At 37.9% G+C, this 72089-nt stretch overlaps 2 protein-coding genes across 3 annotated transcripts; both read left to right on the forward strand.

Annotated features, from left to right (window-relative positions):
• The first annotated feature begins 7636 nt into the window (after positions 1-7636).
• On the forward strand, positions 7637-8208 carry LOC121258658. Its single transcript, XM_041160204.1, has 2 exons — positions 7637-7831; positions 7873-8208. Exons 1-2 carry the CDS (start codon positions 7637-7639, stop codon positions 8206-8208), a joined length of 531 nt encoding a protein of 176 aa, XP_041016138.1.
• A 6692-nt stretch (positions 8209-14900) lies between these two features.
• Positions 14901-51569, forward strand: LOC121257554 (phosphoglucomutase, cytoplasmic-like). 2 transcript variants are annotated; one of them, XM_041158593.1, is made up of 19 exons: positions 14901-14986; positions 15099-15185; positions 16199-16280; positions 20364-20419; positions 25528-25641; positions 25752-25814; positions 32576-32695; positions 32803-32903; positions 33256-33315; positions 33588-33687; positions 33798-33955; positions 34047-34142; positions 38777-38840; positions 38917-38998; positions 48530-48705; positions 48779-48855; positions 50554-50686; positions 51090-51206; positions 51286-51569. In XM_041158593.1, exons 2-19 carry the CDS (start codon positions 15105-15107, stop codon positions 51355-51357), a joined length of 1752 nt encoding a protein of 583 aa, XP_041014527.1. In that variant the 5' UTR covers positions 14901-14986; positions 15099-15104; the 3' UTR covers positions 51358-51569. The 2 variants fall into 2 exon arrangements, with proteins under 2 accessions (XP_041014527.1, XP_041014526.1); XM_041158592.1 differs by having other exon boundaries at positions 14914-14986; positions 15079-15185.
• The last annotated feature ends 20520 nt before the right edge of the window (positions 51570-72089 follow it).

The following is a 72089-nucleotide window of genomic DNA, read 5'->3' on the forward strand; positions in this document are numbered from 1 at the left end:
ATCCAAACTTGTCTTGTATGTTTGTTTTTCAGACATCTTAAATAAAAGGGTAGTTAAAAGTTGAGATGAGGATGGGTAAAAATTTAAAATTAAATTAAATATTATTTTTATTTTATAATTTGAAAATTTTAAATTATTTATTATATTTTATATTAAAATTTATGAAATTTATAATAATAAAATGAGATAATTTAAGAATATTTTTCAATTCAAATAGGGAGAGAATTGGATATAAAACTTTTTAATTCATTTCATTTAAGTATTATAATTTTTTAAAATTTTTATATAAAATATAATAAATAAATTTTTTTTTAATTTTAAAATAATAATAATATTTAAAAATAATATTAATAATATTTTATTTAATTTTTACCTTAAGAAAGAAAATTTTTTATTAGTTATTAGTTATTATTTACTATTTTATATTGTATAAAAAGTATTTATATTTTCAATGAAGTAAGTTATTACTGTAAATATAGAGTGTGAGACTAATCAGTAACTAATATATATTAAATTTCTTATTTTAATTCACTATCCAACCGTATCTTAGCAATTACAGTCCGAATCTGACAAGAGGAAAAATGAAAACAATATTGAAGACTTTTGTAATGGATAAGCTTCTCTCGCGCCCACGGCGATATGTAAAAAAAGTCACTTTAGTTTGTGTTTTCCTAATAAATTATTATATTTTGTATTAAATTGGTACTATTTGGGGATGACAATTAAATTGAATTTTTAATTCGAGGCCAAATGAGGGATAGTGGTAGTCTACTTTTTTGAATTAAGAATGTTTTATCTTTTAACATGTAATTGTTATATAATTTTTAAATTTTCGAAATGTAAACAAATTCATGTTAGAAATAATTTGTACATATCTTAAATAGACAAATCATGCTTAGTTTCTTTGTAAAAAAATAGATTCAATCATGAAAAAGTATAAATTTTTTTTTACTAAGATCTAAATCTTTACAAAAAAATCTATGCGAGACTTATCTATTTAAGATTTATATTTAACATTAATCATGAATCAATATGTTATGTTAATAGATTTACAAATTCTAAGATGTTACATGAATATGCAATTCAAAGAGATGGGAGTTAAATTATTATCCATCAAATATTGTAAAAACAAAAGAGAATAGTTAGAGAGAAGAAGATTGTCATATCTAGAACTAACTTTTTTGAAACTCAATATTACTTATCTCAAACTTTTTATATGTTATTAATGCTCCTCAAGGCTTAATTTATAAAAACTTCAGAGATAAGGAATATAGAAGGGTAATACATGAATCAATTGGCTACATTATTGAATTTATGAATACTAAGATATTTACTACATGAATGAGTGAAAATTTTAAGAAAAAACTAAATGGTCATTTACTAAACAGTTCTACTTTGGAGCGGTCATGACTGGTTTTGCCTTTAGATCAGCAGCCAATAAAGTATTGACACGCCAGCAATATACATTGTAACACAATGAAGATGACTACATCAGAACACCTAAAATACCCTACGTCTTTCCCTTTTCTTTTGCTATCCATTGCTATCTCCCAATGCTGCTCAACCATTCCCACGCCAACAGCCTGACGCCATAACCACAACCATTCTGAAGATTTTCCCTTCCTCAATTCTCATATTATAACTTAGAAGTTGCAGGTAGAGAGAGAGAGAATGGGATGAGAGAGAGAAACAGGGAGAAACTAGAAAATCCATTTGGGCCATTTCCTTTCATTTTCACACATTACACACACTCTCTCTCTCTCTCTCTCTCTCTCTCTCTGATTCACATGGGGAGACCTCTCCATTGTCTATTTTCTAAGCTCCATTACTAAGAAATGTCCTCTCTCTCTCTCTCTCCGAATACGTTTCATTTCTTGTTTGTGATTTTCATAGCTGAAATTTGATGGTTCTAATTGCAGAAGAGTTCCCTGAATTTCTAACTTGTGTTCATTTTTTGTTTCTTTTTTGCAATTCTACCATTTCTTCTCCAAGAGAATGCTTGTTGAGAAAACTAGAGGAAATGCAAGAAAGAAACACAAAAACCATCCAGATTTTATATTATATTTTTTTTGTAAATGAATGATGAAATTCTCCCATGGCAACTTTGCTGAGAAGTTTTGGTGAAGGAAACCGTTTTCGAAATGTTTTTGTTGCCTGTTGTTTGGTTGCGAGAGAGACGACTTAGAACTGAAGGTGATGAAATAATTTCGATGAGGGTAAGAGAGAGACCCTAGTGAGAAACTAAAGGAAGTTTGCTTTAAGAGAAAAAGACGAGAGTTTGCTTTGCTTCGGTGCGTTGCGTCCCATTATTAGTGAAATGAGTGGGCTACGTGGTCGGCGCCTATTGGAGGCTATTTTCATCCCAAAGTTAGACGTACCGGTCAAAAGATTTTCCCTTTACTAAATGCATAATACATTTACAACAAGAATAATGATAGAGTTATTACCCTCCTACCACCTATTTATTACTCTTTCTATATTTGATTTTTTTTTAATTAATGGTTAAGGAATTGACTATTAGTAAAATTATATATATTTTTAATTTTTTCTTAATGATTAAAGATGTTAAAAAAATGACTGGAGTGCCTTCTCTTTCTCTCTAGAGACTGAGTAAGGTTCTAGTATCCTTGCTTGTGCAAGGGTGCAAGTCTCTCCCCATGAGAGTTTTAGAGTGATTTTCTTACGTGAGAATGGTGATGGAGAAGGAGGATTTAACAAAGAGATGGGAGAACCTCAAACTATCTATTAGGGGTGAAAACTGACGGCGTCGGCGCAATTTTTGGGCAAAACCGATGCCGACCGACGTCAGAAAAAATGGGAGAGCCACCGACTGTGACCAGTCGATGGGGAGGAGGAAACCGATCGAGGCGATTCTCTGGCGGTTTGCGGTCAGCATCGGTTCCCTTGGCGGTGATTATCCACTGAGAGAATAATGAGATAGACTTAGAGAGAAAGAGTTATAGAGGAGAGAGAGAGATTGTAGAGTAAATTGGGAGGGAAGAAGAGGCTGGGAAAGAAGAAGAAGGTTGTTTCAGACTTTTTTTTTTCCCTATGTTCATAATAAAACGACGCAATTTCCATTATCTCTTGTAATACTTATAGTTATAAAACGATACCGTTCCACTTAAACTTAAGTGGAATGGCTTTGTTTTGATAAGGGTATATTAAAAAAAAAGTTTTATTATATCGGTCGTTTCAGCGGTCTGGTCCTGCTTTAAATCAGGATTGAATCGCTGAATGTCGGTTTCTTCAAATTGCCACCGCATGCTGATCGATTCTCCACCGGTTCCTGACGTGGCCGTTCGGTTCGCGTCGGTGGCTCAAATATGGAGGTTGGATGGATGGGTGAAGTTTTAGGCTCTTGGGGACCATAGATATCTTATCCAGTTCCAGTTTCTTACTGATAAAGATAGAGTCCTTGGAGGGAGACCGTGGTTTTTTGATAGAAACCTAGTCTCTCTTCAAGAGGTTGATGAAACCATGCCGCTGAGTGGAGTGAAATTTCAGTTTGTGCCTTTTTGGGTCCGGTTACATGGCCTGCCTCTGGCAGCAATGACAGAAGACATTGGTAGGAGTCTTGCTTCTTCGATTGGTCATGTGATACAAGTTGAATCTGATTCGGATGGAATGGCTTGGGGAAAGTGCATGAGGTCAGAGTAGTAATGGACTTGAACAAACCATTGTTACGTGGTAAATGGGTGCAGATGGAGGACCAGAAATATTAGGTCTCTATGAAGTATGAACGATTACAGTCTTTCTATTTTCAATGTGGAATCCTATCTCACAATGCAAAAGGATGTCAAGTGCAGAGGAGTGGTTTTCAGGGTAGTAATGCAACTCCATCGCAATTTAGTCCATGGTTAAGGGCACAACCGATGAACTCAAAGATCTTTGAAACTCGTAGGTATGGTGGTGCTAATGGTGCAAACAACTAGAAGGGGCGGCATTTGCTTCTTGTCGTAGCAACAATGAGACCAAAGATGGAAAGAATGCTAATCAGGAGCAAATCAAGGAATTTCCAATAACTGTTGACAATGACACGATTCAGTTAAAAAGGGACACAGATTGCAATAATTGCAATAATTTCCTTGAGCAAGAGATCTTGACTGCACCAGTTGAGGGAGAAATTTCAGCTAGTGGTATGCAGACAGATATTCCCTTATGTGATCTTAAGGGACATGTAGAAGAAGGGACCAGTTTTCATTTTGGTCTCGGGTCCTTGAACCCATCTATGATTAAGGTTTCTAAACATGACATCCTCTCAGATGTGAATCTCCAAGACAATTTAGACTTTTCTGGTTCTGAGCTACCTAATATAAAAGTAGAAGAGAGAAAGAAAATGAGTGCCACATGAAAGAGAGGGGCAAGGGAGGTAAATCAAGATGACTCTTTGGTTATGGGAACTAAAGCTGTGGTAAGAAGGATAATGTGGGGGGGGGGGGGGGGGGTGATAAGCTTATGGGGTTAAGTTTGAACTTGCTAAGAAAAAGAGGGCTGGAAAAGGACTTGATGTGGATAACATTGACACTGAGTTGGTGGAGGCTGCCTTCAACAATAATGATTGGCCTTAGTTGGAACTGTAAGGGGCTTGGGAACCCCCGTACAGCTTGTGAACTTCACTTCCTAGTGAAGACAAAGTGCCTTAATTTTGTTTTCTTAATGGAAACAAAGTGTGGTAGGAAAATGGTGGAAGAGGTGAGAAATAAAATGGGTTTTGACTCTAGCTTTGTGGTGGACAGTATTGGTTTGAGTGGGGGGATTGCCTTTTTGTGGAATAATAGCATTGACTTGAAGTTCGAGTCATATCCTTAAAATCATATTTCTATTCTCTTTCAGCATGTAGAGTCTAAATAAGAGGTTTTGCTCTCGCGTTTTTATGGTTCTCCTATAACTGCCAAGAGAGTTGATAGCTGGAATCTTCTGAGATTGATGAAACCTAAGGTAGGAAAGGCTTGGTTATGTTTTGGAGACTTCAATGAAATATTGCATCATCATGAGAAGTATGGAGCTGTCATCAGGCTTTACCAGCAAATGGAAGTATTCAGATCTGGTGGAGTTGTGTGGCTTGAGTGATTTAGGGTATAAAAGACCTAAGTTTACTTGGAGCAATAATAGAGAAGGCAGCCACAAAGGAGAGACTTGATCGAGCTTTTGGCAATATGCTATGCACTGATTTGTTTGATAACTACAGTATATGCACTCTTGCAGACCAATCCTCATATCACAGTCCACTTGTGATGTTCTTGAGTGGTGGGTACAGGAGATTGCCTCATGAGGGTAGAAGTAAAGAGAAGCTATTAATGTTTGAAGCAAGTTTGAATTTACATGAGGAATGCAGTAGTCTCATCCAATCTAGTTGGAATGATCACTCCTCTCAGCAAGGTCTGTCCTTGAACCCTGTCCAGAAAAGGCTTAAGAATTGTAGGGCCTCTCTAGTTCAGTGGAACAAGAACTCTCTACGACAACACAAGAAGGAAACTCAGTCCAAGCTTAATCAGTTATCAACAATGCAAAACTTAAGTTATGGTTCCAATATAGCTGCAATCAAGGCTTTTCAAAAGGATATTGACAGGTTACTTGAAGAGGAAAATGTCAAATGGCAACAAAGAGCAAAACAGTCATGTTGAAGGATGCAGATAGGAAGTCTAGTAGGTTTGGGAGGTGAGATAAAAGTTTTGTGTTTTGTTTGAAAATTTAAAATATTATGTTTTAATATTATTATAGTTTTGAGATTTGAAAAAGTTGAATTGTTTATTATATTTTGTAAAGGGATTTGAAAAATGTGTAATGATGAGAATTTTATGTTTTGTCTTGTGTTAATTCCCAAGTTAAAAGATCCCAAAACAATGATGGATTTCATACCCATTTTTTTGTGTAATGTTCTATACAAAATTGTCTCGAAAGTGCTGTCCAATAGACTCAAAATGTTCTTCCTCAAATCATTTCCTCTACACAGAGTACTTTTGTTCTTGGAAGACTGATTCTAGACAATGTGATTGTTGCTTTCGAAACCTTATATCTACTAAAAGTAGAGGACAACAAAACTATATAACTATTAAATTGGATATGAGTAAGGTATATGACAGAGTGAAGTAGGCTATTTTGAGGAAGGCTATGGTGAAAATTGGATTAAATCAGAGGTGGATTAATCTGATCATGAACTGTATGTCGTCTGTTTATTATTCAGTCTTAGTGAATGGGACACTACAAGCAAGCTTTGTTCCAACAAGAGGCATTAGACAGGGGATCCATTTCCCCCTGTCTATTTATTCTTGTTGCTGAGGTGTTGAGTAGTCTACTGAACCATGCTGAAGCAGTCAAAGATATTCATGGTTTTTATATCTGTAGAGGCAAACTTAGCATTAATCATCTTTTCTTTGCAGATGACAATTTACTATTTTGTAGAGCAAATGCAAGATAGTGGGTTACCATCAACAGAATACTGCTGCTATATGAGGATGCTTCAGGTAAGAAACTTAACAAGTCTAAGACTTCTATCTTTTTCAGTGCAAGTACAAAGAAGGCAACTAGGGACTATATACTGAGCATTGCAGGGACTCAAAGTACTTATAGCTATGAAAACTACCTGGGTTTACTTGCTCTAATAGGTAGATCCAGGTTTTCTGCTTTCAAAGGAATCCTGGACATAATTAAAAGCAAAATCAGTAATTGGAAAACAAAGTTCTTATCCCAGGCAGGTAAAGAAATTCTATTGAAAGTTGTGATTCAAGCACTTCCTACCTATTGCATGGGGGTTTTTATATTGCCTAAGTCTTTACTCAGTGAAATGAATAGAATCATGCAGCAGTTTTGGTGGAGCCATATGCAAAATGAAAATAAGGTGCACTGGGTTTCTTGGGGATAGATGGGAAAAGCCAAGGGGGTAGGAGGTTTGGATTTTAGAGACTTTGAGAGTTTTAACTTAGCTTTGTTGGCTAAGCAAGGATGGAGGCTTTTTCATTTCCCTGATTCTTTGGCAACCCATGTTCTTAAATTGAAATATTTTCCTCTTACAGACTTTTTCCAAGCTAAAGTGGGACCTCTCCCATCTTTTATTTGGAGAAGTTTGTGTGATGCCAGGGGCTTGCTTGAGAAGGGATCTAAGTGGAGAGTAGGGAATCACAAGGACATTAAAATCTAGAATTGCAGGTGGTTGCCCAAGCCTTCCAACTATAAGGTTCCTTCTCCTGTACATGTTTTGCATGAAGAGGCTCGGGTTGCTGAGTTGATTACCATGGAGACTAAGCAGTGGAATCGAGATTTGGTTGTTTATGTTCTTGGGACTGAAGTTTCTGACATGGTTTTCAAGATCCCTATCAGTTCTTCGGGTGTAGGGGATAAACTCATATGGATTGGAACTAAGGATGGCATGTTCACTGTGAAAATGGCTTATCATAAACAGATGGAGTTGTTGGAATTGGAAAAGGGGCAATCTTCTCAGGGACCAAAGGAGGCTAAAGATTGGACCTACTACTAGAATTTTCAGATTCCAAATGTAACAAAAGTTTTCTTGTGGAGAGCATGCCTTGAATCGTTACTTACAAAATTGAACTTGTTTAAGAAGAAGACAGTAGATTCTCCACTGTGTCCTATCTATTGTAGGGAGGAGGAATCAATTTGGAGCTGTACCTCTGCCATGGATGTTTGGAGCCAAGGGCCTATTGTGTTTCAAAAAAGAACTAACAGAGCAGCTAGCTTCAAAGAATTGGTTGAAAAATTGCACTCCCTTTCTGATCATAATGTTATGGAGATTTTCTCTGTGATTGCTCGAGGAATATGGTTAAGGAGAAACAAACTGATCTTTGAGGACTCTTTCACTCATCCCACTAAGGTTGCTAAGCAGACTATAAAGTCCTTGAAGAATTCAAGGAGGTACAGTGCACATCTAGGAAAGGTGTCCAGGTGCATCAAGCTGATCTTCCTGATTGGAACCCCCCACCTATAGGTTTCATTAACATTAACTGGGATGCAACCCTAAACATAGCTAAAGATAGGATTGGGATTGGTTTGGTGGCCCAAGACTGTGAGGGTTCTATTGTGGCTTCTAAGAAGTTGGCTCAGTCTGGTTTTATGGATCCTCTGTTAGCTGAAGCACAAGGAGCTTTTCAAGCTACTAGGTGGGCAAGGGGCATGAGGTTTAGTCCTGTGATCTTGGAAGGTCATGCTCAACAAATTGTTAAAGGGCTGAATCAACAGCTTGATCGTTGAGACTGTGTGGGATTGATATTACATGATACTAAAGTTTTGTTATTAGAAATTAACCATTGGAAAGTGGTTTTTGTTAGGAGTGGCAACTGTTTTGCTCACTGCCTAGCTAAGAGTTCTCTTGAGCTAGTTAAGGAAGTGATTGAGTTGGTTGAATTTCCAACTATGTAGTATTCTTTTCCTTTTGGTCTTATTAATAAAATGTTTGAATGTTTCCTCTCAAAAAAAGGATGTTAAAAAAATACTTAAAAGAAAATGATAAAAAAATAAATACATTATAAGTAGTAAATGGGTAATAAAATGGTAGTAACCCTACCACTACGCTTTGGTAAGGAAAAAGAGTGTAATATTTTTGCGTACCTTTTAATGTTTTAGAATTGAGGAATGCTATGCATCATTCACTATTTACTCTCACACCCCACACCTATAGCTTTTTCATAGAGTGTGAGAGTATTTTTCATAGGATGTAGAGCATTTTTCATAAGGTGTGTGGTGGTAAATAGTGCCTGATGAGAATAATTTTTCTTTAGAATTATCTCATTAAAATCTTTAAAAGAAAAACACCTTATGGAAAGAACGTTTGCTAAGAAAAAAGAATACAATCCTGCATAATCATTTGCTCCACCTGAAAGTATGTAAAACTTTAATTATTTATGTTGAAAGATCATAAACTTGATGCATCCTAATATTTAGTATTAATTCTTGAATTTCGTAGTTAGTAATGCTTTAGTGAATAAATTTGTAAAAAATTATCATACTGTATTTGCTTGACACAATATCACCATTTTTCCAAAGTTAATGTGTAGAGAAAAAAAAACTTTAGTAAAATGTTCTTTGTTCCATACTTTCGATATAGTCTCTCTTCATTTGTAATAAAAGCACCTCGTACTTATATAGTATTGTCAGCTATCTTTTATAGTAGATAAATTCATTATTGACTTGATTTATAGATTGCAATCTTTTTTGAGTGACTAGAAGACATTTGTTTGAGAGGTAGGGGTGATACTTGCATGATGCGGGACGGGGTGGATCCCACCCCGCACCATGCGGGGTAAGAGTTTTCAACCCTACCCCGTACCGGAGAGTGGGATCGAAACCGCACGACCCAAATTATAATATAATTTAAATTATAAATTAAAATTTATAAATACAAAAAGAATTTAAATTCATTAGAGCTGTATTTTGTATTGTCTTGACCTCCTAGACCAACCTTTATATAGGAGACCAAAACAATACAATAGTTATACTTAAATAATGTGGGACTTTGGCGTTTTTTATTGCGACTAGGAATAACTGAGAGAGAGCTTTCGACAGGGGGATAAAACTCACCTCATGCTCTAACGAATGCCAGATACGCATTTTTTCTTCTTTTAAGATTATTGCGTTGTGACTTTTTCCTTGAATTGTTCTTGAAGATTTATTGACGATTGTGAAGTTCTTATGGGCATGAATTTGAGTTTGACCTTGTAGGTGATTTCTTTGCCGTAAGAGTTCTCATCTAATTTTGTTTGTAGCAAAGCTTCGCCAAGTTTTGTTGATGCTTTGGATATTTCAATGCATAGTCTTGTTAACTGGATGACAATGACAATCCTAAGTTCATGTTTTTGCATATAAAATGAATTGGGTCTAGCCCATTAGAAATCCATTACCAAGAATAGGGGGGGGGGAATAAGATAAGATAGAGATAAAGACAAAAGTGGTTGACTGACATACAAAAATGTGAAAGTAATATAAGACAAGTATGACTTAGCTATTCTAAAGAAAAAAGAAGCAATACAAACATGGAGATTAGATAACTCTACAAGTATGACTATAATATTTTTTTTTTCTTGGTGCCTAACTTACCTCTATATCACATAATCATTAATCATATATTGTATCATAACTTCTTCATAGGATACTCAAGTGTGTCCCTTAAATAATATTTGGGATGATATAGATGAGTTGAGGTGGTTTATGGATGTATGTGTCATTATGGCTCTAGAAAGATTGCTAGCAAGTCTAGGAATTTATATTGTGAATATATATTGTCATTTGAAGGGACCAAGGTATTGTTATCATGAAAATGTGTCTGTCCCTTGAAACAAAAAGGATATAATTATGGAAGTATTTATTTATTGTGTACACAACAAACTTAGGTGTTGTTGAGTACTCATGGAGATTCCTCACAACTTCTAGAAATTCATTAATAATCCATCATAATTGATATAATCAGGGCATTAATCTAGTTAGGGATGATTTTGGCACAACCTCATGCAATAATATTAAACATGTATCATGTGAAACAAGATATGTAATTGTGAGGGGGGACTAGAAGGGTCAGGAGGCATAAGGCTGTCAGACAGGTCAGGAGGTAATGTGAGTGTAAGGGGGCTGCTAGGCGAAAGGGACGACATGAGGCATGGGGCTGTCAGGGGCATGGTCAGACACACAAGACAGCTTGGCCTTATCACTACAAGGGCGCACGCGAGAAAAGCAATTAGATAAATGGGAGGGGGGTTCCAGATGACTTCAGAGGGATCTTCTTCTTCTTTAGTTCTTCTTCCTCTTCGACTTTTCCTTCAATCTCGAAACAGGGAGCTCCAGCGAAGGGTTTTTCTCCAGTAAATATATTCAAAGCTACTAATGTACAGTGAGAAATGAGAGAACATGAGAGATTGTAAACAAGAATATTATAGTGGATTTCTCCTCCTCAAACGCTCGTGGACATAGGCATTATGCCGAACCACGTAAACCCATGTGTCCATCTTCTCTTATTTTCTCTATGCATTTCACCGCCATGGACGTACGCATCGACACTGTGTAGCCACACTAGCACACTGCTGGGGGTTCCTAACAACCCCAATCGAGGCCCAAGTGGCCCAAATGGGCCGGGAATGACTCTTTATCCCATTTTCGGCCTGTTGTGTAATTTTTAGTGCATCAATAATGGCGTAGTCTATGAGATCTGATTTCCTCTCTGTGACGGAGGTAGGAGAAGGACGATTTTTGGACACACTATAAATTATCGGATGAATAGATAACAATCTCCCAGATGAGTATTCTCAATTTTTTTAACATTTACATTTATGAAAAATGGGTGATATTGGCGAGGAAAGATTAAATCTTTCTCGCCCAGGCGATGGACTTACTGAACTCCTTGCCCTTGCACTCGAATCACTCTATCACATAAAAAAGTACACTGCTTGGGCACTTACACTTCTGAGTCATTCGTGGACAAATACTGTGCACCTAAAAGTGCATAATAGCCACAAGGCAGGGTGTAGTACACGGGTTGGCACTGTGTGCCATGCGTGTTGGACGTGCATGCACGGTGCTCTGGAGTAAGCCGAGGTGCACCCGCGTCCTGCGGCATCGCGCTGCACGTCCAGTTGAGCCGCTGGCGGTCACCGCTTGGATCGCCGGTGGTTTCTGGCTCAGCGACCGCGACCCCTGTCCCCAGGGGTTGCGCACAATGCCTATCCATGGCAGCCTCCTATGTGGCGAATGTATAGAGCCCAGCCCTGCCTTCGCCTGGCTAGGCTGTCTGCATAGCATAGCGGCTCGTCGACACTGTTTTCCATCCCTAAGGTGGTTGTTGAGCACCCCAGTCAACTAGCGGTGGTGGCAGTAGTCGGCCATGTACACTATGCACTGCCATGGGACCAAACTTGGCCCCACGTAACCTAGAAGCTCACGAAAATTTCCCATGAGTCACTTGACCCTTCGGTGGCCACCACTTGGGGCCGCTGGAGGTTTCTGTCTTTGACCAACTCGCCCCCATCTCCAGTGGCCGAGCAAAGTGCTTCTAACGAATTCTCTACCATTCGATAGGCCCACGACAGCTAGCCGCGAGTCCGCCACGCCTACTGGTGGCCACTGAGTGGCTCACTAACAGTTTTTGTAGACGATCGACCTCCTCCGCCCGCCGGGGAGGTAGCTCCTGAAAGGTCCACTAGCTGTGGCCTTGCTCTGGATGAAGGCCTGCTCGGCATCTCCCTAGCTCGGGAGCAACTTCACTCGCAGCCACCGACTCGGTAGCCCACCATCACAGCCCCTCATTTAGGCAGCCCACTTGCCCAAAAGCAACTTCACTCGGGAGTCACCATCGCAACCACCCGCTCGGCAGCCCAATCTCACGAGAGCAACTCAGCTCAGGAACCACTCGCCCAACAGCCACCAACTTGGAAGCCAACCCCACCAGCTAAGGTGTAACGACCCGACCCACTAATTCTAAAATTTTTCTTTTATTAGGCCTAATTTTTTTTTATGGGCCAAAAAGCCCAAACCATGTGATCTTATCAGACTCCACGTGCTACACGATTCGCGTCCGTTGTTTTTCAATGCATGCACGGCTTCATCCGTTTCCTCCGCATGCACGTCACTGTGTCTATTTATACACTTCATGCACAGCCTTGCACACACTGCCTTTCATATATCCTAGGGTTTTTAGAACAGGAAAAAAGCAAGCCCACGCCGTTGCACCATGAGGCAAATTGTGTACTCCCCGACACCGCATGGAAAGTGCACTGCGAAAGCCGCACGTTCAACCAATAACCATATGTAGCCATGACCCCTGCACCTCGATAAGCTGCAAAGTACCGGTTGTGTGGCGCCCTCGACCCCCACGTGTTATTTTTGTAGAGTTCGTGACACCGGGATGATGACCACGCGGATCACGCACCCTAACGACCAGTGCTCAAAGTGTGTACAACATACAATAAATGTACAACATAATATTCGCAGCGAAGAAAATAAAATGTCTTTCTTTATTAAGTACCAGAATTGTACAAAAAGCAGTAAAATAACTTTACAAGAATTTTACAGTCTTTCGACAGATAATTTAAAGAAATCAAATAACATAAGGGAAACAAATCCCAAAATGCTGAACAACATATCAGCAACTTAAGCTTCTGGCAGAGTCAGTCCTTCAGGTTCACACTCGAGCTCTGCGTCAAATTCTACGGCACCATAAAACGGAATCGTAGGGTAAAACACCACCATGAGATTATGACATCTCAGCAATTAATTAACCAAAACAACATCCAAGAGATTTAAAACACATTTATATAAACACGCGTCCCCATACGGACAGATTAACAACCCGCATTCAACTTTCTAAAAATACCATTTTTTTACTTACACCAAAAATTCCATTTTGGTTCCAATCATATTTATTATGAAATTACGCATACACCATAGTCTCTCCTATGGACCGTCCGCACACCTTGGCTCTTTTCGTCACATCACGGGTAACGTCTGTGCATGAGACTTCGTAACGAGCGATGTCCAGTTCCGCACCCAGCGCGTACATGGCCAAGCATCTCCTAACCTCGCCAGCCAAAAGGTCACGGAATCGGTACGAGAGCGTTATTGTCTCGTCCGTTCCTGTCGTTGCCCTGCGACAACTCAGGAGATGTCACGTCAGTTTGTAACGCTCCTGAGTGACCAGAGGAGCTCCACCGAGATAATACCTGGGGTCGTGATACACACGCACCCACATATTCAGTAACCAATGCAACAGACCACGTAACATCACAACACATTTTAATAAAATCATAAATATACAGTTCAATCATTTAATAGGAATATATAATTCATTTATAAAATTAATCATTTCAATCAACAGTTACATAAGAAATAACAGTTTACAAAATACAATTACAACAACTTTATTAATAAAATTGGAAAATTACATACAAGGAAAAAGGAAATAAATCTGGAAGATCGTGCGAAAGTGGCGTTGCCAAAGGTGGCGGTACAGTGGTAGCACACAGCAGTTTCAAGAGTAAAACAGTGACGGTTTTATGGGGAATTTCACAAGGAAAAACTCGGTCTAGGGTTAGCTAAATGGAAAGAGGGTTCAGATGTGGTGGGTCGTTGTGGTGCACACGGCGGCGCAGGATGAAACTCACGGCGGAGCACGGCAAAATTAATCTAACCCACTCAGATTTACAACCAAAATCCACCGCACAAAATAATAAGTTAAGCATCAAGATTGGGAAAGTCTAACACAAGAAGGAGCATGAATCATGGAGACGTTAAAAATGAGGAACCCGTGGCCTATTTATAGGCCAAGAATGGCGGTTTGAGGCTCACGGGGACAACACAGTTACACGCAAATGGAAGCTCGAGGTGGAAGCGAAGATGATCGTGTGTCACAGGGGAAGCACAAAACGGCGTGCAATGCTGTGGAGAAGAGGAAGAAGGAGATGCAGACGAGTGGCGCGGCAGCAAGCACAACACGGAACTCACTACCGGACGACACGGAGCTGCTCACGTTGGAAGGAGGTGGCCGCGTGGAGTGATGGCTTGCCAGCAAGCCTTCGGTGCTCATGCCGAGTGACACAGAGAATAATGATGGAAGGAGGAGGTGGCTTGCAGCAGCCGGAAGAAGAAGGGAGAAGAAGGAAGAAGAAGAAGAAAGAAGAAGAAGGAGAACACATGCGGCGCCAAAGTGAAAAAGATGAAGCCCTAGTCTTCAACAAAAACGGCGCCGTTTGGTTCAATTAAAGAGGGACTGGATTGGGTTTACACATCGCACGGGCTGAGCCCTACAATGCACATGGATTGGATCTCTAACTCACACATGGCTAGATCATCACACGGGTTGGGCTTAAACAGGCGCACGGGCTGGGCTGGGTTTCTAATTAATTTAAGGAGGATAGAATAAAAAAATAAAAAAATAAAAAAAATGTGATAAGTCAAAATGATGAAAAAGTAAAATTCATAAAGTAATAATGACAGGGATGACCGTAAAAAGCGCTCGAATACACTCTGATACTCACACCCGTCCCTCCTTGTTTGGCCACCTTTCGTTTCCTCGTTATGAGCTCCATCTCCGTTCCCAATCTTAATCACTGAGCATCTCTCTCTCGGAACTTTCTAACACAGCGTACGTGCTTCTTCTCTAGGGAGAAATGGTAGTGTTCAAGGTTGCTCGCGTGGAGACCACGCCTTTCGATGGCCAAAAGCCTGGAACCTCTGGTCTACGCAAGAAGGTTCGATTTCCGTTCTTCCAATTCGGTTTCAATCTTGCGGGTTTTCATATGCGATTCAACTTGCATCTATTAGGGTTCATTGATCAGTCAGTATTTTTGAGTTGAAACTGTGCCACTCTGATCAGTGTTTGAGCAAGTTGCTCCATTTGGATGCAGCATCTTGGACACATATTCCAAAACTTTTATTTAGTTGAGATGCTGATCGAATCATATATTTTTTATGGTCATAGGAAAGAGTGGTAGAACTTGTTTGGATCAGTGCAGCTTGTTGTTTATGGTCGTAGGAAAGAGTGGTAGAACTTGTTTAAATCAGTGCAGCTTATCAGTAACATTTATAAAAACAAAGCAAGATTTTAATTCTGTCTAGATTTTAATTATCTATACATATACTGTATAGATAAAATGCATATTGATTTCTCTACTTTTTTTAACAGGATTTCTCTACTCCAATTCAGATTCAAGAGCTGTTTTTTCTTTTATCACTCACTAATTTACTATGTACTTTACTTATTGATCGATTTTTTTATTAATTATTATTTTCGGATGTGTTCTGTTATTGGCTTTGTACGTAGTAGTTGGATCTAATGCATACCAGTGTGACATGTTATGCCCTTATATCTGGTAGTTAAGTTTCATTTTTTTCCTCATCTTCAGCTGTCAAATGAAGATAGAAGTAGATGATCGCAGTTCTACATGATTGTTTTTATCTCATTTTTTTTTTAAAAGAACAAAAAACTATTTCTTTGGATTTTTTCTTAAATACTTTTGAAATGTCAAAAACAAATTCCACATTTAAATATGGGTATGCTTACAAAATCTTTGGATCAACCCAAAGCTAATGAGCTTTTAATCAAAGCACATGAATTGGTTTTTAAGCAATACCATTTTTGCTGAACACAATTTGATGAGAAATAGTGTAGCAGAAGATATTTATTTGTTTTGCAAGAGTTTTCTGTTATATCTGGTTTAGCTTTTCTATCAACTTAAGCATTACTATTGGTGACCTTTTTCAGGTGAAAGTTTTCATACAGCCTAATTACTTGCAAAATTTTGTTCAGTCAACATTCAATGCCCTCACTCCAGAAAAAGTTAGAGGTAAGGCTTTTGGCTTTCGGGTATGGGGTGGATTACGTCTATGCTTAATAAGATGGTTCTGTTGCATGTGGAATTATTTTAAGGGAAAAATGAACGTTATGTTAAAAGTGGAATTTTTACATCTCCATATGCAATAACAATATAAAATATACATGCAATAAGAATGGTTTTTAAGGCCTATTTTCTATGCTGGCCTTAAAGGTGAGGGTAAAAAACAAAGCATTTTGAAGCACAACCTTGGGTGTAGATGTGCATTGAATGATGCAACTCACTTTATTTACAAGTTTGAATTTACCTCATAAACAGGAAAGATATGGTGACTTCCTTATGAGCAGTAAAGAAAACTTGGTTTTTTTTTTTTTTTTTTTTTTTTTTTTTTTTTTTTTTTTTTTTTTTTGTGTTCTGGAAGAAACTTAAGTTTATTCCTTAAAAGATAAATAATCTTACTCATATTATTTTGAAGAATCTGTGGTTCAATGAACTTTGAATGAAAATAACCAGGAGAAAAAAATATGCAGACTGTTTGATAACATCTATGCAAAAGCATGTGATCTTTAATTAAGCATATGGCTGACATTGGTCTGAGAGCTCTTTTTGAAGGTTGTCTTACCATGAAGAGAGAAACTATAGTCTGATGGGTTTCTATTTTTTTGTTTTGTTTTTGGCATTCTTTGTTTATGGCCTTAACATGAACAACTACTACAAAGTAACAGTAATTATTTATTTATTGCTGTTTTTCTTCATCATTATTCTTTTTAAAAAACCCCTAGGAGTTGGCTCAAGTGGTAAAAACCTTAGTCTCGGTGGTATGCTCCCTCCAGGTCTAAGGTTCGAATCCTCTTGGGTACACACAATTTCTAGGGGCCATCGGACTGGGAGAATTTCCTCTTGAATTAACCGCGGTGCACTTGCGGGAAACTCCTTGCCGAAGGCCTGTGCATCTCTGGGATTAGTTGGGACTCTGTTCTTGGATACCCGGTGCTAATTAAAAAAAACTACTGATCAAACAATTATTCTTTTTGAAAGCATTCCATTCATGTTTATCATCTCTTGTTTTAATTTCCCTTTTCATGTAGCATTCAGTGATAATCCAAAAAGTCTAACGATTACAAACTAAAACCCATTAAATTCTCGTACATCAAGTTAAAGAAATTATCGTACATCAAGTAGAATAGCTTATGAACAATATAGATACCGATATTGGTTCTATGGCCACAGATGGATTGAGCTATCTTATCATGAATGTAATAAACTCTTTTACCATTTTGAAATGAAATGTTATGCTGACTCCTTGTTTTGACATGGTTGTCCATCACATGTATCTAACCAAGTTATGAAGAACCATGGCCGCAACTGTAATGACTTTTGACATCAGTCCTAAAATTCACCATCTATTCTTGTCTCCAAAAGTGAGCTTACCACACTTCTAAATGAGGAGTGAGTGTAATTTAAATTTCTTTGTATGCTAGTTGCTCGATTGTTGCATGAAAAAAACTGGAAAGTTGATGTAAAGTTTATGAATGACAACTAGAAAAGTGCATGTATTGTTTCTCAAAATAAAAAAAAACTATATACAAAGTATGAGGAACAAAGGTTTGACTTTCTATCTTACCACTCATTAGTGACATGGATCATTCTTTTTGCTACATCCCATCCTATCCTGGGTTCATTGCCCTTCAATTTATCAAGGCAATCTATCTCGCTTCACTTGATAAAGTGTGTATCAAGTGAAGTACAAAATTGGACTCTCTCAGAGCATAAAAAAGAGAGAGAGACTAAATACCTATTTGGACTCTCTCTCTCTCGTACTCTCTTAAACACACACGCAAACTATGTGGATATTGAACTCTATATGCTATATATGTGATGGCACTAGCTTATATAGATCACAAAACAAGCTTGATTAAATATTTAAAGAATCGCTGCATTATTGCCATATCAAGATACCTACGTTGCCTTTCACACTCCCACACATTGTGTCAACACATGCATACACTGACTCACACATTATATATTGAGCTTCTAGTTTACAGTCTAGATCAATTCCATGAACCAAATATAGATTCCAATTTCTCAATTACCATTTCAAATGAAAATTTTAAGTTTCATTGACTTCGAAAAAAAACTCATTAAATGGTAGCATCTCACTACAATCACAGATGCTAAGAACACAACATCGATGTATATCAAAATCAAGAACCTTTACAATTCACTAAACAATCAGGTGATATGGTAGAAATAAAAATCTCCAAATCCCTAAGATCACCATGAGAAAGAGAGAGAGTAAAAGACATTGATCAGATGGGAATTATGATCTATGAGTATGGTTTGTAAATCCCATCACTAGAAAGTAAAAACAAATATAAATTGAACATGTTCAAATATAGCTCGTTAGATGGACAAAACTCAATCTGTAAATTACAGTTACATCAATAAAAAACGATGAGGATGGAGAGAAAGGTATTTACCTGAGATTTGATGGCTAAACAGTGGTGGAAGATGGTCGTCTCTGGTAACGGAGAAGGCAAGTCATAGGGACTGGGGATTGTAGTCAAGTGCAGAGGAGAGAGGAGAAAATGGGGTGGGGGTTTAAAATAGTTTTTTGGTCATTAATGAATTTCTATTAGGTGTACTGTAAGTTAGGCATTCATTTATAAAAAAGGGTTTAGGAAATTCACACAAACCCGTTTAAACCATTGTCGGAAAACACACATTTTGTATTAAAAATGCTCCTTTTCATTTAGCCTCATGGAGGTAGACTGTAGCTATGTTGTAACTTAATTTTTATTACAGCCTTTTGCTAGAAGTGTCTTTTGGAACTCTATGCAAATGTATGTATGTTGAATTTTGTCAAAATGCATGTCCAGGCTGCAGAAACTCGTTACTAAATAGACACTAAGTTTCTGCTATTTAATCCTGCTAAAGTATGGTCAGATCTCTGGGCTTTGAAAAGTTGTCCAACTCTGCTGACAATATTTATCTGAGTGCTTCAGAACATAAGATTCCATGAGTTAAAAAGCTTCACCTATCCTCTAAAGTGCACTAGAGTTACAAAAACAGTTGGATTACAAATCAACTTGACTAAGGAGTCGTTTGGATTCAGACATGAGTTGAGATGATTTGTGAATAGTAAAATAAAATATTTTTAGAATATTATTTTTAATATTATTATTGTTTTGGGATTTGAAAAAGTTGAATTGCTTATTGTATTTTGTATAAGAATTTGGGAAAGTTATAATGATGAAGATGAGATGAGTTGAGGTGGTTTGTGAATTCAAACGAGGCCTAAGACTATGCCTCAACAGTATGGCTGATTTCAATGGGAAACAAATGTCGGTTATTCCATCTAATGTAATCATGTTATAATATCCTTTGGAGAAATGCTCTTCTTCATTGTAGATTTTATCATCCCCAATCACACTTGTTATGTGGCACATTTAAGTGGTTGCCATTTAAATGGTTGATAAAAGAAGCCACTTGAATTGTGCTACATTAACATGTACAACTGAGGATGACAAGAGAATGAAGAGTAGCGTTGCTCTATCCTTTATTCTTGAGTGGCATTGATAGCCATTTAAATTGTTGATAAAAGAAGCCATTTGAATTGTGCCACATCAACAAGTGCGACTGAGGATGACGAGGTTTAGGATGAAGAGTAGCATTGCTCTATCCTTTATGTGGCACCGATATCCATTGGAGAAATGATTGGCCTACACAAAAACCTTAAATAAAAAAATTTACAAACTGACATGACTTAATGTGATACGTCAAATCTACTTTACAATCAAAAGTGCTATACAATTTGACGAATCACATTAAGCCATGCCATTTTCTAAATTTTATTGTATAAGATTTCTGTGTAAATCTAGCACTTCTCTATCCATTGTCATATGAAGTTATAACATTGTAGTATGCCCCCATTTTTATACTTTGCTAGCAAGCAAGACTCACACAAACAATTCTTCACCAATATTTCTTTTAAATGAAAATTCTTATTTTATTATAGTCACGTGTTGGCTTACATAATGTTATGTCATTTGGTTCTACTCTAATTCTATGTATGCTATGCTATCTTGCATCTAGGTGCTACGCTTGTTGTATCTGGTGATGGTCGTTACTTCTCAAAAGATGCTATTCAGGCAAATCCTAAACCAACTTTTCTAAATGTTCCTTGTATATAAAGTTTTACACATGCATGCACAGAAATAGAAGGTGAAAGATGTCCAATGTTCGCATGATCTACTTATAAGTGTGTGGAAAATTGTTATGGAATAAAATGAGAACTTGCTTCTGGTTATTTGATCCTAAATTGTAATAAGAATGGTTATTTTGTAATAGTCTGATGATTCTTTTTTAAGAAACATTCTTTGATGGAGCTAAAAATAGTTTAAAATTGAATCTGTATTGTCAGCTCATCAAACTATGATGAATGTTGAAATCTTATCTTTTCATTCCATCAAAATATTATACTTTGATTTTTTCCCTTAATAATAGAAATTTTATTATTAGGATACATAAAAGGCATAACCCAAATACATAAAGAATATTTAAGAGAAACACCTAATTAAAAATAGAAAAAGATATAAGAAAATTATGAAAAATAGCGTATTAAAATCTATCGCAGTTGCCCAACAGAATAGAGTATTGAAAAGGAAAATTTTAAGCTCTTTTGTCATCCGTTCACGATCCTCAATTTCTGCCATTCATTTCCCTCCTAATACAACACACTAGATAGATATAGACCATCTTTCACGCGGCTGCTATTGTGTGCCACCATATACTTTGTCCTATTAGCAAAGAGGTTTGCTATTCTTTTGGGCATAACTCAAGCTAGCCCAATTCTACCACAAAAATCTCATTACTACAAAGTTCGGGAAATCTCAAAATGGAGTAAAAGGTGGTCTACAGATTCTCTATTTTTTCGGCACAAATAGCACCAATCTGTCACAATGACATGACGTTTCCTTGAGTTATCCGCAGTGAGTTTCTTCCCTAAGGAAGCTGTCCAAGCAGAAAGGTATTCTTTGGGGATGCCTTTGCCCACCAAATACTCCTCCAAGAAAGAGAGTTGCTATCTTGAGCTATAAGGACCTGGTAGAAAGATCAGTTTACTTCCTTATATTGGAAGTCAAAAGAATCTCATCTGCACCTCCCAAGCATGTGTTTCTCTAAAAAAGCTAACATTCCATTGAGGGAAGCCCTTGGAGAACTCCTATAGGTGATCCATTGAAGCTTCCTGCACTCGCACAATATTGAAAAAACTTATAGGAAAGACATCCTTGAGGGCCTATTTCCACATTATAAGTCATGCTAGAGCTTGATCCTAGAGCCATCAATGACCTCAAATTCACCATGACTAAAATCCCTCCTATCTGATAGTATTCCAAACCCCATTTTTTGCGGCCCATGTACCTCTAATATTGGGAATGCCAAAGCCAGATTTAGAGTCAACTACAGTTTTTCAAAAGGCCTCCCTCAAATCTTTGTAATGCCAACACTATTTCCCTAGAAGGGCGTTAATTAACAGAAGCAAGTTTCAAACACCCAAGCCTCTTGAAATAAGAAAGCCCACTTTTGCCCAGTTTGCATGGTAACATTTGAACTCTTCACCCAGTCCACTCCATAAAAAGTCTCACTATAGATTCTTTATTCAGTTGGCAAACTAGTGGGAAGGGGAAACAAGGACGATAAATATGTAGGCAAAGTAGAAAGAATACTCTTGATCATGGTGATCCTACCACCTTCTTTATATAAATATATCACTTCCAACCAACCAAACGACTCTCAATTCAATTTTTTTTTTTTTTTTAATAAGTAAGAAAGAATTTTATTCATTGAATGAAATAGGCGAAGCCCATGCACACTGGAAGTATATAAAAGAAAACACCTAATTACATTTTATAAAGAAGAAAACGAAAACAGGAAATCATGAAGAGAATCTCCATCAAGCACTATAGCTGAAAACCATTGACATAAAGAAAACAAAAAGAATTTCCAGATTTCCTCCATAGTTCGCTCCTTGTTATTAAAACATATCTCGTTCATTTCCTACCAAATACACCACATAAGACATAAATGAACCATCTTCCACACAGCAGCCACTTGAGGAGAACTTTGAATTCCAGTCCAACATGCAAGTAGATCCACTACTTTCATAGGCATCACCCAAGCCATCCCAACCCTACTGGCTTGAATGAGATAAGTGGACCACATGGGGTGGGGGTTTGGAAACACATGAGAAGAGGATGGGGTCTTTTCTCTAGACATACTCAGTCTGAAGTGGGGGAAGGATCTAGAATCAAATTTTTGGCACGGTCTATGGTGTGGATATGGAATGCTCAAGGAAGCAGGAGTTTTTGGAATTATGTGGTCTCAAGATGCCTCAATCGCAGATCTCCTGGAACTAATTTGTGTCTTTACTCAATGGAATTCCACTTTCTTCCGAGCTCCACAAGATTGGGAAGTTGAAACATTCATTGAATTTTACAATCTTGTCTATTCTATCAGATCGAGGGTGGTAGAGGTAGATAAGCTTGTTTGGATTCCCTCGAAGAAAGGGAAGTTCACCTCCCTTTCTTTCTATAAATTTATCACCATGAACAATGCAAATCTCTTTCCTTGGAAGAGCATTTGGAGGACTATGGCACCGCCAAAATCAGCTTTCTTCATATGGATGGCTTCATTAGAAAAAATCCTCATGGGTGGGGGCCATTGTTTGTAACAGACAAAGTGTCCATGACTTTTTTACTATCAGTTGTAAACTCTAGTTAGGTATTTCTCATGTATACTTCTTGTTTACTTGGGTCTTGCCTACTTTTTTGAATAAAATACTTTGATTACTGATTAAAAAAAAAAAAAAAAATCCTCACTATAGATAATCTAAGGAAATGTTGAATTATCATAATGGATTGGTGCTATATGTGCAAATCAAGCGGGGAGTCGGTGGATCATTTACTTCTTCATTGTGTGGTTGCCATAACCCTATGGAATGACTTCTTTGCTAGAGTGGGATTAGCTTGGGTGATGCTAAGGAGGGTAGTTGATGTCCTTGCAAATTAGAGAGGCTTATGTGGTAATCCGCAAGTTGCAACAATATGGAAGATGGACCCCATCTGTCTTTGGTGTTGTTTATGGAGGGAGAGGAATGATAGAAGTTTTGAATATTGAGAATGGTCAATGGTCAAGCTTAGAGCTTTCTTTTTAAACACTTTGACTCCATCTGTTGGTTTTAATAGATTTTAATGGGCTAAACACCCATGAATTCCTTGTATCACTTGATAATCATGCTTAGGTGTCACTTTTTGTATATGTCTCGTATACTTGGGCTATGTCTTATTATCATCATAAAATTAAAAAAAACATCAAGTGTAAAATTTGTGGCTTTGAAATAATCTTTTCAACAACCTTACTTAACTAGCTAGCAAGAACTTTAGCAATTATCTTATATGCCCCATTGACAAGGCTAACGGGGTGGTAATGTTTTACATCCATTGCCCCAAATTTTTTAAGAATGAGGGCTATGCATGTAACACTCGGGATTACATGATTGTGTATAGGAAAGTGGTAAATGAGATTCCACATTGATTGGGAACAAGAAGCTCAAGACCTTTATAATGATTCCAAGGGTTTCCGATTGTGACCTAGACTAGTTCTTTCGGAGTATAGGTCTAGATGTGGCTTGAGTCTTTCTTGGATCGTTACAAATGGTATTAGAGTCAATTCCAACCAGAATTGTGGGACTTGAACTGTGCAACCTATGATAGACTTGACCTGACGAGTATGTCGGAGATTTAATAGGGGAGATTGTAATACCCAGATTGTGTGATTGTGTATACTTGCCATCTGCATGAAAATACTGAATACCTTCATAATGTCATGGTTATTCACATCCCCACAAGCTTAAAAAAAAAGCATAGTGAAACCATCTAGAGGTGATGCTTTATTGTTGACCATACTTTTTACCACTTTGAAGCTTTCTCTTCGAACAATCCAATTGGCCATCCCTTCAAAGATGGATTGAGTTCTTATTCTGTCAGGCTTTAGGTCTCCAAGCAACTGCTCAGAAAACAGATGTTCATAATATTTTCAATATGATTCCTGACCTCAATGAGATTAGAAGAGACTATGTAATCAAACAAAAAGCATCTCAATATCACTGTTTTTCCTTTGTGAGTTATCAATTTGATGGAAAAACTTGGTACACGTGTCGTCTTAATCATTATGTCGTCTTAATCATTATGTCCTTGATTTCTGCCTTCTGGATATCTCCTCTGTTAAAGTATCATTTCTAGATCAATGATCACTGATTTTTTCCTTAGCTTTTTTTCTTCTAATGGTCTTTTCTCCTTGTCCACACCTTCCAATTCTTGTAACTCTTCCAACATATACTTCTTTAGATGCTCCACATTACCAAAGACTTGCTCATTCATGAGCAAGTCTTAGAAAAGTCATTGTACAATGCCTTAAGTTTACGGGCCAGGATAAACTTGGAGTTCCTTGGAAATAATAGGATGACCATCACTGTCTTTCACTGTCGAGAAAGCATTCAGCCTTTAACCATATATTCTCAAATTTGAATACCTTCTACCGCTTGAATACTTCCACAGTCAAGAATAATGGGGAAATGATCCAAGCAAGTCTGAGTAGCCTTTTGTTTGTTTACATATATTAGAAAAATGTACTTTCCTATCTTGAGATACAAGGAACATATCAATTCAAAGCCAAGGAGTGTCTTGGTTATTAGGCCATGTGGCATTTAGTATATGATATTTTTTAGTTATATTTTTTGTTATACGCGCGTTACTTTACCTATAAAAAATAAATAAAAAAATAAAATTATGGGTTATATTTTTTGACCTTAGGAGGATATAACAGGAGTTAATTCAATGGTGTAGGTTGATATGCCTGGGCTTTTTGAAGATATATCCCACCTATACAATGCTTTCCTGCAACCTAAATGATGCCCCCTTGATGTTGATTGGCTAAATCTTGACTAATAACAAATAATATCAAGTTTGGTATGATCTAGAACATGGTGGGCCAAGGTTATGCTTTCCTTGTCCATCACTACATTTTGAATGTTTTCTAGCTGGTATTGGGGTTTGTGAGATCTGTGGCTTGTGTCGGTGCTATCCCGCCCCATTGCAGGTTCTTGGACCCCACCCTTTTCTTCGGTGGTTATTGTTTCTTATTTTCGATTGTGTTCCTGGGTATGGATCTACTTCTTATTTTTCTGTTAAATGGGCAGATCATTATTAAGATGGCTGCAGCAAATGGAGTAAGACGCATTTGGGTTGGTCAAAATGGATTGCTTTCAACTCCTGCTGTATCGGCAGTTATACGTGAAAGAGTTGGAATAGACGTAAGTTTTATTGCTTGGATGCATACATCTATTCTTTCTCTCAATCTCCAAAATTTTTGGAGTTAATAGGAAAACAGTGAAAACTTCGTAATTCTAACCTTTGGTAACAGGGATCCAGGGCATCAGGAGGATTTATATTGACGGCAAGTCACAATCCAGGAGGTCCTTATGAGGTAGAGCCTAGTTGTTTATACCTTGATAAATTTTTATGATATAGAATCATAGATTAATGGTTATTCACTTGCTGCCTTTCTTTGTGTTCTGCATTAAGAGAAGAGGGATGTGAAACAGACTATTCTAATGTTTTCATGATTGTAAGTATTAGAAGGAGTGAGCATAGGTTCTATTCCCAATTAGGTTATCCGGTTCCCCTTGCCTCTTTGAAAGGAAGTTGCTACGATTAAAGGCGTAACCTGTAGCTTGAACTTTGGTATCGAGAGAACATATTTCCTAGGTTGGGGGGGGGGTCTGGTCTTGCGTCTAAAAACATCCGCGATAGATTTTTTCCTTCTTTCTATTTTTAACTTGTTAAAAAATGAATGAATCTTGCAGCTTTATACCATGTTTTGAGAACAATTGCTCTTGTTACTTGCCTCTGTTTGATCTTTTCACCTTTTCTGCGAATATCTGTGCTCTCTTATTCCCCCACCCATCACCTTCTTCATTGCTTACTCCAATTTGAATTTATCCTCATGTCAGCTTCTGAACTAGATTTTACTTTGCACACGTGAAATTATTGTTATTTGTTTTCCCTTAATTAGTTGAAGTTAAAATTACCCATTGAAAGCCAGAATTTTTGCTCACTGTTATTTCCAAGGGTTCTGCACGTGTGATATGTGATATCCCCCTGTTAGAATGTACAATTTTTTTTTATTTGATTCTTTTTATGACTCACTACCCTTACTTCTCTGTGGTTTCTGTGACCAAAAATCCAAATCCTCGGATTTCTTTCTCTTTTTTTTTTTTTTTTTTTTTTTTTTTTAGACGAGTAAAATCTCCTGATATCATTGGGTGAATTATGCTATTATCTGCCTCCGTGGAATTTCTTATTCCTTGAAATGCCAAACTCAGAATTTTCTTCTGATCACTAGAGCTGTACCATATGTGAAATAATACATATTTACCAAAATGTTGATGCATCAAGCGTATCCATTGGAAGGATAAACAATGTGATGTGCAGACGTCAAATTAGTTAAAGAATTAATATTTTTTAAATGCCAGTCAAAGTTTGAAATCGGAAATGGAGTTGGTGGGTGTTTGATCGTAGTTTTTCGTTTAAAGGGAAGGATTATGGATCATCGGAGAGTAATAAACATAGAACTAAAGTCTTTTGAGGTGTTAAGGGATGGGTGTAGGATTCTCATTACCGAAAAAGGGTGGAAGCTGGTGAAGAAAATGAGTCTGGAGCTGGTTACAGTGCACTGGTTCACTAAAGCTTTGGAAGATTGTTTAATGGCTGGAAGAAATGAGTTTTATACAGGGCATAGGGAAGGTGACAGGGGCTTCATAGCACAGAGGTGTTCTAATCTCCAGGGAGTTTTCATGGCTTTGGTGGAGTATGGGAGAGGCGGCCGTCGAAACTGCATCTTTATTCCGAAAGATAAGGATGGTAGGGGCTGGAGGAAGATGGTGGAGGTCTTGAAGGAGGCTGGGCGTGGTGGTTACAAAGGGTTGTCTACGACGGGAAGGATGGCAGCTCAGCCTTCGTACTTGGAGGCTTTCAAAAACCCAAGGGTTTTGAACCCATCACGTCAACCTACTGGGGTGGGTGGTGCAGTGCCGTTGCAAAAGTTTGTATGCGACGTTGTTCCTGTAGGGGAGCAGAGCAGTGAGGGTGGTGGCAGAGATTGTGTCGGGCTAAATAAGGAAGAAATTCTACGGGCTGTGATGGATATGCAGAGACAAGTGGATGTTTTACAGCTTAATATTAATGTTCTAAAACGGTGCGTTCAAGAGGATAAAGAGGAGGGGGACACGGGTCTGGGTGAGGGGGGCATGGGTCAAGGGGATGATGGGTTTAAAAATAAATTGATAAAGGACTCTGGGCTAACGGGCCAGGAGCTGTCGGGGCCCAGTCACACTAAGCAGGCAGATGAGAAAGCATCAGAAGGGCTGGGTCGAGCTGTTGGGCCTCGGGGTCAAACGCAGCCCACGGGCCCTTATGCATGGAGGAGATGCACCCCGTCTGTCTCGGTGATGCCGTCGGTTCCACCCTTGCTGGCAACGAACCAGATGGCCCCGGCGAACACAGTGAACATGGCGACACCATCGGCGGTGGTGACACCATCGGCAGATGGTGCCGGCGAACACGGCGACACTATTGTTGTGTTACAGCCTACGGTGAAACTGGGTCTCTCTCAACCCACGGGGAGAGACGACGGCATACACGGCGACACCATTGTTTCGCCGGCGTCCCCTCTGCATCAGGCAGAGGTTCCGAACCTGGAGTCCCCTCTTTGTCCTGCGACGGGGGGGTTACCAGGTATCACGCGGGGCGTAAACCAGCCACCGAGCGTAGCTGCTGAAGATCTACACAGCCAGACAGTGCCGAGGAACCTAGGGGGAGGCTCCTCCTCCTTGCCGGAGCTTCAGATCCATTCCGAGGATCACATAGAGCTTATAATGCATGATGACAGTACTGAAGCTAGAGTTCTCGGGGCAGAGGGGATAGGCTTGGAGATGGTGAATGTTGGGCTCCTTGGGAGCTTAGTCCTTGAGACTCAATTTCCATCTAGTGATGCTGTGGTTGAATGGGAGGGTAGAAATTTATTTGGGGAGGAAGAAAAGAGGGAGATACATTCTACACAGTGGGCTTATAGTGTTGGGGAGCCTATCCCATTGAAACGTTTACTTTCAAATGAATCAACTACACCGGATTGGATGCTAAAAAAGGTGAAAGAATTGCAACACTTGATAGGTATGGACTGTGTGGGTTATGAAGAGCAGTTTTTTGCGCTACTCACTGCCATTGAAGCGGGCCACTCACAAGCTAAGAAATCAGGGTCGAAAAAACAGCGGGAGCTCAAGCGTCTTACTTGGTCATTAAATTATGAAGGAAGTTCAAGCCGAGAAAGATCAAAAGGGAAGGGGCTTGCTTCTCCTTTATGAAGCCAAAAATCATATCTTGGAACGTCCGGGGGCTAAATGAGGCAAATAAGAGGCTTCAAATAAAAAATCTGCTGCGAGAATGGAGGGCAGACATAGTATGTTTACAAGAAACTAAATTGAAAACTATTTCTAGAAGACTAGTTCGAAGTGTTTGGAGCTGTACTTATGTAGATTGGGTGTATCTTGCTTCAAACGGGGCTTCAGGAGGTATTTTAGTAATGTGGGATAAAAGAGTTGTTGACAAAATGGAGGAGTTTGTGGGGGAATATACTGTGGCATGCTCTTTTAAGAGTGTGGTAGATAATTTTGTGTGGGCCTTTGCCGGGGTTTATGGTCCAAATGTGGACAATGACAGAAGATTTTTATGGGAGGAACTTGCTGGGCTACACAGTTGGTGGGAACTTCCGTGGTGTATAGGAGGGGATTTTAATGTCATTAGATCAACAAGTGAACGGTCGGGTGAGAGTAGGATGCGACCTGCAATGATAGAGTTCTCTGATTGTATTTTTGAGTTAAACTTGTTGGATATCCCTCTCTCGGGAGGTGCTTTTACTTGGTCGAATAATCAGACATGGTCCCGGTTGGACAGATTTCTCATCTCATCGGAATGGGAGGTGCACTATCCGGAGGTGTGCCAAAAGAGAATGCCTCGTCTTTGCTCAGATCATTTTCCTATCTTATTGGATTGTGGGGGCATTCGAAGTGGGCGCCATTATTTTAAGTTTGAAAACATGTGGCTGAAAAGTGAAGGTTTTGTGGATAAGGTGAGGCAATGGTGGTCATCTTATCAGTTTTATGGTAAACCCTCTTTCATTTTAGCCAGTAAACTGAAAGCTTTGAAAAATGACCTTAAGCTTTGGAACATACACTCCTTTGGAGATTTAGGGGAGCGTAAGAAACGCATGGTGGATGAATTACAACAGCTCGAGTGTATACTTGAAGTTAGAGCTCTCGTACCGCAGGAAATATTGAGGAAGACTGAGTTAGTTTCAGAATTAGAGAGAGTACTATCATTAGAAGAGATTTCTTGGCGCCAGAAGTCGAGAGCATTGTGGCTGAAAGAAAGGGATCGGAGTACAAAGTTCTTCCATAGAGTTGCCAACTCCCATAGGAGAAATAATACCATTGAAATGTTGAATATAAATGGTATGGTGTGTAAGGAGGCCCCTGTGATTAGTGAACATGTGGTGGATTTTTATGAACAACTACTTACAGAAAGAGAGGGATGGAGGCCAAAGATGGATGGCCTTGGTTTTGATACGATTGAGCCTCAAGAAGCGGCGTGGTTAGAGAGGCCCTTTGAAGAAGGGGAAGTGTATGAGGTAGTGAGACGTATGGTCAAAGATAAAGCTCCCGGTCCAGATGGTTTCTCGATGGGCTTTTTCCACTCTTGTTGGGAAGTGGTGAAAGTAGATTTAATGAATGTGTTTCAGGAAGTTTCATTGGTTGGGAAGTTTGAGAAAAGCATAAATGCCACTTTTATTGCGTTGATCCCTAAGAAGATGGGGGCGGTGGAGATTAAGGATTTTCGACCCATCAGCCTGGTGAATGGAGTGTATAAAATTATTTCAAAGGTTCTGGCTAACAGATTGGGGGTGGTTCTGGGGAAGATTATCACGAAAACACAAAATGCTTTTGTTAAGGGGCGACAAATCTTGGATTCAGTTCTTATTGCTAATGAAGGACTAGATAGCAGATTGAAGGCTGGATCTACAGGGATTCTGTGCAAATTAGATATGGAGAAGGCATATGACCATGTAAACTAGGATTTCCTCTTGTATGTGCTGGGTAGATGTGGCTTTGGGGTGAGATGGTGTACTTGGATCAGGTGGTGTATCTCTACGGCCATATTTTCAGTCTTGATAAATGGCTGTCCGACTGGCTTCTTTAGCAGCTCTCGAGGTCTCAGACAAGGAGATCCTCTGTCCCCACTCCTTTTTGTTATCGTTATGGAGGCATTGAGTAGGATGATATCGGCAGTGGTCACGCATGGGTTGGTGGCTGGTTTTCCGATTGGTGACCCCAATAGGGATATTTTTTTGTCTCACTTACTATTTGCAGATGACACCCTTTTATTTTGTGAGGCTGATCACAACCAGTTGAGGGCATTGAAGGCTCTGTTATTATGCTTTGAAGCAGCGTCTGGCCTGAAAATTAATTTTGACAAGTCAGAATTAGTACCAGTGGGGAATGTGAGCAATACTAGGCAGTTAGCTAGCATTCTTGGGTGTAAGATAGCTTCTCTTCCCATTACCTATTTGGGATTACCTTTGGGGGCTGTTGCTAGGGCCTCATCCATTTGGGATTCTGTTATTGAAAAGATAGGAAAAAAATTGGCAGGATGGAAGAGATTGTATTTGTCGAAAGGTGGCCGGGTTACTCTCATTAAGAGTACCCTTTCTAACTTACCTACGTACTTTCTATCTTTGTTTCAATTGCCTGTCAGTGTAGCGGCTCGGATTGAGAAACTGTATCGTGATTTCCTATGGAGTGGGATAGGGGATGAATTCAAATTTCATTTAGTTAGCTGGGACAAGGTGTGTAGACCAATCTCGTCAGGTGGGTTGGGCATAAAGAATTTGAGAACATTAAATCGGGGCTTTGCTTGGAAAGTGGTTATGGCGGTATAATTTGGAAACCGGAGCTCTATGGAAACTGGTGATTGATTATAAACATGGAAGCTTATTGGGGGGGGGGGGCTGGTGCACAAAAGAGGTAATTGGGGCAAGTGGAGTGGGGATATAGAAACACATTAGGCGCGGGTGGGGGACTTTATTACTCATTCTAAAATGGTGTTGGGGAGGGGATCCCGTATTAAGTTTTGGGAGGACATTTGGTGTGGGAGTGAGGCCCTAAAGGAGGCATTTCCAGCTGTTTTCCGTGTGGCTCGCAACCAGGAAGCATCCATTGAGGACCTCATGATTATATCAGGGGATCATGTGCAGTGGAACGTGACATTTAGTAGAGCGACACAAGATTGGGAAGTAGACATTTTTGAAGCCTTTTTCAGCCTCATATATTCTGTGAAGCCGAATAGACAGCAAGCTGACAGCTTATGGTGGAACCCGACGGGTAAGGGCATCTTCTCTGTTAGATCCTTCTATAAGTCCCTTTCCCACACCACAACCATTCAGTTCCCATGGAAGAGACTTTGGAGAAATAAGGCGCCTCCGAAAGCGGTTTTCTTTACATGGACAGCAGCATGGGGGAAGATTCTGACCATTGACAACCTGAGGAAGCGACGGTTAGTTATACTAGACTGGTGTTGCTTGTGTAAGAGATTAGGTGAGACAGTGGATCATCTATTGTTACATTGCGAGATAACGAGAGCCTTGTGGGTGGAAGTTTTCAGTCGAGTAGAGTTACCCTTCGTGATGCCAGAAACTGTGGTTGATCTGTTGGCCAGTTGGACACTCCCGAGAGGCGTTCAACAAATTAAGGAGGTGTGGAAAATGATCCCGATCTGTATCATGTGGTGTATTTGGCAAGAGCGCAATGATCGGACTTTTGAAAACAAGGAGCGGTCGCCGGGGGAACTTAGAGCTTTACTTTTCCGTACTTTAATGTTATGGGCCATTGCTATAGATTTTAATGGCCTGAATGTACATGACTTCTTAGCTTCCCTTTCGTTGACCTAGATAGGTTTTATCTCCTGTATCCATCTTGTGTACTTGGGTTTTTGCCTATCTCTATTTATAATATTATCGATTACTTATCGAAAAAAAAAAAAGTTTGAAATCGCCTTATTTTTCTGTTTAGATGTTGCTTTTGAAGTTTTAGTGAAGTGTAGCCTCTTTTTTACTCTTTTCATACTGTTTGATTGCAGGATTTTGGTATTAAGTATAACATGGAAAATGGCGGACCTTCTCCGGAGGGAATCACTGATAAGATCTATGAGAACACGAAAACAATAAAGGAGTACTTAACTGCAGAAGATCTCCCTGATGTATTGCTTGCTTCCTAAGCATTATTAGTTTCTGTTTATCTCCCCCTTGATGTTGTTATGTGCAGTTAATTAATCTTGTTTTCTGACAACTCAACATATGCATACAGGTGGATATATCTACGACTGGTGTAACCAGCTTTGGGGGGCCTGAGGGACAATTTGATGTTGAGGTTTTTGATTCAGCAAGTGATTATGTGAAGTTATTGAAGTAAGCATTCCCTATAAGAACTCCATTTATCTTCTTCTGTATTCACATGATGAACCTAGATAGAAATGGGCTATTCTATTTATTGTATTATTATTGTTAGATAATCCTTCTTGTTCCCAAAGCTGTATAATGCACCGCCTCCTAACGTGCATTAATCCTTGGGAAAATTGCATTCATGTTGCAACAGTTGTAATGTGTTGTCACTTTTTTCTCTTAGGAATGTTGAAATCATTTATCCACTCTTAATAATCTTTTCATTGGTACTCTTGCTGTCTTTGATCCCTGCACACACTGTAATATTTTTATTATCTTCTTCCATACAAAGTCCAATCCTTGTTTCTCAAATTTACAGGTCAATTTTTGACTTTGAGTCAATCAGGAAGCTACTCTCATCTCCGAATTTCACATTTTGGTATGTCAAAAGCTACTTATCTGTATGCTTGCATGCAAGCATCCATTCTTATATGTAGGTATGAGAATAATACCATACACACAACTGTGCGTGGTGTGTATATACAGTCTTTTTTTCTATTTTCTCAGTGTATATGTCAGTGTGTACATAGAATCCATTTTGATGCTATGTATGTACACATTTATTCATGGTTAGATGTATGCAATATTTATATCTATATATTCATGTTAGTTTTGTAAATGCCATGTCTGATTTCTGTTGTGGTGTTGAAGTTTTGATGCCCTACATGGAGTAGCTGGAGCTTATGCAGAACGTATTTTTGTGGAAGAGCTTGGTGCTCAAGCAAGCTCATTACTGAACTGCACGCCCAAGGTCCTAAGTTTGTGGAGAAATTTCTTTCTTTTGTTTTTTGACAACAGAATGTTTTTTCCCTCAGTATCCGAACATATTTTTTTGGTTCATGTAAAACTTAATGCAAGTAGGAAGATTTTGGTGGGGGGCATCCAGATCCCAATCTCACTTATGCAAAGGAGTTGGTTGCTCGAATGGGACTTGGAAAATCAAACCCTCAAGATGAACCCCCAGAATTTGGTGCTGCTGCTGATGGTGATGCAGATCGTAACATGATCCTAGGAAAAAGGTAGTATTACCGTTGTTTTTCTCTTTTTTCCTTGGAGTCTTTTTTTTAATCTCACGCGTAAGTAGCTTTGGCAACTATCTTGTTTCCTTAGGTTCTTTGTTACTCCATCCGATTCTGTTGCCATCATTGCTGCCAATGCAGTTGAAGCCATACCCTACTTCTCAGCTGGTCTAAAAGGAGTTGCCAGGTTCTACATTGCAGTGTTTGTTTTTTTTGACTTCTCGTGCCTCCAAGTGCTTGTGCACATAGCAGTGTTTTATCTTGCTTCTTGTTTGAACATTACATTTTCAATTTTGTATACCTTGGAAACTCATTGAGTTACTTGTATGTTGGATGCACATAAGTGCATTAAAAAAATGATAAGAATAGGTCGTTTATCATAAGATGCTAATACAAGTTTGCTTGTTGATTGTCTAAAAGATGCTAATCTGTTTTGTAAAATTTATATTTAAACTCCTTGAAAAATCCCACATCTTGACGATGGAGATGCATTTAGTGATTAACTTTCGGTTTTTATTTCTATATACTATGGTTGATCCTTCTGTCAGCGGGATATGACTTCCCTTCTTTAGGTGTAATTATATGGAATGTATTTATAGCTGTACAGTTTTGTCATTAGTCCTAGTTTCCTTACTTAGATAGCATCTGTATTTAGTTCTAGTTTCTTTACATAGACAAGATTCTGTTGCTGTAAATAGAGTGATTATAGCCTTGTCACATGCACGGCAGTGCCTATATAATGAAAGCAAATTCTCACAAAGGAGGTATTGAATCCAATTTGACATGGTTTCAGAGCCATCACTTACACATAGTTTCGGTTCTTTCTAGTGAGGAATTTTTTTTTTTTTTTTTTTTTTTTTTTTCCGTTGGTAGGTGACAATTTTCCTATTGTCGGCACCTTTTGTGAGTGCTTTGAGGGCTACGGCAATTTTTTGTCTTGGTTGGTGATAGTTTTCTCATACTATCGTCACTGTCTGGGAGTTTTTTGGTGATTATTGGGCTGCGATAGTTCTTGGAGATCTCAGTACTCTTGTTTGTGGGCTGTCGGTGAGTTCTTTGTAGAGTTTTGGGGTTGTCGGCAATTTCTGTGAAGTCCTTTTTTGTGGTTCTGTTGGCACTCTGTGGAATTTGGGCTTGGTGTGCAGGTGCTAGGATTCTATCAGCACAGTTTGTGGGGAGTGGGCAAGTATTGTTTTTTGCTGGACTTGTGTTTTTTTCTCTTATGGGCATCATGTCTTCCAATTCATCTGCTGTGAAATTCATAGGTAAGAACTACTCTGCCTAGGAATTTCAATTTCGTTTATTTGTTATGGGAAAAGAGTTATGGTGTCATATAGATGGGAGTGATCTTGCTCCTACTGAGATTCTTAAGTTGGCTAAGTGGAAGATCAAAGATGTTAGGGTGATGACATGGATTTTAGGATCTGTTGATCCTCTCATTGTTCTTAATCTAAGGCCATATAAGACTGCTAAATCTATGTGGGAGTACTTAAGGAAAGTGTATAATCAGGACAATACTGCCCGTCGTTTTCAGTTGGAGTACGAGATCCCCAGTTACACTTAGGGCGATTTCTCCATTCAAGATTATTTTTCTGGATTTAATAATCTCTGGGGAGAATTTACTGACATTATTTATGCCAAGGTACCGGAAGAATCTCTCTCTGTTGTGCAGGAAGTTCATGAACAAAGCAAGCGGGATCAGTTTTTGGTGAAGTTACGACCTGAATTTTAGGCCACTCGTTCCAATTTGATGAACCGTGATCCATCGCCTTCTTTGGATGTTTGTTTTGGGGAGTTACTTCATAAGGAGCAGCGTCTTGCCACCCATGCAACTTACCAGCACGACAAAATGATACCAAATGCAGTGGCTTATGTAGCTGATGATAATAGATTGCCTTTCAGTGTCTTGAATTTTGATGCTCTTTACTCTCATCTTTATCATCAACATTCTCGTTATCTTGATATGCATACTTATAGTTGTGTTTGTTTTGTTCATATGCCATTCCATGAACGTCATAAATTATCTGCTCAATCTGTTAATGCGCTTTTATGGGTTATAGTGTGTCACACAAAGGCTATGTCTGCTATGATCCTTGCTCTAACCGATTTCGTATTGTTATGTTGTTTTCTTTGAAAATCAGTTGTTCTTTTCTACTCATGTTGAGTCTTTACCTGAGATGCATGTTTTGCCGCATTTTGATGACTTGACTCCTTCCCCTGACCGATTCAAACTTGGACTTGTGTATGAAAGACGACGACCAACTTTGCCCCTTCCTGAGCATAATCTGCCATCTGACCCTGCTCAGTCTGTCTCTTCTACGGGTGATCCGGTCTCCCACACAGTTCCTCGACATTCGACTAGAGTAACTCGTCCTCCTGATTGGTATGGTTTTTCACATACCTCTCTCCATGCTACTTTGTCTTCCATTTCCATTCCTTTAGGTTATTCCGAGGTTGTTAAACATGAATGTTGGCGTGAGGCGATGGTTGAAGAACTTCGGACTCTTCAGGATCACCACACATGGGATGTTGTTCCTTGTCTTGCTATTGTTAAAGCCATCGGTTGCAAGTGGGTTTACTCGATTAAGCTATGTTCTGATGGGACTTTGGATCTGTGTAAGGCACGGTCGGTTGCACTTGGCAATAGACAAGAGTATGGGGTGGACTATGAGGAGACTTTTGCTCCGGTTGCCAAGATGACTACGGTGCGGACTGTCCTTTCTGTTGCTGCCTCCCTAGGTTGGCCCCTTTATCTAATGGATGTAAAAAATGTCTTTCTTCACGGTGACCTCAAAGAAGAGATCTACATGACCACTCCACCTGGTTTGCCATCTTCTTCTTCCTTGGATGTTTGTAAGTTGAGACGTTCGTTATATGGGTTGAAACAAGCTCCTCGAGCATGGTTTGATAAATTCAGATCCAACTTGCTCCAACTTTCCTTTAAGCAGAGTCAATATGACTCATCTTTGTTTCTCTACGAGACATCCACTGGTATTATTCTTCTTCTGGTTTATGTTGATGATATTGTTATTATTGGGACATATTCCGCTTTGATTACTCGATTGCAGTAGCATCTCCAGGCGTCGTTTCATATGAAGGATCTTGGTCCTCTTACGTACTTCTTGGGGTTGGAAGTTCACTCAGGATTTCTTAATCAAACATAAATTCACTCAGGATTTGATTACTTTGGCTGGCATTCAGGGTACTTCTTCTGTGGATACTCCTCTGAAATTAAACACGAAGTATAGTCGTGAGGAGGGTGATGTCCTTTCTGACCCTACTGTGTTTCGACAATTAGTGGGTAGCCTGAACTATTTGACTATTACTTGACCTGATATTTCATTTGCTGTCCAGCAAGTTAGTCAGTTCATGCAGGCTCCACATCATCTACATTTAGTTACTATTCGTCGCATTATTAGATATCTTCAAGGGTCTCCTAGCCGTGGTTTTTTCTTCCCCGCTAAGACTCCTCTTCGCCTTGTTGCTTATAGTGATGCTGATTGGGCCGGATGTCCTGATACGCGACAATCTATCATGGGTTGGTGCATGTTTCTTGGTGACTCTTTGATCTCTTGGAAGAGTAAGAAACAAAATTGTGTCTCTAAATCTTCCACTGAATCCGAATACTGTGCGATGTCAGTTGCTTGCTCTGAGATTCTCTGGCTTCGTGGGCTCCTCGTTGAGATTGGTTGTGCTTAGTTGGATCCTACTTCTCTCCATGCTGACAACACTAGTGCCATTCAGATTGCTGCCAATCTCATTTTTCATGAACGTACCAAACACATTGAGGTGGACCGTCATTCCATTCGGGAAGCCTTGGATTCTTGTATTATTTCTCTCCCTCATATTTTCACTGACCTCCAGATAGCTAATGTGTTTACAAAGGCCATGACACGACAATGTCATCAGTTTCTTGTAGGCAAATTGATGCTTCTTGATCGACCAACATCAATTTGAGGGGGGATGTCAGTGGGATATAACTTCCCTTCTTTAGGTGTAATTATATGGAATGTATTTATAGCTGTACAATTTTGTCATTAGTCCTAGTTTCCTTACTTAGCATCTGTACTTAGTTCTAGTTTGTTTGCTTAGACAAGATTCTGTTGCTGTAAATAGAGTGATTAGAGCCTTGTAACATGCACGGCAGTGCCTATATAATGAAAGCAAGTCCTCACAAAGGAGTTATTGAATCAATTTGACACCTTCTATATAGCTAAATTGCACTGAAAATGTCTTAATTTAGCATAGTAGTACTACTTATCAAAAAAAAAAAATTAGCATAGCAGTACTAGGATATTTAGAAGGGTGGATGTGGCTGCTGTGTGGGAGGAAAGAAACACTGTTTCGGAGTAGGAAATTGCACTGGATTGCTATCTATCTATGTGTATGACTGAGGTTTATGATGCAATGGATTAGGTCCTGTGTCCATTGTTCCATTCATATATATTTTTCTAGTAGCATTAGCTAGTTATATGTGAGATTATTTGTTATCTATTGCCAGGTTGCTTGCTTAGAAGGTCATTGCAGTTATTAAAAGGCTATATAATATAAGATACTGAAAGGCCAACTCTGCTTGAAAATTATTTCATAACAGTTTGTGGGTTTGAGCCACTTTCTTCTGTCGTAACATATATTAAGAGTGCTTGCACTTTGTTTTTAATTAATTTTAAAGATGACAGTAATGTCTTGAACATCTTCACTTTTTGTTCATTTCATTAATTAATGCAATGTAGTCCAATGCTGCTTTGAAGGTGTCCTTCATTCTTACTTGTTCTGACAAAACATAAAACTAATAACATATTTTGACTTTGCTTCTTGTAGGAGCATGCCAACCTCAGCTGCCCTTGATGTTGTAGCTAAACATTTGAATTTAAAATTTTTTGAGGTACCTGCAGCATAAATTTCTATTGTTGTCATCCTTGCTGTTACTATCAAATCTTACTTTTCTATTCAATGCCAAGGTGCCCACTGGCTGGAAATTCTTTGGTAATCTAATGGATGCTGGATTGTGTTCAGTTTGTGGGGAAGAAAGTTTTGGAACTGGTTAGTATTTGACATTTTCCTTTATGAAGCAAATCATTTAACAGTTGGAACAGTCATAAGCTTATGTTTGGCAAGTGAAATTTCTATTATTTAGAATTCCTCAAAAACATTTTAAGATCTGGTTTGTGTTGGTTGTTTTGGAAGTACGTAAGCAGAATGAGAATTTGCTTAGATAATTTTTTTTTGAGATTTGTTTTGTATTGGAGTTTGTGAAAGTGGGTTAGTAGAATTGAGAAGTTGTTTGAATAAAATCTTTGCGAGAGGTTGTTTTAGGTTTGTATGAAAGTTGGTTTGGTTTTTGTGTTTTTTCACCGCTAAAACTTCCATCCAGCCAACATTTTCTCTATCTTCTCTACCACCCCATTCCATATTTCTCTACTCTTGAAAGTTGCGCCTAACGGAAGACCCAAATATTTCATTGGGAAAGAGGACACACTACAATCCAGAAGTCTTGCTAGACTGCGTATATTAGGAACCACACCCACAGGGACCATCTCAAATTTGCCAAGATTGACCTTAAGCCCTGACACTGCTTCAAAGCAAAGTAATAATGCACGTAGAGTTTGAACCTGACTCCTATCTGCTTCACAGAAAATCAGAGTGTCATCTGCGAATAGGAGATGAGAAATGATACAATGGCTGCCAGAGCCATTTCCAACCTGAAAACCAGATAAAAAACCCCCATCAACAATAGCCTGCACCATCCTACTCAACGCCTCCATAACTATAACAAAAAGAAGAGGAGATAACGGATTCCCCTGCCTCAAACCCCTCGAACTATCAAAAAAACCAGCAGGAGTGCCGTTAACTAGCACAGAAAACCGAGCCGATGAAATACAATGACGCATCCAAGAAATCCACCTATCTCCAAAACTACACCTCTTGAGCAAATACAAAAGGAATTCCCAGTTCACATGATCATAGGTCTTCTCCATGTCTAACTTGCAAAGAATACTTGGACTTCCCTCCCGCAATCTAGCATCTAGGCTCTCATTTGCAATGAGCACCGAATCAAGTATCTGTCTCCCTCGAATAAAAGCATTCTGAGGTTTGGAAATAATATTTTCCAACACTGGACTAAGCCGGTTAGCAAGAACCTTTGATATAATCTTATAGACACTACTAACCAAACTTATGGGACGAAAATCCTCAATACACGAAGCCTTATGTTTCTTGGGAATGAGTGCAATAAAAGTCGCATTAAGTGATTTCTCAAACTTTTTAAAAGCGTGAAATTCACTGAACACCCGCATGACATCACCTTTCATCACATCCCAACAAGTTTGGAAGAAACCCAATGAGAAACCATCCGGACCCGGCGCTTTGTCCTTAGCCATACTAGAGATGACCTTGAAAATCTCATCTTCATCGAAAGGTCTTTCCAACACACTCGCAAGTTGCGAATCAATTGCCTCAAACAATAAATCATCAAGTTTCGGCCTCCAAGATACCGATTCGGTGAGAAGTGTCTCATAATATTGTGCAATATGACTTTCTAGTTCAGTGGGAGAGGATAGCACCTAAGTACCTGAATGAAGTGACTCAATCACATTGTTACGTTGATGAGAATTAGCCACTTTGTGAAAAAACTTCGTACACCTATCACCCTCTTTCAACCAAAGGGCTCTGGATTTTTGGCACCATGATGTCTCTTCTGCCAACAAAACCCTTTCCAACTCTGACACAACCGTGGCTTTCCTCAATAACTCCTCCTTAGAGGCCCCTCCCAATGATTCCTTACCCTCTAGCTCCTGCAATTCCTCCAACAAAGTGAACTTTTGATTGTCTTTGTGCCCAAATACTTCCAAGTTCCACTTCTTCAGGTCTTGTTTTAGAGCCTTCAGCTTACCTGCAAGAATGAAACTCGGAGTGCCACTAAACTGGTACGATGCCCACCAAGTATTCACCAACTCTACAAACCCGTTCACTTTAAGCCACATATTCTCAAACTTGAAATACCGGCGACTCCCGTTAATGCCCCCACAATCTAAGAGAATGGGAAAATGGTCTGAACTGACTCGAGCTAACCTTTTCTGACTTACTTCTGGATAATGAGCTTCTCATAACGGAAAGACAAGGAAACTATCCAATTTCGACCAAACATGGCCATTAGATCATGTGTACTCACCACCCACTAAGGGAAGGTCCATAAGGTCCAAATCAAAGATGAACTCAGAGAATTCCGACATAGCTAAAGTGTGCCAATGATGCGCCGATCGTTTACTAGGAAAACGAGTAATGTTAAAATCACCCCCCATACACCACGACACATCCCATAAAGAGTAAATTCCCACCAACTTCTCCCACAACCTTCGCCTATCTCTATCCATATTGGGACCATAGGACCTTGCAAAAGCCCAATCCCACCCATCGCTCACATTTTTGAATAGCACCGAAACCGAAAACTCCCCAACACACTCCTCAATCGCCTCAACCACTCTTTTATCCCACATTAATAATACACCACCTAATGCTCCTTGAGAGGCCAAATAGGACCAACCCACATACGAAAATCCCCATATATTACGCACCAATCTTCTATCAATAAAACCCAACTTTGTTTCTTGCAAACATATCACATCACCCTTCCACGATCTCAATAAAGCTTTGATACGAAGACATTTATTACTATCATCGAGACCCCATACATTCCACGATACAATCTTAGGCTTCATTAAAACTTAACTTCCCCCTCCTTTTCGGTCTAACCCTTCCGCTACTCCCATCCTTAACTTCATAATTGATGGAGCATGTTAAACGTTTAAATTCCCTGACTTGTTTTGTAGCTGATTTCGATCTACTAGCTTCAATAGCCACAAGAAGGGCCATAAATTGCTCCTCATAACCTCCAAAAGAAACCCCAAAAATATTTTGTAACTCCTCTGCCTTTTTAAAAATCCAATTCGATGAAACACTCCCATATTCAGAACTGGGAGGAAGTGTACATAGAGGAGTAAGAGCCCCCTCCTCACTAACACAATTATTTGGATTCAAAATCAATTTCGAGCCACCCAAGCTAATAGGTTCACCACTTAAGGCCATATTTTTACGAGGACTGCTGTAACACCTCCTTCCCGTAGGATAGAGATATTACTAACATTCATAACATAATGCCCGGTAAAGAGATTCATATCCTGAAATACCTCATTTATTGAAATTCATAAAAAATATTAAAACTGAATTGAACATGATTGTTTCGAAAACTGAACGTAACGTAAAAGAACATACCTAAACTAATCCTATGAGTGACATAAAAGAAATCTAATTCTTGTGTGAATATCACTTATTCCTTCCTAAGCCTTTATACTAGATTTATTCCTAGCCATCCAGCTCTGCGTCATTATAGACACCATATGCGAGAATTAAACATGGAAGAAAAACAAGAAGACAAACAAAAATGAGTCGAATACTCAGTAAGTAGCACATCATACCGTAAAATATAATCTGGCATAGCATGGACTTAATTTCTAAAGACTCTTCACAACATATTTACACCATCACAGATTCACAATCATACACAACTTTCTGAAAACTTTGCATACGTATACATATCATCACAAATTCACATGGTATATATATATATATATATATATATATATATATATATATTCACCATTAACATGAACGGAAGCATACATAATCATGACAAATATATAACGTGAATGCATAATAACTTATTTATCTTGTTTTAACATGGAGTGAAACACGCTTGGGTCCGTGTTCCACTTAACTGAATCATGGAGTGAAACACGCTTGGGTCCGTGTTCCACTTAATTGAGTAACATGGAGTGAAACACGCTTGGGTCCGTGCTCCACTTAACTGAATCATGGAGTGAAACACGTTTGGGTCCGTGTTCACTTAACTGAATCATGAAGTGAAACACGCTTGGGTCCGTGTTTCACTTAACTTGTGGTTAACCACGCTTGAGTCCGTGGCACTGTCTTAAAACTTCTTATCTTTCTTAATGCATGAGAATCCATTAGGCTTCATGAACTTCCTTAACATAGCATATTCTTGTACTTGGCATAGCATAACATGGCATTTTCTTGTACATGGTATAGCATAACATGACATAAACATAACATGATCTGAACATTTTATAACATTCCATGGCACACATGATCTAAGTACTACATGGCATACATGATCTAAGTGTTACATGAGCATGGCTTGCTTAATCTGGCTATTCTATTACTTGACTTGAATTACTACATGAACATCTCATGACTTTCATATGATCTTAGTAACATTCAATCAATCAAACAAATTCATTCATTCAAGCATAATCTCATATTTCATCAAGATCGTGAAAGGAATCTAACCTTGACTTGTCTCTTAGCATAACGTAGATAACCATCATAAGCTCATCATATTTTCATACATAACAATAATATGTATACATAACAATAATAATAATCATATTCACAGTACGCATGCATTTGTATGATCATACTATTTACCTCTTAGCACTGCCTCTTGATTTCCAACTTGTAGCGTGTTACCTACACGAGGTGCTAATCGTCACTAACCTTTCTAAAAAGATGTGTCATAGCATTCTAAATACTTGGAATCATATATAATAATATTATTCAAACTCGTAACATATTTCTTAACTTCTATTTAACATATAACTTAATAATTTTATACAAATCTTAGTTAAAAGTCGATTGGAAAATTAACTAAATAATGGACTCAAAAATAGTTTCAAAAAATTGGATACTTTAAAAATATACTTTAAAATTATGCTTTAAAATCCCTTTAGACTTACTGCTGTGAAATGGTTTGTAAATTTCCCCTGATTAACATAATTGTGAACCCTTAAGAGTAATAACTCTTACAACACAGCCCACACTTAAGGCAAATTCAATTTAAAATCACATGTTTAATTGAACTCACCCAGCCCATATAGGAAATCAGATCACATAATGCACAGATTTAAAACATGAAATCTCCCATAGGCACTATAGGCTACACTGTAATTAAAAAGAAGTCTCTTCAATAGGATTTACGGAGGCCTATGAACAAGGGTTTTTAAGGGTATTTTGGGAAATCATCCTAAAGGTCATGGTTATTATGGGAAAACTGGTTATAAGGGAAGATATAGGCTTACGGGGAAAGCTCTCATCGTGTACAAAGGGGCTGAACTAAAACAAAGGAAGTGGTTGTGCGATGCTCACCGAGAGAAGGAGCCTGAGGCGACGGCGGCTCTAGGGTGGGTGGTGCTCCGACGTCCTAGGGTGGTCGGCGGTGGCTGGGCAGAAATAAGGCTTGTGCGAAATTGTTGTTTCTCTGGGTATTTCTATGTGTTTAAAACAGAGGCTTTGTGGGTTTCTTATAGGCGATGGGAGGGAAACCTTCAGGAGATTGGCTGACATTTGAAGTTGCCTAGACTTTAGGAACCTATTCTTACGAGGATACGGGTTCTGAGAGGATTTTGAGGAATCAAGTTGTGGTTTCAAGCTAGGAAACTAATCTAATGTGGAAACTAATGGAAACGACGTGACTCCTTAGGAAATCACTAATTTACTGTTAGCATATTTTCGATAATAGAAGTTAAATAAATAAATTTAAAATCTAATAAAATAATAATAATAATAATAATAATATGAACAATACATAAAACCTATCTTATGGCCTAATCTTAGGATCGGGTTGTTACAACTGCCATCCCCAGAAATTATCCCACCAACGACACTCAACTCCATTGATGTGGATCCAAGCGGATACACAGATTGCACTTGCACAGCCTCACCCAAAGATGATATTCCATTTTCCATCGCTACTGATTGCACCTGCACAGCCTCAGGACCTTCGACCACCACACACGGCTCGGAGAGCCCATTCTCCACCATCATCCCTAGAAACGAAGACGCAAAATCGTTTCTCAAACTCTCCAACATTAACGGCTCCCCCGAAATCTCCCCCTCCTCTAAATCCTCCCGTTGGAACACCTTTACCGGCTCACCTGAGTGGTCGACGGAGTTTGTCGGCAATTTCTGTGCCGGAAGAGTTGCTGGTGAGATGCATATCGGCGCCACAGCCTGGTCCGAAATCTTTGACCTGGAAACTTGCCCCGAGACCTTGGCTGCCACTGCCCTCCAAACTTGCTTTGGGCCTGAGGCTTGACCTATACCATGGCCCAAAACTAGACCCGTAGAACCAAGCCCATCCTTACGGCCCACGAAGTCCTTCAGCTCTGCCTTGCCTTTAACGCATCGTTTTAAGTAACTAATTTCGTCTAACACGATGCCCACCTTCGCCTCTAAGCCAACTAACGTCCTCCATATACTTTCCTCATTTAACCCCAACAGTCTACTGTCTTCTCCACCATACCTCTGCACGTCCTCGACACTGTTAGCGCCTGGCACCACGTCTCTCACAGCACGCGGTGGTACCTTCTTCAGCACCTCACTGTACGATCTAGCAACTCCTGCCCACGACGATGAAGCACCTCCCACTCTTCTGTTCTTCTTTCCAAACTCTGCCTGGGTCGAAACAGTAGATGCAGAAAGCTCCATTAAAGAATCTCCAAAGTTCCTCCATCCTTCCCCCTTCCTCCCTTCTGGAATCACAAGCAAACCTCTCCTCTTGTCGTGACCAAATTCTGAAAGGGATATGAAACTGCCATAGAGATTACATCCCTTCCTCACTATTAACACAGTTTCACCTTTTCTATGAGTTCTCAAAAACTCATGAGAGTCCAGTGTTTCTGCGCCTTCCTTCACCATAGAACCCAGCCAGCCCAGTGTTTCAACATCTACTGAAATGTATTTCACCACACGGCGACTACTTTCTATAATCCTCCACCACCTTGCGTTCTCCTTTCTGAACTCAAAAAGCTTTTGGTCAATGAACACCTCATTACACAACCCCGTCTAAACCAGCCCACAAACAATACAACCCTAATGACTTAGTGAAACACTAATCCCCTTAAGGAGAAAAAGCCATTAAGGAATCACTACAAACAGTAAGGAAAAAGCACAACGAAAACTGAAACTGTACGGAGAGAAAACCAAGGTGCAATTTTTTTTGTAGAGTACTCAAGAACTTTTCCATTTACTGCTTGTTTCTTACTCTTCCATGTAACCAAGTTACCTCCTACAAAGGTACAATATCCAATAGTAGATCTTCTATCTGAAGGAGATCCTGCCCAATCAGCATCTGAAAATGCTTCAACCTTAAGATGTCCATTTGGTCGATACAGTAATCCAAGGTCAGGTGCTCGCTTAAGATAATGAAGCATATGAATTACAGCATCCCAATGTGAGACCCTAGGCGTTTGTAAAATTTGACTCAATACACTCACTGCATAAGAGATGTCTGGTCTAGTGATAGTGAGATAATTCAATTTCCTAACAAGTCTTTGATACCTACTTGGATCACCAAACAACTCACCTTCCTCTTTTAAGAATTTACGATTAGGATCTATAGGGGTGTCAATAGGTCGTGCACCCAGCATGCCGGTTTCTTCCAGAAGATTAAGTACATATTTTCTCTGAGATAGGTTGATACCCTCTTTAGATCTACTAACTTCAATTCCAAGGAAATATCTCAGCTTGCCCAAGTCTTTTGTCTAAAACTGATCATGTAAACACTATTTCAGTATAGCAATTCCAGCAGAGTCACTCCCAGTAATTACAATGTCGTCCACATATACAACCAACAAAATGTGACCTGCATCACTATGTAGGTGAAATACCGAATGATCTGTTTGGCATCTATAGAGACCAAATGCCAATACAACATCAGAAAACTTCCCAAACCATGCTCGAGGAGATTGTTTCAAATCATATAATGCCTTTTTTAACTTGCATACAGTACCTTGATACTCCCCCTGAGCAACAAACTCAGGTGGTTGCTCCATATAAACTTCTTCATGCAAGTCGTCATGTAGAAATGCATTCTTAACATCCAACTGAAATAAGGGCCCGTCTAAATCAGCAGCAAGAGAGATCAACACTTGAACAGAGGAGATTTTGGCAATCGGGGAGAAAGTCTCCTCGTAATCAATGCCATATGTTTTGAGTGTAACCTTTAAGCAACCAAGCGGGCTTTCAGACGTTCCACAGAACTATCAGGATGAAATTTGATTGTATATACCCATTTACAGCCAACAGGTTGCTTACCAAGTGGTAGTGGAACAAGATCCCATGTCTCATTATGGTGAAGGGCATCCATTTCATCTTTCATAGCTGTCCTCCATCCCGGATCAAATAAAGCATCCTGAACTGTCGTAGGAACATAAAGTTTTGAAAGTTGAGAGGTAAAACATGAGAATGAAGGAGATAAGACATGATATGAGACAAATTGACTAATCGGATGTTGAGTAACACAAGATCGAGTACCTTTGCGGAGAGCAATAGGTGGAGAGTCTGAAATACTAGGTAACTTAGGATTCGAAGATGGAGACACAATTGGTGAAGGCATGGAAGCTGGTAGCCGTGAGCAACGCGAGTAAACTTGTAAACGAACTGGGGGAGGGGGTGGAGGTGGAGGACCTGCGACAGGAGTAGAAAGTGTAACAGTAGATAATGGTAGAGGATCATACTCAACACTCGAAGCTGTGTCAGAGAAATAGGGTATGGACTCAAAAAAGGTAACATCAGCACTCGTGAAGTAGCGTCTAAGAACAGGACTATAGCAACGATATCCTTTTCAAGTTCGAGAATAACCAACAAAAAACACTTGGTAGAATGTGGATCAAGCTTTTATCAAAACCTGGGCAAGGTTATGAACATAGCAAATACACCCAAAAATTTTTGAAGGAAGGGTAAATGGCGGAGATGAAGTAAACAAGATGGAGAAAGGAGATGAACCATCGAGAACTGATGAAGGCATACGGTTAATAAGGTGACAAGCAGTAAGAACACCATCACTCCAAAAACGTTTAGGAACATGCATGTGTAGTAAAAGTGCTTGGGTTACATCTAACAAATGACGATTTTTGCATTTAGCCACTCCATTCTGCTGGGGTATATAAGAACATGAAGTTTGATGAACAATTCCTTTAAACTGGTACGGTTTCAGACCCAAAACACAGCCGATACATCCCGGAAACCACTTCAAACACTTTCGGTCCCGACGACAAAGGGAACCACCGTATCGATTCTGGCGGCGACGACGATTCCAGTAACCACAGACAAGGCCAGCAAGTCCACCCCTGGTGCTCAGTACCGGAGAAGACACCGGAGAGTGGCCGGAAACCACTTCACACGGAACCACCATATCGATTTGGGTGTGAACCACTGTACATGATAAATCCAACGTACACTACGCTCTGATACCATGTAGATTCATATTGGAAAGATCACTTTTACTTTCATTGATGTACAAATGTATATATACACTACATACAATTGACACTTATACCCTCACACACTTATACTAATTACAAACATGTCCTCTAACATGAAGAAATATTTCTTTTAAGATGTTTGGATTGGTGTTGAAAATTGAAAAAAAAAAAAACTCAATTTTTTGGAAACCATACATATGCTGTTGCATTATCAATTATTATGGCATGTTGACAGGCTCAGATCATATACGTGAAAAGGACGGAATCTGGGCAGTTTTGGCTTGGCTTTCCATACTTGCTCACAAAAATAAGGAAAATCTTCATGGGGAAAAGCTTGTGACTGTTGAAGACATAGTGCGCCAGCATTGGGCTACTTATGGTCGTCACTATTACACTAGATATGACTATGAGGTGGGTTTTGTCCCACGTTAAGCAGTATGAAATATTATATCGATTTTTAACTTGTTTAAATTGTTTCTTGAAGAATGTGGATGCGGGTGCAGCCAAGGAACTAATGGTATATTTGGTCAAACTGCAATCTTCCCTTTCAGAAGTTGATGAGTATGTTCATTATGCTACTTTAAAAGATTTCTGAGATTCTAAATGTTTCTTTGATGGCTTCATCAAGTAGTGGCATTGCTATTTTAGCTAGGAATAATTCTACTCATCATCCCTATACCACACACCACACCTAATTTTTTATCCTTTTATTTTTTATTTCTCCCTTAGCAAGTATGTGATGTAGGGATGATGAGTAAAAAAAATCAATTAGTTTAGTAGGAAAAAAAAAAAAAAAAAAATTGAAATAGGTATGGTGTGTGGTGTAGGATGCTATGTAGCATTCCTTGCTAGCTAGAAAGGAGGATGCTTATGTGGTCTCATCTCAGTGATTTTTTCCATTTCAAAATCATGATCTCACACTCTCAAAATGGTTGCTGCATGCTTAACTAGAGTCCCAGGTGGTAGTTAAATGGTTGTCTTTTCTTTCTCTTTCTTTTTTAAAGGTTTTTTTTTTTTTTTTATTGTTTGATTGGCACCCGGTGTCTATAACAAAGTTCTAACTAATCTCGGGCGTGCACATATCCTCAACAAAGAGTTTCCGTGAAGTGTACCTTGGGTAATTCAAGGGGAAGTTTATGCACTCCAATGACCTCTAGAAATTGTTCAAACCTTAGAGTTGGAGGGAGCATGCCACCAAGCAAGGCCCTTACCACTTGAGCCAACCCCTAGGGGTTTTAAAAAGGATTGTACCCAAGAAATATGGACCTCTTGTCCTTGAGTATATACTCTAAGTGGTAAATATTTTGAAGGTATTGTGTGGTTAATATAACAGTCCTTTACTTAATCTCTGCGAGAAGGTTGTCTCGTTGGGCCAACTTGCTTCTTGTCAAATTTTGTATAGACCTGTTCAATTTGATAGGTTCAATATGTTAAAAGCCAGAACTTCACTAATGTCTTCATGGAGTTTGGAGAGTGATATTCAGCAGGTGAACTGTTATTGGCTCATGAATGTCTTGTACTTAATCTTGTATTAGTTAAGTATTAATGTCAATGCACGTGGTGTTGTTCAAAAGGGGAACTATTATTAAATGCCAAGCTGAGGATGCTTGATCTAAAATCCCTACACTAGGGAGAGCTTTCTAATTTTTCTGGTGGTAGTAATATTTTCCCTTACGATCTTGACACATGTTTTAAATGGGTCATACATCTTCGGAGTTGTTCTGATGCTCCTGCTTCTGGCACAGACCATTTTAGGTATCAGTTTTTAATTAAATGTTTCACCGTTTTGTCCCTTAGTCTGCTTTTTGATCTGTGTCAAGGACTCTGATTCATATTGGGCTAGGCTGATGTTTCCTGTATCTGCTTTCAATCTGTGTATATGTGCTGAATTTGAGACCACAATTGGTTTTTGTGAGTTGTGCACTGTACGGTTTCAGCCCACCGAATACTGTACATATGAACCAGAATGCTGTCACAACACTTGGCTGACTGTGACCTAGTTCTCTTGTTTTTACTGTCTCAGTCCAATTAATCTTAATGCCTATTTAGGACCTTGGATTTGAGAAACTATTCCCTTGGTATTAGTGGTGATTTTAACTGAATACTGAAATTTTGACATAATTGCCCGTAAAACAATATTTTTTAGGTTCGAAAATTCGGTTAGAACTGAACTGCACAAACTTTTGGAATCATATGCCAAACTTCATTATAAGAGGTTCATGCTTCCTGTTGAAGAATGTTTACTGTTTATTCATACAGGATTGTGAAGGGAACGCCCTCAGATGTGTCAAAAGTTGTCCATGCCGATGAATTTGAATATAAAGATCCCATCGATGGCTCCATTTCAAAGCACCAGGGAATTCGTTATTTGTTTGAGGATGGATCACGATTGGTAAGTTGACTCATACTGCTTCTTGTTTTGAGTAATTAATCAGGGGAAACTTTTTTGTTACTAGAAGTAAAATTGATTTGAGTTTATAGGGGTGCATTGACTGGCCAGACTTTGACAGTTTGCTTTCCTGAATTCAAATCGATACCTTGTTCTAACTGAAATTACATATGCGCAAATTGTTTCCAATTCATAGAAACTGCTCCCCACACTTCTTTCTGGAAAGAATGCAGACATCACTCTTATAAACGCTGGACATTGTCTTAATCAATTAGCTATTAGGAATGAGATTGCGTTGGTTCTCACTAACTAATTCATACTTGTCTTAATGAAGAAACCATGATGGAATTAGTTGCATTGTAGCTCATTAACTCTAATGCTTTATCCTTTGCAAAAAAACTTGCAGGTTTTCCGCCTTTCAGGAACCGGCTCGGAGGGTGCAACCATCCGTCTATACATTGAGCAGTATGAGAAGGATCCATCAAAAATCGATCGAGATTCTCAGGATGCACTTGCTCCTCTTGTGAGATACCCCTAAACTATAATTGATTGCCCCATGCTTGTTCAATTATTTGTGCTGACTCTAAACCATCAAATTACAGGTTGAGGTTGCTCTGAGGCTTTCAAAGATGCAGGAATTCACTGGCCGAACTACCCCTACCGTTATCACATAGATGCACGGAACAGTTGTAAGATTGTTGTCTTTAATGTGAAAGGGGCTGTCTTGCTGCCGTTTCCTTTACAATTGAGAATTTCTCTGCAACTTTGATACTTCATCCTTGATCAGTTTGATGCTCCACTTACATATGTCTACATAATCTTACGATTGACCCAAGCCTATTGATAATCTTTACAGTGGATAAGTACACTTGGCGCCTTAAAATTATTTGAGATCTTGCACTTTGCACACCGAATCATTAAAAAATTAACACATTGCACGTTCAAAACTATCAAAAGTTGATTCTTTGCATCATCTTTAAAATTTGAACGTTAAGTTTGTGCCACATCACTTTTTTATTAGAGGAATGCTATGCATCAGTTACTAACTTACTATTCATTCTCATACCCTACACCTATGAAAAAAATTTTATTAGAGGAATGTTATGCATCAGTCGCTATTTACTCTCATACTCTATACCTATAGTTTTTTTCATAAAGTGTGAGAGTGTTTTCCATAGGCATGGGGTTATTTTTAATAGGGTGTAGAGTGATGAATAGTAGCTGATGAGAAGAATTTTTTTTCTTTTTCAATAATCATCGCTGTCAAAATTCAACTAGAGGACAAAGTGTTAGTGTCTAGAGGTAACAAAATGTAATAAATCAGTTTTGATAGTTTGAAGTAGAAAGAGAAAATACCACTCTTGCATGACAATTTCACCACTCTCAAGTAAATGATAGAAGCAGAAAATTATTTTCCAACTGAGTTATAAGCAGCCATGATAGAAGCATTGTTGCAATGAATCGGAGCAAAATATTGAGATGCAGTCAATAAAACCGAATTTGTTCTCGGCTGGGATAAAATAATCCTTGCGTGTAGTCGATATGAACAATGCTCGACTCCAAGTGTGATAATCTTCTCCATTTAGAGACTGAGAAACTAAAATGCTTCCATGGCTTTTACCATGATATGATGGTAATAGAGATTGGTAAAATCTTCATTAGAACACGAAGACAGAAGAAGTCATGAAAATGAAACTACGCGTGACTTTTGTGTTCATCTTGTGGCGATAGGAAAACGACAGAGATACTTTACTCTGGCAAAAGCTCGAAAGTATTTACAATGGATGCCTCCATTGCAAATTATTTTTTCTGGGAAAAAAGCTTTTCACAAATAATTTGTATTCGTGACAATGCTCCCAAATCAGGGTATAAAAAAAATTAAAAAATCGGTTGAATCAACCGAATTGGTGGATTTGGTCAGTTCGTAATTGGTTCGGTTGGGCACTAATTCTTAAGAATAGGAACCAGTCCGAAGTCGGTTCGGTATTAATTTTCATATTTTGAAAATCAGTTTAAACTAAAAAAAATCAAAAAATCGGTTGAACAACCGAATTGGTGGATTTGGTCAGTTTGTAATTGGTCCGGTTGGGGACTGATTCTTAAGAATAGGAACCAGTCCGAAGTCGGTTCGGTATTAATTTTCATATTTTGAAAATCAGTTTAAACTGAATTGGACTGATGTATATATATATAATTTTTTATTATATAAAAAATATTTTTATATAATTTGTTTATATTATATTATATATATTATATCCTAATTTGTTAATTAATATAACATTAAGAAGTGTTAGGTACAAATTAGCATGTAGTGATTTTTTCCAAAATGTTATATTTTTGTTACATTCATTTGAGAAAAATGAATTTCAATTGTGAAGTTCAATTGAAAGTTTGTTATGTTTTCATGACTAGAAGCACCTTTTTGTATGTATATTGAGGAGAAGTAATGTTGATGAGTGTCATTGCTTTAATTGTTGAATATCAATTGTAGAAGATGCTTAGTATCATTGCAAGAACCGGCTTTCAAGTTTCAACTTATGTAGTGACACGTGTAAATAGTAAATAAGAAAAATCAGATCGGATCAGACTGAAACTGAAAAATCTAAAAGTATTGAAACAATCGATCAATATCAAGTTTTAAATTTTCAAAACCGGTATATATCAATTCAATTATAAAATTTGTCTAAATTGAACCGAATCGGACAGGACCGATTATATCCCTAATTGCAAATATGATGTATTTTCTATTTGTGACCAAATGGTGCTATACACAGCAGAAAAACATTCAGAAAATGAGTTTTATAGAACTAAGTGCCCTCAAATTTAGCCCCATTACAAATTGACAATGCTAACTTAAAATTCTTTATTGACAAGTCAAGAACAATACATAATTGCCAAAGATAGAAAAAAGTAGCACCATATTTCTCCCATGAAGGAGCAGCCTGGGATCACTTTCGACACTACTTTGAATTAATTTTGTGTGTTCGTTCTTTTGCCTGTAAATTGTAAGATTTAAAGACAATAAACCTAAAAAACTACTGAAAATCTTCCAATAATAAATAAAAAGTTCAGATGCTATTCAGACAGCTAAACAACAGTTCCTATACAAGAAGGAAAACATCTTCCCGCAAAGATGTTTGTCTGGGGTAGGCAAAAATAAGTTGGAAATAAATTGTTACATGTTTGCTAATTACAAGACCAAGGTCAGCATCTTGCATCGTTTATCTCATCTTATCTTATCTCAATATCCAAACACTACGAATACAAACATTTTTTAATTTCAAAATTTCAATTTTTTCATCTAATCATTATCTAATAATAACAGCTTTTCTAAACTTTCAAACAAAATTTAAAAAATAATTCAACTTTTTCAAATACTATTCTAAAAATATTTTAACTTTATAATATTTTTATTCAATTTTTTTTTCTCTTTTTTCCCAAAACCTCATAAAATATTTTAACTCAAAATATTTCACTCATATTCATAAACTATTTCACTATTATTCATAAATCATCTCATCACATCTTAATATTCAAACGAGGCCTCAGAGCATTGACACACTCCATTAGTTTATTCTCATTGCAGAAGTTTAAAATAGATAATTTTTTTTAACGTTTTAACCAACAAATCTTCACATAAATTACTTATAAATTATTTTGACGTAAATCATACCATAAAGTCCTAAAACCACCTGCTTTGCCAGAAAGGGGAAAATATGTCACATAATGGTAGACTGGTTTCTGAAATTAAAATAAGTAACATGAGAGAATATCATGTATGAATATGAATAATGATCTAATATACATCTAATCAAATATTATAGATGATTAATAAGTTTTCAATATTTCATTTAATCACATTATGGTCAATAAGTTCCAATGGAAATGTGAAGATCAAGCGAGAGCTCTCATCATGGTGCAGGCCACGCAAAAGAAAATAGAAATAAATCTATTTATGTTTTATTAATATTTATCATATAAATAAAATACAACAATGAGAGACTTCTATTTCTATTTTATTTTTAATATATTATGGCCATTTCCAATACTATTCTTAAATGATAATGAGGTGCCATTCTTAATAGTTATGTACATCAAACCGACCTGAATAGAATCAGTCATGGGCCTCATCTAATAGTGGCCCACGCCACAAAACTCAGTGCCAGAATTTAAGAGGTTGGGCTTCCACGATACTGTAAAAAAGAAAATGATATAAGAATTGAACAATGCTACATACAGTCTTCATTTTAAAAATTATATTGTAAGTTTAGTTAATTTTATTTTTAAATATTCTTAAAATTATAATAATATCCTTATCAAAATGTTTTTTTTTTTCATTTAATGAAGAGTTTGCGCATACAGTCTCTAAATGAGGATTGCAAATAAAATTTCTCATAAGAATTAGGGTACTTCTACAGAAACCGAAGGTCTACCATAGAACTGATCGATTATCACTAGATTATTTTATTTTTATTTTACTTTTACTTAAATATTAAGAAAAACATTTCTTAATGTTTAAGTAGAAAAAAGAATAATTTAATGCATTTCTAAATATTTAAGAAAGCAAAAAATAAAAAAAATAAAAAAAATGCACCCATTGGTGCAAATGTTCGATAGACCATCGGTCTACCTAGCATTTCTCTAAGAACAATTATATTATAATTTGTTTTATAATTGGGTATAGAAAAATTATTATTTTTAATTACTTTGAGCTGATACAAGTACAAATTTTTTTAATTAAAATAGAAAATATTAATTTTTTAATATATAATAATAGTTGAGTTGTAATATAATTGGTGTTGTACCATTGTCCTAGTAAAAAATATCAACCGTTTAGCCTTTTCCAGTCACATTTGTCACCTACGAAAAAAATTGTAATTATAATTTGGAAATTTCTTAGTCTCAACATTGGCAAAAATTAAAAAACCAGATGCATGCAATCCACATCAAAATTAAAAAACTAATACAATAACAAATTAGTTTGCCTTTAAAAAATCTCACACCAAGTTGCCATGCTAGTAGGATTGCCAAATAGGTCAAATAAAGATATAATCAAACAAGAACATCCTTGTAGTTCATGATATACTCATAGTTACTCCTCTCGTGATATCAAAACTACAAACATAAAACCGCTATAACTTTCCCTTCATCTCTTGCTTGATTAAAAAATGACCTTGAAAAATTATTATCTGGTACTAATCGTTCCGATAAATCAAGAAAAAAATAAATAAGCAAAATTTAGAGCCAAGGTAATGGGAGAAATATGAATAAATTGATTAATAAAATAAAGAAAAGCTAAAAAAAGGAGTTTGAATTAATATAGAATGAGGAACTAAATTGTCACCTACAATCTTAACACTACGGGAGTAAGGTTATCGGTCTGGACTAAAAAATCTGATTGGACCAGACGGTTTTGGTCGGTCTAGACTGGACCGATAACCTTTCCAGTCGGTCTTGGTCTCAAAAATTCTAAATTTTTGTTTTTTAGTTTGGTCTCGAGGTAGGAGTTTTTCACCTCAGACTGATCAAACTAAATATATAATTTTTTTAAAAATAAAATTTTATATAGTATTTTATATAGTAGTTTTATAACTAATTATGTAATTTTTGTTTAACCTATGATCATTGCAATATAAAATGTTAAATACGCTATTAAATTTTAATTAACATGATATTAACAACTAACTAATATATTATATGATAAATTATTATATTATATGCAATGATACAGACGGTTTTGTCATCTATAGTGATGCCTTACTTCTTAAGTGTTTGGGTTGTGTTCTAATGCAACACGGGAAGGTAGTGGCATATGCCTCATGCCAGTTGAAGAGCTACGAATAAAATTACCCAACCCATGAATTGGAGCAAGCATCAGTAGTATTCGCATTAAAGATACAAAGGCATTATCTGTATGAAGTACGCTATGAAATATTCACAAATCATAAAAGGCTAAAGTACTTCTTTACCCAGAAGGACTTAAATATGAGGCATAAGGGGTGGTAGGAGTTATTGAAGGACTATAACTGTAGCATTAAGTACTACCCAGGCAAGGTGAATGTGGTAGCATATGTTCTTAGTAGAAAGTCCACTTCGGATACTTTGGCAACCATGTAAAAATCCTGGAAGCATCTCTTGCTAGATATAGAACGAGTGGGAATAGAGATTGTCAGGGAGGTACATGCATAGTTAAGTAGTCTAACCCTTAGTTCGATTGTGTTGGATCAAATTTAGAATGTCCAAACAGACAATGTAGACCTAAGGAGAATGGTTGAGGAGGTCAAGGAAGGGAAGAGACCGGAGTTTAGGGTGACGAAGGACGGCGTCCTATGGTAGGCTAATTGAATCTGTGTGCCCAATAAGAAAGAGATTTAGGAAGTAATACTAAGAGAGGCGCACCGATCCTTGTATATATTTCACTTGAGAAGTACTAAGATGTATCGGGACATGCGACAACATTATTGGTGGAACAATCTGACGAGAGATGTAGTGGCCTATGTAGCTCAATGCTTGACCTGTCAGCAGGTCAAGGCCGAGCACCAATTTGGGCATGGGACTAGATCAAGATGGATTTTGTGTCAGGATTTTTGAAAGCTCCCGGAGGACAAGATTCGGCATGGGTGATCATGGATAGACTGTCAAAGTCGGCCCACTTCATTGTCATACGAATGACAAATCTGGTGGAAAAGTTGGAAGAACTTTATGTTAAGGAAATCGTTAGACTTCACGGGGTCCCATCCAAGATAGTGTCGAACAGAGATGCTCCTTTCACCTTAGTATTTTGGAGAAATGTACAAAAGGAGTTATGAACGGAGTTAACTTATAGCCCTTTCACCCTCTAATGGATGGTCAGTCGGAAAGGACAATTCAAGTTTTAGAGGACATACTTTGAGCATGTGTATTAGATTTAAAAGGAGTTGAGCTAAATATTTGCCACTAATTGAGTTTGTGTATAATAACAGTTACTAGGAGAGCATTGACGTAGCGTTGTATAAGGTGCTTTAGGGGCATAAGTGTCGATCGCCTCTTTATTGGGACGAGGTAGGAGAAAGGAGGATACTCGGCCTAGAGTTGATTCAGATCATGTGCAATAGCAAAGCAACGATCAGGAAGGGGTTGTCTGTAGGGGTGGGCTCCGACTCCGACAGAGTCGAAGTTATCGTTTCCGACCTCTGACTCTGACAAAAGTCGGAGTCGAATTGCAACTCCGACTCCGACTCCGACTCCCACTCCTATCGGAGGTCGGAGCTCCGACCACAGTTCGGAGTTCCGATAGGATATAGGAGCTCCGACCTCAGATAGGAACTTCGAACGGTGGTCGGAGCTCCGACATCCGATCGGAACTCCGAACTGTGGTCGGAGCTCCGATCTCTGAATTAAATTTCTGAACTCCTTTCAGAAATAAATTTCTAGTTGTTGTTTTCTGTTCTTTTTTTTTATTATTTAAATTTTGTTGTTCAATTTCGTTTCAGATAGTGAGCAACATATATTTTTTTTTTGGATTCTGCTCGAGCACCACGTCGAGCGCTCATTGAGCAAACCACTCTGTATGGGTTCCACTCGAGCGTTGAGTCGAGCGCACATCGAGCGAACCACTCTGTATGGGTTCTGCTCGAGCGCCACGTCGAGCGCACATCGAGCGAACCACTCTGTATGGGTTCTGCTCGAGCGCCACGTCGAGCGTACATCGAACGAATCTCTCTGGATGGGTTCTGCTCGAGCGCCACGTCGAGCGCACATTGAGCGAACCACTCTGTATGGGTTTCGCTCGAGTGCTGAGTCAAGCGCACATTGAGCGAACCTCTCTGGATGGGTTTCGCTCGAGCGTTGAGTCGAGCGCATATCGAGCGAACCTCTCTGTATGGGTTTCGCTCGAGCGCTGATCGAGCACCAGTTGAGCCATGTTGAGCACACTTCAATCTTTTTCATATTACACTGCTTCAACACTTGTTACAACTCAATTTTATACAGGTTTTCACAAGAATATGCCAATCAACTAATTTTTCTCTCAACACTAGAGTATGGAGGCTTGTTCTTGATGCAACACTTGCTTTTTCAAGGCTTTTGATGGGCATAATTTATCCCTTCAAGTCTGTTCACATCACTAGTTGTACTTTTAGACCACAAGTATCCTCCATATGCTGAGGTAAGCTTAGATGATGTATGTATATATAGAGAAGAATGATGGTACGGATTTGTATAATTCGATTAATTTCAGTTGGATAATAAATTATAAACGTTTGAGAGAGGATGGATAAGTACTAATAGAAATTATAGAATAAAGAGTACTTATCCCACGTCTTTGCTCGGGATATAACTACATAAATAGTTTAAAAAGTAAATAACATGTATGATGTAGCCATAAGTTATAACAGTCTCATTTATAACGTAATAACAATATGACTCAGCCTTGAAATATAACTACATAAAAATTAAACACGAATTTCACTCAAATGCTTTTTGTTCCATTGGTCATGCTTGAAATGAAGATAGAAAGTTGCAATCAATAAATGAAAAAAAAATTGATAATAAAAAATTGAACATGGTAAAAGAATAATTTGATTCTTACCAATAAAGGGGGTTCTCTCAACTCCATCCCAACTCTCAAGTGGCGTCCGTTCCATAATCTCAATCATCGGTAATTATATTAGGGTTCACAATTAGATCTATAAAATCATAAAAAGTAGAAGTTAGAAACATTAAAAATAATTAAATCATCATTTAAAAGCATATAAACTTACCCGATTCAAACCTATAGCTCTTGGCATCAACGCCAATGATATCTAGTCCAATGGGCGTTTCACTTATCCAATTCTGTGTGCAAACGAGAGCCTCCACGATTGACGGTGATAATGAACTCCGATAAGCATCCAACACGCAACCTCCAGTGCTAAATGCCGACTCTGAGGCAACCGTAGTGACAGGAATGACTAGCACATCTCGGGCCACACGGGAAAGGACTGGATACTTGGTGGAATTAACTTTCCACCAAGTTAATAACTGAAATACATCACTAGGTGCCTCGACAGCTTCCATAAAATATCGTTCAACCTCAGATGTACAATGCATAATATTCCTTGTTGACATGAGCTGATGATACTGCCGTATAATACAATTGCCTCTAACTCATACAGATGGGTCAGTATCACCTGAAGAAACTGTCGATCCTGTCGGCCTCGAATGTGAGGAACTACCAGCTACGGATGAAGGCTGACAATTATTACTGTAGTGATTATATAAGTCATCAATATCACTTTTTAGCAATCTAATAAACTCTACAACCTTCACTACCCCGAGGACGGAATTTACCCAAAATTCTAGAACGGCCAACTTAACTCGGGGGTCAAGGATTACAGCCACAAATAGCAATCTATTTATCTTCTCAATATTCCCCCAATATTTATCATATTTGATCTTCATCCTCGTAGCCATAGCAGATAACAATCTAGCAAAGTCAGTACAACTATTTTTCAACTGGAAGTGAAGCTCCGAGAGCTCGCTGAAGAATGAGTTCGCAGTCGTATATTTGGATCTAGATAGCCGCATGGTTATGTCATAAAAAGTTCTTAAAAACTCAACAAAGTAGTTCACACTGGTCCAATCATGTGCGTCCGGCGCACCGAGCCCCTATCCTGCTGGCTCCAACAAAGCATACCTCAGGCTCCCATCCTCGACCTCCATCCGTTCGAATGCTTTTTGATACTTCTGTGCCACATCGAACATCATGTATGTAAAATTCCATCGAGTCGGAACGTCCAAGCATAGCATACTAGAACATTCAATCTTAAGATCTTCCACTATTGCCTTAAACTTGGCAAGCCTTTGAGGGGAACCCCTCACATATCGTACAATGTTGCGGACTCGGGTTATGGAATCATCAACATCTTTTAACCCCTCAACAACTATGAGGTTAATGATATGAGCACAACATCGAACGTAAATAAACTCGTGGGCCCGAATGACATCATCTCTCACCGTCGTGTTCTGCTTAAACCATTCAATTGCTGTTTCATTCGCACTGGCATTGTCAACTGTAATACACAGCACTTTTTGAATTTCCTAGTCCTTTAAACAATCATCCATCTTCGCCCCAATGGATGCACCTTTGTGATCCACAATTTCTTTAAAACCAATAATTTTTTTATGCAAAATCCACTCACTGTCAATGTAGTGTGCTGTGATACACATGTAGCAGACGTTCTGTATCGAAGTCCATGTGTCAGTCGTAAACGACACTCTCTGGCCAGTGGTAAAAAACATCTTCCTCATCTCCTCCTTGTCCTTCACATGCCTCTTCATACAATCTCGCATCACTGTATACCGTGATGGAATCGGAAATCGTGGCTCAACAAAATTTAAAAACTTTCGAAAGCCTCTTTTCTCGACTGTGGTAAATGGCATCTCATCAGTAATTATCATCTCTGCAAGCATATCCCTCAACATCTTCTCACTATATTGAGGGATGACCAATTTCTTACTCTGTGTACCATCAGTGGCTGTAGAAGTTTGGTAACTGAGGTTGGTCTGATCAATGGCTTGCAATCCCTTCACTATCTTATATCGTTGACAACCATTTAGATGTGCTATTAACACACTGGTACCTTGCTTCTTCGAATGGCATCCACAAAGTGATCCACAGTAATGACATCTTGCTACCAGGTTCGCAACATCACCAGAAATTTTGGTAAAATGCTCCCATGTCCATGACCTCTTTTTAGAAGGCCGTGGTGGTTGATCTTGCTCAATGGGTATCTCTTCCTCTTCGTTGAACATATCCTCATCCTCTATATCAACTAGGAGTGGGAGTCGACTACTCGCATAAGAAGTAGCTGCTCGAGATGTAGCTACTCTAGATGTAGCTGCCCTAGATGTGGCTCTAGGGGTGGAAGTACCCACCGGTGTAGGAGTTGTAGCATTGGCATCCACCACATCCCCTTGTGGACGATCCATGTCATAATCAAAGAAGCTGAAAAAATAATAATGAAAAAAAAAATTAGTTTAAAAAAAATTAGTTTAAAAATAATTATGGAAGAAGCCAGAGCAAGATGGCTCCGCCCAAATGAAATTCATGCAATTCTTAGCAATTACAAGTATTTCACAATTAATGTCAAGCCACTGAACTTGCCCCAAAGTCATTGAACTATTGTCGACTACCTCCTCTTTAATTAATGTCTGTTTGGTAATTGCCATTGGGTCGTCACCGGTCACAGTACTACTGTATGGATATATGGACACACACGTACATATAAAACAAATAATAGTTGTACCCACCTATTCACATGTGTGCTCAATAATCATCACAACAAACAATTCACCGCAAACATAATCTATCTTGCATACAAAACAAAACAAAAGAGTTGTTGCATATATATAGACAAATTAGACAAGTGTGAAAACAAAAGATCCTCTAATCATCAAGTAGTACTACTACTACATTAATCGCGATATATATATATATATATATATATATATATATATGCGCCTCATTAAATATTATATATCTATGGAATGGTATAAATGGCGATATGCACCCTTTCCTCAAGACACTTTGGCAACCTGCAGTTGTTGCATATATGCTCGTCTGATCATCAGTAGTTTCAATGTTGTCATATATATATATATATATATATATATATATATATATATTTATGCATGCTTCTTTTGATTTTGTTTGTTTGGCATCTAGCTAGCTAGCTATCATCCAATACTATCGATCTATATGTATAATCTAACATGGTGTCTTTCAAGTATCTCACCAACTCTATGTTCCCAATTATCCAGTTCTTCTTGACCCAAATTTCTTGTCATCATGGTATATAAAAATATATCATCATCTTTTTTTAAGCATAAAATGGAGGAGTTATATATCTTGGACCAAAAACAATTTTTTTTTTCTTTTTTGGTTATGAGAGAAGCCAAGCACACCCAAGACCTTACAAAATGGAAGAATTAATTACAAAATATTCAACTGTTATATATTTGTTATTTGTTTTACATGTAAAGAAAACAACGCAAATGAACCAGCTTGACACTATGCACATCTCTTACACATTTTATCAAACACTATGCATGCATACAAAACAAATTACAAACACATCATACATTTCATTAAACACATTTCCTTACTACAAATTTACAAAATCAATTCATAGGAATCACAACAAAATACCAATTCACAAGAGAGTGAGAGACGTTTACATAAAATTAATTAATTAAACTACTAAATTTAATTCTAGGGCTCGGAAGTTCGGAACCCGTCACTCTCACCTTAGGCTGAAGCTCGGCTTGAAGTCGCACGGAGGAGCAACGATGAACGGCGGCAACGGGGATGCGAGATGCGAGAGAGATGCATGGAGCTCCGAACTCTGACTCCGACTCCGAGACGGAGTTCGGAGCTACTCCGAACTCCGACTCCGAAATCCGACCACTCCGACTCCGTCAGAGTCAGAATCAGAGCGGATGTCGGGCGGAGTCAAAAATTCCAAAATTTTGCCCAGCCCTAGCCTCAGCCTTATCTTTTTTCTCTCTCATTTTTCTCTCTCTCTCATTTTTGGCCTCACTATTTATTTTTTTCTCAATCTCACATTCACTCTTGTTTTTTGGTCAATCTCACTTTCACTCTTACTTTTTAGCTCAATCTTTTTTTTACCTTTTTTTTTTTTATCACCCTCACTTTCACTCTTTCTTTTTTGATCACTCACATTTTCACTCTTCTTTTTTTTAGCAACCTCACTTTTCAATTTCAATTGGTCCCCATGGACTCGTGTTGGAGTCAAATGAGCAAGTTTGATTGTTTTTCCATCTTTTTCAAAACTGTACATGTTCCTTAACCAATCATGGATCACCATCCGATCATACTGCCATAGCTTCTCCAACAGAATATGGCCAGTATGTATAGAAACTACGTCACGAAGCACCACATTCTGGTATTTTCCAATTGAAAAATAAACTAACACTTACTTAATTACCCTAACCTCCCCACAATCACTCAACCACTGCAACTTGTATGGTCCATGGTGTTTCAAGGTAGGTAAATTTAATTTCTCAACTAAAGTAGTGTTAGCCAAATTAATACAACTCCTCCCATCAATTATCAAACTACATACCTTGTTGTTGATGTGACATTTAGTATAAAAAATGTTCTCGCTTTGCTGCTTTGTATCATTTATCTTAATTTGTGTATTAAGAGCACGCCTGACAACAAGAGACTCACTATAATCTTCATTCTTACACTTATGTTCAATACTAGGCTCATGCTTCCTCCTATCTCTCTCACCTTCATCTTAATTTGTGCATTGGAATTTCTTGAAGCCACAATCAATTCGAAAACTCATGCAAGAAAGTCAAAATCAAGCCAATGAAAAATTTAGACCCTTTGAGGAACCTCGTTTCAAGAATCTAGATTATATGAAAATCTAGACCGTTGAAGAACTTGTCCAAAGAGCCTAAATTATAAGAAAGAACGCCACAAAGGTTGTGATTTTCTTTTTATAAGTTCAAAATTTCATTCAAGAACAAGAGGAGATAAACTCAACTCACAATAAATAAATTCATCAAATTTCATAAACTAATGAAATGAGGCTACAAAGAGTATTTAAACCAAAACCTAATTAAAACCCTAACCAAAATAAATCTCCATCTTTCAAAAATACCCCTGAGTGAATAGTATTGCGGCTATAGTACTCGACTATAGTAACCTACATATTTTAATCCCCTAAAAACCCTAGGTTAACATAAAATCATTTGCCAAAATGCCCTTTGGCGAAATATAATGCATTCCCAAAAGAAACTCTAGCTGCAAATTAAAATAACCCCTAAACTACCCTTAAAAACTTTTCTTGAAACCCTAGTTCATAAAACATATGTGGGCCAAACATCCTTAAGCCTCATTATTCTAGACTAATTTTTATAACTAATAAAATAAACAATTTTAATAAATTAAACAAGGTCCAAACAATAACTATAGCTCATGTCTTCCATTAGCTTGTATCAAGTTGATCAAAACTGGATCTCCTTCTCTGAAGCCCATCTTAAGTGTTGGAGTCTTGCTAGTTTCATCCCAAGTGGATTGCACTAATTCTTGCATTGCCTCCTTGATTTTCTTGGCTCTTGACCATGTAATTGGCCCAGCTAGAACTTGCAAACGATATTTAAGACTAAGTCCATCTTGGTGCCTATTAAAACATTAGCATTCTAAGTGCCTTGAATGAAAGGCAAAGTATGCTGATGTAGTAAGTTACGATCAATGTCAGGGATAATTACCTCACTGCAAGTCAAGAAGGATTTGGCGAGTGGAATCGAACCTTATTTAGTTTACTTAGTGCTTAAGGTGAGTGCGCCTAAGGAGTTACAAGGAATACCAGTAGTGGAAGAGTTCTCAAAAGTATTCAAAGAATTGCTAGGATTACCACCTCTTCGGGGAAGTTGAATTTTCGGTCGAACTGGAACCTGGAACAATTTCAGTACATAAGACACCTTATAGGATGGCCCCATCAAAGTTGAAAGACATAAAGCGTTAACTACAAAAACTAATGGTGAAAGGATTTATTAGGCCAAGGATTTATTAGGCCAAGTATATCGCCTTGGGGAGCATTGGTACTATTTGTTAATGAGAAAGATGGGAAACTTGGGATGTGCATTGACTTTCAGGAATTGAATAAAGTGATCACAAAGAAGCTTGATGGTGTGTGATAGGGGATTTCAACGAAATCTTAGCCCATGATGAGAAGGTGGGTGGCAAGCCAAGACAGGAAATACAAATGGAGAGTTTCAGATTGTTACTTGAAAAGGGGAATCTGTCAGACTGAGGGTGGAGAGGGAATAAGTTTACTTGGAGCAACAGACATGATAATGATACTTTCACAAAAGAAAGGCTGGACAGGGTTATGGCTAATCGAGGTTGAGCACAAATGTTCAAAGAATATTGGGTGGAAGTACTAACTGGTAGAAGTTCAGATCACAGGCCATTATTGCTGATCATGAACAATGAAGGAAGGAAAGCGTGGAGGGGAAGGAAAGTTTTTAGGTATGAAGCTAGCTGAGCTAAAGAAGAGGACTGTGAAGAAGTCATCAAAGGAGTCTAGCATAGTTATGGGGGAAGGGGAGAGCAAACAAAAAACATTCAAAAATTGTTGGAGAAGTGCAAAGGAGCTCTTATCAGATGAAGTGACCAAATCAATGTGGATAGAGAATGAAATAAATGAAAAGACTGAGATCTTAAAAAAGCTACAAGATGATGAGAGTAGTTACAATTCTGCAGAGATCAAAAGAATGCAAAGGGATATTAAGGTCATGCTTGAAAATGAGAATGTAAAGTGGAAACAAGAGCTAAAAGGAACTGGTATGCTATGAGGGACAGAAACACCAAGTTTTTTCATACTTATGCAAATCATAGAAGAAGGAAAAATAATGTCAATCAGGTTGTGGATGAGAAAGGGAGGGTCATTACAAGCCATGATGAGATTGATGGAACCTTTAGAAATTACTTTGAGAGTTTATTCACCATAACTCAACCTAGTACAGCAATAATGGACGATTGTTTGCAACATTTGGAGCCTCGAGTCACAAGAGAAATGAATGAAAAGCTGTTAAGGCCTTTTTGCAGAATGGAGATTGAGGCAGCTATCAAGCACATGACCCATTTGAAGTCACTAGGTCTTGATAGATTTGGTGATTGCTTCTATCAGAATCATTGGACCACATTAGGAAAATAGGTCGGTTTTGCAGTGCTAGGTTTTCTGAATGGTAACATCCTCTATTCTACTGTTAATTATACTTACATTGCTCTTATTTCTAAAAAAAAGACCCCAAGGTTGTTATTTACAAAATTGTGTCTAAAGTGATAGTAAATAGACTCAAAAAAGTGTTGACAGAAATCATATCAGCCAATCAAAGTACTTTTATACCAGAGAGAATAATAATTGATAACATTATGGTTGCACATGAGGTTTTGCATACAATGAAGGTAGGGAAGAAGGGTAAAAAGAGAAGCATGGCTATCAAACTTGATATGTCAAAGGCGTATGATAAAATAGAATGGCCTTTTGTGGAAGCAATCATGAAGAAGCTAGGTTTTCATGATGAATGGTCAGAATTAATTATGAAGCATGTTACTTCAATGTCATATAAAGTCTTGATAAATGGCAAGCCAGGGGCTAGAGTGTATCCTTCGAGGGGCTTAAGACGGGGATAATTTATCTCCCTATTTATTCATCATATGTGCAGAAGGGTTGAGTTCTCTGCTTAACAATTCAGATTACAAGGGAGATACAAGAGGGGTATCAATGGTGAAAGGAAGGATAAATCACTTGTTATTTGCTGATGACCATGTACTGTTTGGAAGAGCTTGTGTGGGAGAATGGAGGAAACTGCAAGCTTTACTGCTAAGGTATGAAAGAGCCTCAGGATAGTTCTTGAACAAGGAAAAGATAGCAATTTTTTTGAGCATAAGTACTCCATTTGAAGATAAAAAGTTGGTTTTAAGGGAAGGATGGGCTCTAGTGCAGGGCATCTATGAAAAATACTTGGGGTTACCCACTATGGTTGGTAAATCAAAATACAACATCTTTAGGTGTCTTAAAGAGAGAGTGTGGCAAAAAATTAACAATTGGAAGACTTTTTTCAAGTTGCCAAGGAAGTTTTGCAAAGAAATTAGTGTGATGTTGTCCAAGTTTTGGTGGGGAAACTAGCAAAAAGAAAATGGTATTTAGTGGAGAAGCTAGGGGAAGATGGGGAAGTCAAAAGGGAAGGATGGTTTGGGCTTCATAGATTTAACAAGTTTCAACTTAGCTTTATTGGCAAAGCAGGCATGGAGAATATTACAAAATCTTTTTTCTATGGCTGCAATAATTTTTAGAGAGAAATATTTAAAAAATTCTTGCTATTGGAAGCAAAGTTGAGAAATGCTCCATCTTTGATTTGGAGAAGTGTTTGGAGTTCCATTAGGCTGCTAAAGGAGGGTCTCAGATGGAGGGTGGGGAATGGCAATAAAATCAATATATGAGGTCAAAGATGGCTGTCAACACCCTCATGCTTTTGTGTTCAATCTCCTATTTCATGAGGAAAAGAGGGAATGGAATGAGAGCCTGATTAGATTAGTATTCAGGAGGGAAGAGGTTGACCAAATATGTAGTATCCCTCTAAGTAAAAGGCATGTAGAGGACAAAATGATATGGGGTCCTTCCAAAAGGGGTTTATTCAGTGTCAAGAGTGCATATTTTCTGGAAAAATCGAGGAAAAAATCATTGCTGGGGGAAACATCAGTGGAGGCTGAGATTGATAGTAGGTGGAAGAATATATGGGATTTGAATATACCTGAAAGGTAAAAAAATTTTGTGGAAGGCAGGGAGCAATCTCCTAGCTACAAGAAGAAACTTATTTGTTAAAAAGATTGTTGAGGAACTAATATGTCCTATCTGTTTACAAGATGAAGAGTTAGTGATGCATGTACTGTAGCATTGCCCTGTTGCGAATGATGTGTGGGCTGTGGCTTTTAGAAATAGAGGATAGTTGAAGGTGACTTACTGAAGCTATGTGAAGAGTTGATAGTAAAGCTCAATAAGTTTGAGTTGGATGTAACAACATCTATTATGTGAGGATTTGGGATCAGAAGGAACACCTTCATTTTCAAAAAAAAGTTTCTTAGCCCTTGCAGTGTAATCAGATCAGCAAAGGAAAGCTTGGATGAATTTCAGTTAGTTAAGGTTAGTTCAGAGAAACCAGAGAGCTCTAACATTGCAGAAGGGGTGGAATAACTATGGAGACCACCGGGAGATAATTGCTTAAAGACAAATTGGGATGCAGCCCTTGATATTAAGTTGAGGAAGATGGGGATATGGGTTATTATTAGAAATGAAAAGGGAGAGGTGATGGCAACATATTGTGACTCGAGAGGCAATGTGGAATAACCAGCTATAGCAGAAAGTCTTGCTTTGAGAAAAGCTATGGCATTATGCAGTGATTTGAGTTTCAACAGAGTGATACTAAAGGGGGATGCACAGATAATTGTCAAAGCAGTTAATGATCCAAATGAAGACTTATCTTACTATGGAAGCATCATCGAAGAATTGAAAATGACTTTACAAACTTGGCTTAACTGGAAAGTGCAGTATACAAATAGAAATAAAAATATAATAGCTCACAACTTAGCTAAGGCAGCCAAAAATTTAGATGTAGAGAATATATGGATAGAAGAGGCACTTGTTTTTATCTTGACATGTTTACAAAATGACAAGGAATGTATTGTAGACACTGTTCTATGAATGAAAGAGGAAGCTTCTATTTCAAAAAAAAAAAAAAAAGCTCTTATTTAGAATTTAGTAGTTTCTTTGCAAGTACTTGTCATTATTGTTTCAACTGATATCTTAAGTATTCACATTTTAGGAATAATTTGAACAAATTTTAAGTCGTAAAAAGGATCTATGAACTGTGAATTAATTGATGTCTACATTATTTTGACGTCACAAGAGTACGTGTCATGAACATTTTAAAAATTTGAGACGTTCGAGGAGGCAATTCTAACACCTTTCAAAGAAATGAATTTAGATGATTAGAAGAAGTGTTGATGAACTTTTCTCAAATCTTGATTATCAAGTAATTAATTTTTTCTCTAAATTATTTAAATTATATGATGATTTCATAGGGTATATAACTTGGCTTTGTTAATTCCTCATGCCACACTTGAGCCCTATCAATGCACATAATATATTAAATTTGACAATTCAACATCGAGCTATTTCCAGGTCATTCCAATGTCTTGCATCGAAAAATGGTAATTAGTTATTTTATCTTCTTGTGGGTTAGTTTATCAATTAAGTGCTAATATGTTTTTGGTCATGTTGTTTAATTAGAAACGTAAGGATCCCAACAATTTCTCCCTCATTTATGTGTATGCTACAAACCAAACCGATACCAACTATGAGTGGATTGATCTTGTAGCCAAACATAATTTGATGCGCAACAAGATGAACCTAGTCTTAAAGATCTTTTACAAGTTCCAGATGAGTCAATTACAAGGTCAAGAGCCATGAAGATCAAAGAGGCAATGCAAGGATTGGTGCAATCCACTTGAAACGAGTTCCTTAATGGGTCTAAATTTTCCATTGGCTTGATTTTGGTTTTCTTGGATGAGTTTTCAAATTGATTGTGGGTTCAAGGGATTCCATTCCCACGGGTTCATATCATTTGTTATTCACAGCTCGGTTTCTAATCAGGTCTGATTCTATCTTTTAATTCTTGCATCGTTAAATTTAATTCTAGGGCTTCATTGTTCTAGGGTTACAAAACAAAAAAAGAAAAAAATAAATAAAAAGTAGGCTGCCGAAATTTTTAGGATTTTTGGTTTGGCTGAAATTTGCATTACCTAGGGTTTCAAAATTTTAGGGTTTCTTGCATCACTAAATTTGTCAATTGCTTGGAGTGTCGTTCCATTGATTCTCTTTTACTTCATTGTCAATTCTTGTGTGTTTGAATTCAATTGCTTGATTTTCACAATTGAATATTCTTATTTATGATTGAATTAGAGAAAAGAAGAGAAACGAAACGAAAAGAAAGGAAAATAAAAGAAAATAAATGAAATGAAAATAAAATAAAAGAAAAGAAAATTCAAAAAAAAAAAGAAAAAGAAAAGAAAATGTAGCATATTCAAAGGTTGCTACATAGGTACAACAAAGAGAAAGAGAGATATTTGTTGATTGAACTTTATCATCGAAGGGGCTGAATACATCTTTCTAGTTGGTATCTTGTTTTATAATTACTCTTTCCCTCATATAAATTCCTTGAGTATCGTGTCATTTTATTAATTCCTTGTTTCTTGTTATTGTTTCTTGGATATATATATATATATATATATTTCTAGTTGGAATAATACAATGTTGTATTATCTTGATTTAGTTCAACTAGTTCTTAAAGAACTTGAGCGAGAAAATTATTGAAGTAAAAGGCAAGAGAGTGTGAGACTATTATCGGGAAAAAAAGTCAATTAAGAGTGAAACACGAGGGGAGTGTCATTATTCGAGTGTAAACACATAAGGGAGTGTGTGAGGATTTCCACTAACATTCTTTTTGCACAGCACATTACGATATCTCGTAGGAGTGACTCATCACCAAAAGGAATGGCCAGTAACTCATCCTTTGTGTTGCAAGCCATGCAACAACAGTTTGAGCGGTTGAACTTGGTGTTAGGTGAAGTGAGGGATATGATAGATTATCAAGAAGCGATAATTAGAAATCTACAAGGTAGGAGAGATGGGAGGAGATGTGAACCTAGTATTGAACATAAGTGTAAGAATGAAGAGTATGGTAAGTCTCTTGTTATCAGGTGTGCGCTCAATACACAAATTAAGATAGATGATACAGAGCAGTAGAGCGAGAACATTTTTCATACTAGATGTCACATCAACAACTTATGTAGTATGATCATTGATGGGAAGAGTGTATTAATTTGGCTAGTACTATTTTAGTTGAGAAATTGAATTTACCTATCTTGAAACACCCTAGACCATACAAGTTTTAGTGGTTTAGTGATTGTAGGGATGTTAAGGTAAATAAGCAAGTGCTAGTTTTTTTTTCTTTTCAATTGAGAAATATCAGAATGTGAAGATTTGTGATGTTGTGCCTATGCATGCTGGCTGTATTTTGTTGGGAAAGTCGTGGCAGCATGATATGAAGGTAATCCATGATGGGTTAAGGAACATGTACAGTTTTGAAAATGATAGAAAAATAATCAAACTTGTTGCTTTAACTCCAACACAGGTCTATGGGGACCAATTGAAACTAAAAAATGAGGTTGCTCAATAAAGAAAGAGTGAAAATGGGAGTGACAAAAAAAAAAAAAAATGAATGAAAGTGAGAGTGATCAAAAAAGAAAAATTGAAAAAGAGATTGAGCTAAAAAGCAAGAGTGAAAGTGAGATTGAGCTAAAATGTACGAGTGAATATGAGATTGAGAAAAAAAGAAATAGTGAGGCCGAAAAGGAGAAAGAGAGAAAAAAATATGAGGGTGAGGCTGAAACTTCAAGAAAAAGAGAGAATGAATTGAAAAATAATTGTGAGGTCGAGAGTTCAAAAAAAGATAAAGAAAAAGAGAGTGACAGAAAAAAAAAAGAGTGAAAAGAAAAAAAAGAGTGAACAGGAAAAAAAGAGTAAAAAGAAAAAAGAGTGGAAAGAAAAGAGAGAGTGAAGAAAGTGAGAGAAACACAAAGAGAAAAGTGAGTTTTTATGCTAAGAAAAATTTTACTACTAATGAACTTGACAAACCATTGCCTAATGTTGTTGTCTATTTGTTGTAAGGATATGAGGTCATGATTTCTAGTGGTGTGTTTAGTAGATTGTCACCTATTAGAGAGATAGAACATTACATTGATTTTGTGCCAGGTGCGACAATCCCTATCCAACATTTCTTTAAAGAA

The sequence above is a fragment of the Juglans microcarpa x Juglans regia genome, chromosome 3S (assembly GCF_004785595.1).
Source record: "Juglans microcarpa x Juglans regia isolate MS1-56 chromosome 3S, Jm3101_v1.0, whole genome shotgun sequence".
NCBI classification, from domain to species: domain Eukaryota; kingdom Viridiplantae; phylum Streptophyta; class Magnoliopsida; order Fagales; family Juglandaceae; genus Juglans; species Juglans microcarpa x Juglans regia.

Bases quoted from the DNA above. Each gene is read 5' to 3' on its own strand.
- LOC121258658 (XM_041160204.1), top strand. From the start codon at position 7,637: ATGGATGTTTGGAGCCAAGGGCCTATTGTGTTTCAAAAAAGAACTAAC. The intron at 7,832-7,872 runs GTTGCTAAGCAG...GAATTCAAGGAG, and splicing joins CTTTCACTCATCCCACTAAG to GTACAGTGCACATCTAGGAA.
- LOC121257554 (XM_041158593.1), top strand. From the start codon at position 15,105: ATGGTAGTGTTCAAGGTTGCTCGCGTGGAGACCACGCCTTTCGATGGC. The intron at 25,815-32,575 runs GTAGAGCCTAGT...GTTTGATTGCAG, and splicing joins ATCCAGGAGGTCCTTATGAG to GATTTTGGTATTAAGTATAA. The intron at 48,856-50,553 runs GTATGTTCATTA...TTATTCATACAG, and splicing joins TCCCTTTCAGAAGTTGATGA to GATTGTGAAGGGAACGCCCT.